The 71,629-nt window shown below is 38.6% G+C and overlaps 3 protein-coding genes across 7 annotated transcripts; 2 read left to right on the top strand and 1 right to left on the bottom strand.

Annotated features, from left to right (window-relative positions):
- The first annotated feature begins 14,933 nt into the window (after positions 1 to 14,933).
- Positions 14,934 to 35,324, top strand: LOC120718619 (ceramide transfer protein-like). Of its 3 annotated transcripts, none has more exons than XM_040007182.1 (18): positions 14,934 to 15,607; positions 17,142 to 17,276; positions 23,966 to 24,082; positions 24,224 to 24,289; positions 27,019 to 27,126; positions 27,314 to 27,449; positions 28,213 to 28,296; positions 28,791 to 28,948; positions 29,036 to 29,128; positions 29,214 to 29,300; positions 29,412 to 29,504; positions 30,551 to 30,646; positions 30,842 to 30,974; positions 31,516 to 31,586; positions 31,725 to 31,853; positions 31,976 to 32,105; positions 33,240 to 33,376; positions 33,489 to 35,324. In XM_040007182.1, exons 1-17 carry the CDS (start codon positions 15,497 to 15,499, stop codon positions 33,365 to 33,367), a joined length of 1,875 nt encoding a protein of 624 aa, XP_039863116.1. In that variant the 5' UTR covers positions 14,934 to 15,496; the 3' UTR covers positions 33,368 to 33,376; positions 33,489 to 35,324. The 3 variants fall into 3 exon arrangements, with proteins under 3 accessions (XP_039863116.1, XP_039863114.1, XP_039863117.1); XM_040007180.1 differs by having other exon boundaries at positions 14,935 to 15,607; positions 27,311 to 27,449; XM_040007183.1 differs by lacking the exon at positions 24,224 to 24,289 and having other exon boundaries at positions 14,935 to 15,607; positions 27,311 to 27,449.
- On the bottom strand, positions 35,231 to 45,274 carry LOC120718618 (3-hydroxy-3-methylglutaryl-coenzyme A reductase-like). Its single transcript, XM_040007179.1, has 20 exons — positions 45,140 to 45,274; positions 44,541 to 44,747; positions 44,019 to 44,130; positions 43,593 to 43,680; positions 42,765 to 42,849; positions 42,544 to 42,649; positions 42,310 to 42,416; positions 42,064 to 42,183; positions 41,817 to 41,950; positions 41,452 to 41,741; positions 41,218 to 41,351; positions 40,915 to 41,109; positions 40,605 to 40,763; positions 39,356 to 39,513; positions 39,166 to 39,271; positions 38,913 to 39,083; positions 38,653 to 38,793; positions 38,343 to 38,501; positions 38,103 to 38,251; positions 35,231 to 37,078 (listed from the first exon to the last, which is right to left on the bottom strand). Exons 2-20 carry the CDS (start codon positions 44,703 to 44,705, stop codon positions 37,042 to 37,044), a joined length of 2,616 nt encoding a protein of 871 aa, XP_039863113.1. The 5' UTR covers positions 44,706 to 44,747; positions 45,140 to 45,274; the 3' UTR covers positions 35,231 to 37,041.
- A 5,583-nt stretch (positions 45,275 to 50,857) lies between these two features.
- Positions 50,858 to 55,914, top strand: LOC120718620 (beta-1,3-galactosyl-O-glycosyl-glycoprotein beta-1,6-N-acetylglucosaminyltransferase 4-like). Of its 3 annotated transcripts, none has more exons than XM_040007184.1 (3): positions 50,858 to 51,360; positions 51,474 to 51,555; positions 53,280 to 55,914. In XM_040007184.1, the coding sequence occupies exons 1-3, from the start codon at positions 51,336 to 51,338 to the stop codon at positions 54,571 to 54,573; spliced, it is 1,401 nt and encodes a 466-aa protein (XP_039863118.1). In that variant the 5' UTR covers positions 50,858 to 51,335; the 3' UTR covers positions 54,574 to 55,914. The 3 variants fall into 3 exon arrangements, with proteins under 3 accessions (XP_039863118.1, XP_039863119.1, XP_039863120.1); XM_040007185.1 differs by having other exon boundaries at positions 50,861 to 51,360; positions 51,474 to 51,530; XM_040007186.1 differs by lacking the exon at positions 51,474 to 51,555 and having other exon boundaries at positions 50,861 to 51,360.
- The last annotated feature ends 15,715 nt before the right edge of the window (positions 55,915 to 71,629 follow it).

Genomic DNA, 71,629 nt, shown 5'->3' on the forward strand with positions numbered 1-71,629 from the left:
AAGATTATAACAGTGATGGCAATATAACTGTTTGTTGTTCAGCAGAACAGTGTCCAGTATGTTGGCTGTTATACTTTGTTGTGTTTGAAAATAAAAGTTGGGCTCATTTTACCATCATTACAAAAAGTGTTGTTAATTATTTTTAATCATATTCAGGTTACCACAAATTGTTTTTTCATTTAGTTGAACTTGAAATGTTTGTCAGTAAGTAAACAATTAGTATTGTACAGTCAGAAATATCAAGTTATTCTTAATACTGCAGACTTGCACTGTATAAGTCGTCCTAACAGTCATCTTAAGTAAGCTTTACTTAGTTTTTTTGAGGCAACGAGTTTCCTTAATTTTTTTGAGTTCTGGGAACTAACAAGGCTGTACAGTGTACTCAAAATGAGTAAGTTGCCCTAACTTTTTCATCTTACGTAAACTTGATCCAATTTTCTTGAGTTCTGGGAACAAATAAGCTTGTACAGAGTACTCAAAATAAATAAGTTGTCCTAATTTAGTCATTTTTAGCTAAGCTTTACTCAATTTTTTTGAGGCAACGAGTTTCCTCAATTTTTTCGAGTTCTGGGAACTAATTAGATTGTTAAATTTAAAGAAAAGAAAAGAATAAGGATAAACGTTTTATTGTTTTTGATTTAATAATAGTGGATGTGGAGGTTAATATAACTTTATAAAACACAGAAAAAGTGGTTGATACAAAACTAAAAACAAAAACTGAAATGTTCTCTGCATTTAAAAATCTCATTACACTAAACAGTGGTGCACTTTCATATACCTGCATTTATGAGAAAGGATTACAAAGTAGACTAGTCTTGTGTTGTGGACACACAGCACAAGCAGCATCACATTAAAGCTGACTATTTATGCTCAATAGACTTTTAAAAGGCAATAAATTAGATTAAAAATAAAAAGCTAACTTAAAAAAAGTGTGACAAAATTAATCCACAATGGATCTTTAAACAACATACATACCACATTTAGGTTTTATTCTGAACCTTTTTCGTTATGTTACTATAATACAGCATAATTATTTGTGTATTTATATATTTAAGCTCTACAAAATATTAAGTATCTTAAACTTAGTGGCACAGAGTACAAAGTAAAATTTTTGCATCCAAAATATAGTGAAGTATAATCAAAATCCATATTAATAGGCTTTATGTGAAGCAATCAGTTTCAGATAGACATAAACACAGGCAGGATTCACACCAGCTATAGAAAGCTGGCACGTTTAAGCCAATATTAGCTATCTACGTCACAAAAATAAAACAGTCTATGGATAAGACAGGAAGTTGTAACGAAGTTACTAGGCTAAAATATCACCATCTGCATTCAAATTTTCAATGCCATGATGTGCAATAAAAATAACATGAAGAAAATATCTTTATTATACCTTTTCCTTTTCCAGGGAAATAACAGTTTAGGTTATTTTACATTATATTCCAAACTTGGTCCAGTCATGCATTGCTTTGCTAAGAATAATCACATACGATCTCATAAATATGAGATGGATGTCCATGTGGCCAGGGTCACTGGGTAAAGTTAGAAAGTTCTCACAAAGGCAATGAGTCATGGGTGTCCTCAAAAGCTGAAGGGTGTATTCATGCTAGAAATGGAATAGATACGTGATCTATGTGCACAAGTAGCAGCTGGGCTATTCAGACCAGAAGTGAAATTTCTACATGGTCTAGTAGTCAGTTCACAATAACCCAAGGAGTCTGTATTTCCAGTGGCCTTCCGCAGTTGAGGCAACATCCTCCCATACCATTTTTCTCTCATTTGTCTTTGCAGTTTCCAAGAACCAGTTTCCAATCTTCTATTTAGCCGTTTTACAGTTGACAGAAAAAATACACAAAGAATAAATTGGATGTATTATTTTGAAAACGACTGGTTAAAATGACAGGTATTTTGAATTGTTTTATGTCACAAAGAGCAGTATACATGGAAATGTTGACTGTTGACTCATTTAGTAACAATGTCAACCTTTCAAAGAGCTGCACAAATATTGCTGTGGGAGGTTTGCAAAAAAAGAAAAGAACTGGGACATATGGTTGGAGAGCGCTTGTGCAAAAACATAAAGTAGATGGGAGAAAGATAAATGAGACAAATGTTGCAAGGGGGTTTTGTTGCATGTCATCATCTTTCCAAGTAGAGCTGCACTATGCTGAGGATCCCTCTTTATTAAAAAAAAAAAAGAATGAGGCCGGTGAACTGTGAAGGGACTCTGGAGATTCCTGCAAGACGGCTTTCCCTCCCACTCCTGCATGCCTCACACATCAATAAACCATTGTATGACTCACAGCTGGGAAGTCCTCGGGTGTTGAATCTGGCTGTGACTGTATATCTTTACTTCAGCACTTTCTTCAGCTGAAAGGTTAAATGCAGGAACACATAGACTCCCTTAACAAACTGCTATTAGTTGTAAAAGCTAAGAATGTAGCCCTATTAGTTTCCATCTGGGTTGGGGAAATCCATTAGGACTCCTCTTACAGTATTTAGTGTGTAGATAATGTGCTCCAGAACCCACTGCAGCCATTACTGTCCCAGTATAATCATCCACGCCTTTAGCTTCATAATCACACAAATGAGCACACTATCAGGTGATTGGATGGTGTGTGTGTGTGGGGGGGGGGGGGGATTACAACCAAGAGGTCTTTTAAATGTAGGAAAGTCTAAAAGGTTTAAGTTAGGACAGCTGCAACCAGCCATACAATTTCAGCAGTGCTCCAAATCATTATCCACTTAACCATTTCATATCTGACCTCACACAAAAAAAATCAACATTTTATCCATTTAGTCCTGGATTCAAGTCTGATTTTTGAAGAGAGAGTCTATTTAAATAGCAAACAAATGCTGCCCACAATATTTCATGACTAATGCTTCGACTGCCAACTGTTTAGAGAGGGTCATAGAAAAAAATCCATGCTACAGAAGCAGCAAGAAGGCAGAGGCCTTTTTGTGTGGAGCTTGCATGTTCTCTCTGTGTCTGTGTCCAAACCTTTGCCTGTTAGGTTAACTGGTCATTTTAAATTGGACATCTCTTTTTTTAGCTCTGTGACTATAGACTGTTGACCTGTCCAGCATGTACCAGTTCCAGTAATCGCAGGGTCTACTATCACCCTGCAACTACTGGCATAGGCTGCTAGTAAGTAATCAGAAGAAAAGTGGGGAAAATAGCTGGTTTGGATGAACTAAGAGTGACGTGGGAGGGAGCTACATGTAATGGAGACCGTATGAAACAGGTGTGTGGATGAGTAGTGTTGGTTAGAAGTCAGTGTCTTGCTCTATATAACTACAAAGTGAGCAGGACTATTTGAAATTGCTGGTTCTATTAGCATTCCAGCAACTTTATCAGCATCCAAATGAGCTTGACAGAGCATTTTAACATCTTTTTTTTTTTTTTTTTGCCTTGAGTCATCTCTTTTAATATATGAAAACTTTCTATGGTGATGTGAGTGATCTCCTCCAGGATGACAATACCTCCTTCAGCAGGACTTCTTTGAATTATTTGATGAGCACAAAAATGATGTGAATCATACAATCTTGTGAAAAAGGTTTTACATGTGCAAAGTTGCATGTGATCAAATCATAAGACTTCGGGAATAATGTCTTTTGGATAGATGAGACCAATGTAGAGACAATGCACATATTACACACAACCGCTTTGGGTGGTGATTTGAGCTTGTTTTACACACCGGACATCTTGCAGTCAGAATGAACAACAAAGTCCTCTGTATGCTAAAGTATTCTAAATTCTTCCACAAATATGTGAGAGATGGATAAAGTTCTAAAATTATTGCTTGAAGTTACTTAAGGTGGTCCTATTAGCTATTGAATCACTGGATGAACATAACCCTGAGAAAAACATTTTTTTGCACATCACTATGTGCCAAGGCGTTCACAGTCACTAAATCTAAAAACTGAATGAAGAACTACTAGGGTCTGGGACTCTGATTTTCCTTTGATTTGTTACCCAATTTAAGTGTTTTAAAATGGAGGAGATGAAGTGTTTTTACCAGGCTGGGTTCAAACATTCCTTGGATACTCACTGTATGATTGTTACTATTACTCTTCATCTATGGTGCAAACAATAACTGTATTTACAGATTCATGTCTATGCTGTTAACAATCTTGCACAGTGTTGTGAAGCTGTCGACTGGTTCCCTTTGGGCTATTTGCCTCGGTCTTTTATGTTATTTAAACCTGAAACTATCTCTCTGTGCACTGAATAACAGCCTGCAGATCACAGTATTTTTAGACTACTTGGTAAACACAGCACAGAGTAAGAAACTATTAAATAATGCTCAGATACTCCATATAAAATTGCAGTGTTGAGATAATATGGTTCTTTATTGCTCTTCTTTTTTTCCTTTTTTCTGACTGAACTAAATATCTCTAAAGGCAGACTTCATATTCAGCAGCTCCACCTCAGATGCCTCTTTCTCATAAGCTATCAACAGCCTTTTGAAGGTTAAGAAGCATCTTCAGTATACACTCATGTAAACGATTTAGCAGATATTCAGACTGAATATGGGTGGGGTGGAATTTTCAGGCAACTTTCTTTTAGTCAGTTAGTCAGCACAGATCTGTAAAATCAACAGCTCAGTCATAATATGAATATTATTATATTAACACTTTATATATGTATTAATATATATTAATACTAATAATACTCCCATCCTCTGTCACTGCGACAACAAGTGCGACAAACACTGTTTTTCTAAGACCTAGCCTTCTACTAGAATACAAAATGAGAGAAGGACACCTAGCTCATGTTTGCAACAGCACTCCATCTTATGTAAGAGGTACTCCTGCTGTGGTGCATTAAACCAGACTCATAAATAATTTCAAGCTCACTCATGCTTTACCTTTTTGAATTATTTAAAGATTCATCTGCTTTTTACTGTTTAACATGTAAGCCAATAAACTAATTATTTACGGTCAATCCTGGATTAAAAATGAATGCCTTTCTTTTATTTAAATGTGGTTTGTTTTGAAACATTTGCTATTTAATAAATAGGCATTAAAGTCATCTTGTGGCTACAGCTGGCTATTGTCTCTGTAAGTGGGTTTGACTCTGCTTGACTCAGAGCCATTGAAATCTGTACTGTCTGTCATTTCAATAGGCATGTACATGGTCCATTTACAAAGGCTGGAGATAGTAAAACTGAGGGGCCAGCAGTTTTTTGTGGTTGTTTGGACATGCAAATTGTTATGATCGGTACTCTGTGTGGAAACAGAGCTAGCATTAGCAAATAAAGTCCAGCAAGCAAGTAAGGATCAGATTGGCTGTGGTGTTTATGCTCATTTGGTACTAAGGGGCTGTCGCAGCAGGAATCAAGATCCATCAAATCAGGCAACTTTTTTTTTCAATTCTCCAATTTTGGTGAGCCCATATGAGCCAGGCTCCTTTTGTTAGTTGCGAGGAGTGGCACTGATATGTTCTTCATCTGCTGTAGCCCATCTGCTTCAAAGTGAAAAGTGTTTTCTTCAGATATGCTCTTCTGCATACCTTGGTTGTAATAAATGGTCATTTGAGTTACCGTTACTTTCCTATTAGTACATTCTCCTCTGACCTCTGGCCTCAACAAGGCACTTTCTCCCAGCTCACTCACTGCTCACTGGATAATTTCTTTCTGTCTTTTTGTAATAACAGTAGATCAACAGAAATAATTTGGTTGACCAAATATAAGTTTAACCAGCTGTTTTCCTAATACAAAACCTTTTTTCATCCCCCTTTTTAATTAAGCCTACACACAATTTTATAGAATATGATGCTCTACTGTAGACCCAATAGAATACCAGAAAATCTCTGTGGGGGGTTTGTTTGTTTGTTTGTTTTGTTTTGTTCAGGTTTTTTTTGTTTGTTTGTTTGTTTGTTTTTGAAGCTATAAAGATCGTCTACATACCAGTTGTCAGAAAATTCCTTTGCTTTTATAACTGCTATAACTGTTAAACCTCTGCAGCACTCCATCTCAAGCATGCCATCTGACACTGGATAAAGCTGACATATATGGACTGTGAAAAATGTATAGCATATATGTCTGTATACAACTCTCTGTGAGCTGAAGATTCTTTTAATTGGGTACAATTAAAAAAAATATTTAAAGTAGTTCAAATCAGACAGCTGTCAAAGTTATATCCCTTTTATTGTGAGTATCATGTGTTTTGCCTTTTATTGCGTATCTGATAATAATGGTGCTGCTGGTAATTTGAGAAAGGATACCTCGGCTTTGAAATAAATATTAACTGACAATTTTAAGCCATTGCAAGTCTGTTATGCTTAAGTATGAAGTGTATCGTTTACAAATGGTTAGGCTATAACGGTTTTTTCTGTACAAATTTACTACAGACCATTTTAGTGATTAGACTGCCTGGTCAGAAAGTTTTCAGTGAGAATTCTCCATTCTCACTGTCATAAAAAATGAAGGATGTTCTGAAAGGCCAGACATTTAATATAAATAAAATTTTACTTATCATCTCCAAAAGATATGATCACTCTTCTTGAGTGATCAATCTGCATCTTTTGCTATCCACAGTTTAGAACAGTTAAGACTTGAAGATAAATGGTGATCCTAGTCTTTATTAAGGGTGGCTGTAGCTCAGGAGGTAGAACAGATCACCTACTAATTGGAAGGTTGATGGGTTGATCCAGGCTGCATGACAGATGTCATTGGGCAAAACACTAACCCAACGTTGTTCTCCATGCATCCATCAGAGTGTGAATACTTGAAAGAAAGCGCAATATAAGAACCCGTCCACTTACCATTATGTGTTGGATATTGAAGTTTTCATCAATGATTATTATTTTTGTTTCTCTGCAGCACCGACAGAAACTATGGCCTGTTTTTCCAGACCTCCTGCACTCCCCCAGTTTGGCACTCTTATGGGCTTGTCTGTTTGATGTGCGCAGTATTTCTCTGCCGTGTAAGTGGGGAGCCATTTTCACTCATGCGGATGACAATTATAATTCGACTAGAAAGAGAAACTGCTGAGTTGGCAAAGCCTGCCTGCCTTGGGAAGGTCAAAGCATTCCTGTGTCACTGACAAATGAGTTATATTTCAGGCCACTGCTTGCTACCGTTCTGCTCTGTTGTCCTTAAAATAGGAATGGCATGAGGAGGGGACACACCCACATGTGCTGGCATAGTGTAAAAAATGTACTCTGTTTATGTTCCTCGTTCTCAGTATTCAGTGCTTTACCCAGACATACTGCATCCTTAATAGACAACATGCAGATTGATACCTAAAAATATTTCTGTTTATGTTAAGTCATATCAAATCAAATAACCAATGAAATTTGATTAAACAAGTTTATCAAATGAAAATGTTTTTCTTTTGGACAACATTTGATTATCTTTGATAAAAGTCACACAACTGACATTAACAACCCCAAAAGGAATGTTACATAGATGTTTTGTTATTTATTCAAGAAAATGATCAATATATGTATTATTCTTCTATGGGAGAGGCAAGTACTCCCTTGACATCAATTCAGTTCAATTTTATTTATTTATACAGTACCAAATCACAACAACAGTCACCTCAAGGCGCTTTATATTTTAAGGTAGACCCTACAATAATACATACAGAGAAAAACCCAACAATCATAACAATCTATAACAACAATGTTATAGATAACCGAAGAGCAGAAGCTAAAATCAAACTGATTTCAATTAAAGGTTTGTGTTTTATGACACACATATACAGGATTTTTGTTAGTCGGATTTTCTTTAAAAAACTGAACTATGTCACTTTCAGCATTATAGATGGTCTGTAACCACATGTTTCATTGTATCTTGATACTGTTTTTCTTACTGGTTTGAGTAAAATGCTTTATATTTATAAATGTTAGCATTACATTTATGTGGTCTATGTAACTGTTCAGTTCAGGACTAAAATGGTATGTGGGGCCTAAAATAAAATTTTGAGGAACAACCTCTGATCTTTTGTTGCTTTATTTCTTCCACAAGCAAAAAAATCAATCCAAACTCACTCTTTCTTTGCCTCTTTTCTGTATTTAAAGAAGAGATGCCAACTCTGTCCCCATGTAGGTTAGAACAAACCAGGTAAAAGATGGCCTTGATTTAAACATGTCATCTGTCATAACTGATCAAAATATTTTTGCAAACTTTTGTTCCTTTCATTAATATAAAAACATTCAATCAAATTCTTGGCTTGAATTTTTTTTCCTTCTTTTGTAGCTAATTCATTTCTTTAAACTCTCTTAGCTTTAACAACACTTAGTTAAACTTAGTAAATTAGTCAGCAGCAAAACAGTAGGCAGCAAGTGGTAAATAACAGGAGGCAAATAGGCATCTCCATCTCACATGAGTAATCATGCTTCTCACGTGAAACTGTGCGACGACTGGGATACTGCCATGTTTATTACAGCACCTGTGAAAGAGTGTCTCCACTGTGAGGTTTCACACAGTTCAGTGGCTCAGTGTATCCTCTCACAGGAGTCAAGCTTGATTCTGTAAATCAATTATGGAAAGGGCTTAGTAACTGTGGTTTGACAAAGTACGTTAATGGGTGACTGCAGGTGTGAAAGACTGAATGTGTGTGTCATGCCACCTCAGGCTTTTGGTTGGATTATCAAACAATGAGCCCGAGGGCACAGACTACTAATTATTATGAAAATACAGCATCTGGATCAAGCAATTTACTGTACTAAATCACTTTCGTCATTGCTTTCCTCTAATGCACGCTGTATTCTTTTTTTATTTCTTATCTAATTTATAGATTAAACAAAAAAGGCTTATTTATAGTGCAATATGTGCAATAGTGCTGTATTTCCTTAGTATAGGGGAAATAGGCAGAGCTGATAAGGAGATGTTGAACATATACCCTACTTAACCAAACTACCACACTGCCTTCTACTGGTCTCACCTAGCAAAGGCAGGTGCTTTCCTCCAATTGAAATTGGCTTCTTTAGTTCAGTATAAACTTCTTCAAAAAGTTCATTTACAGTCTTACTCATAAACAGCTCAACAATGAGGTTGTATTTTAATGCTTTAAACCCTTGATATACTAATTTTGTATTTTTTAAAAATCCTTTACACCTCCAGTTAAAGTTACAGTTAAAATCATAAAGAGTTCATTTGCAGGCCCCTTCAACATTATTACTAATAAGCAGTTGTGTTTTACTGCTATTAAGCAATGCACAGCTGGATTTGAATGGTGCTATATAAACATCAAATTATAGTAATTATGATTATTATTAATTATGTCCTGTCCAAAGCTGTCCTCAACATGAAGAAGAAGGCTTTCAGGAGCAAAGTGAAGGAGGAGATGAAAGCAGCACAGCGGGAGGTGAAACGCTGCCTGAGGGAAGCAAAGGACACCTACAGGAGGAAGGTGGAGCAGAAGTTGGAGAGGAACAATATGAGGGAGGTCTGGAATGGTGTGAAAACCATCACAGGCCACAACACCAAGAAAAGCACAGTGGGGGGGACTGTGGAGAAGGCAAACGAACTCAACAACTTCTTCAACAGGTTTGACCAGCCCACAACCCCCCCACCCTCACCCTCACCTTCACTACAGAGTCCTCTCCCCACTCTCCTACCTCCCTCGCTTCCCCCCCTTCCTGACACCATGACACCCCCCTCCTCCAATCCCTCTCTCAGCAGCAAGACATCTCCCCCCCTCCCCTCCTCCCAAACATCTCCCAGTGTCACAGTGGATCAGGTCAGGAGGCAACTGAGGAAGCTTCGCCCCAGAAAGGCAGCAGGCCCAGACAAGGTGTGTCCTAGGATGCTTAAGGCGTGTGCTGCTGAACTTGGGGAGCCGCTACAACGAGTCTTCAACCTCAGTCTGCGACTGGGGAGAGTGCCCGCCCTATGGAAGACATCCTGCATCGTCCCGGTCCCCAAAAAGAACCGGCCCAATGAGCTGAATGACTTCCGACCGGTGGCACTGACGTCACATCTTATGAAGACTCTAGAGCGGCTCTTCCTCAACTTCCTCCGACCACAGGTACAACATGCCCAGGACCCACTACAGTTTGCATACAAGGCGGGTGTCGGAGTGGAGGATGCCATCCTGTACCTCCTACACAGAGCCCACTCACACCTGGATGGGGGAAAAGGCACGGTCAGGATACTGTTTCTTGACTTTTCCAGTGCCTTTAATACCATCCGGCCCTGTATGCTTCAGGAAAAACTGAACAGGATGGAGGTGGACCCCTGCCTGGTGGCTTGGATCTCCGACTACCTCACCGACAGACCACAGTACGTCAGGCTGAAGGACATCACGTCTGACACTGTGGTCAGCAGCACAGGAGCACCACAGGGAACTGTGCTGTCCCCTCTTCTCTTCACCCTGTACACCTCTGACTTCTGCTACAACTCTGAATTATGCCATATTCAGAAGTTTGCAGATGACACGGCCATCATGGGGTGTATCTGGGATGATCAGGAAGAGGAGTACAGAAGTCTGGTGAGGAACTTTGTCGCATGGAGTCACACAAACCACCTGCAACTCAACACCTCAAAGACTAAGGAACTGGTTGTGGACTTCGGGAGGTCCAGAGAAGGTCCACTGCCGGTTCAGATAGAGGGGGAGGAGGTGGAGGTGGTCAACAAGTACAAGTACCTCGGGCTGTGGGTGGACAATAAACTGGACTGGTCATGCAACACAGAGCACCTGTATAAAAAAGCCCAAAGCCGACTGTACTTCCTCAGGAGGCTGAGGTCTTTTAACATCTGCAGGAAGCTCCTGAGGATGTTTTACCAGTCGGTGGTTGCTGGAGTACTTTTCTATGCTGTTGTGTGCTGGGGGAGCAGCACAGCAAAGAAGGACTCATCCAGGCTGGAGAAACTGATCAGGAAGGCTGGCTCTGTGGTCGGCATGAAGCTGGACACTCTGGTGACAGTGGCAGAGAAAAGGACATTAAAGAAACTGCTGGACATTATGGACAATGCTGGGCATCCTCTGCACACGGCCATAAACAATCAGAAGAGTCTGTTCAGTGACAGGTTGCTTCTCCCCAAGACAAGAACTAACAGACTTAAAAACTCCTTTGTCCCACACGCCATCAAACTGTTTAACTCCTCTCTGGAGGGGAGAGGGAGGGGAAACAGGAAACAGGAGGACAAAGGAGGGGGGAACAACTAAGCTGTAGTGCCTCTTCACCTCACTGTACAATACCTTGTGCAATACTTTTTGTAAATAGTCAACAGTGCAATAGACTCAATACTTGAAATGTGCAATTCACTTGTATTTTTATTTTTTATTCCTATTTATTCTATTTATCCCCTTTGTATATTTTATTTATATTTGTCTCTGTATTTATATATATGTGTGTGTGTGTGTGTGTATATATATATATATATATATATATATATATATATATATATATATATATATATATATATATATATATAACAATTCTGTAACTGTAACTTCGGTCGTTGCTGTGCTTTTTTTTGGAAGTCGAATTTCCCAGAGGAACCCACCCGAGGGATTAATAAAGTTCTATCTTATCTTATCTTATCTTATCTTATTATTTCACTTGTGACAGTATATTTACTGCTTTACTACATAATGGCATGTGTTTCAATTATTTTACCCACCATAATTTAAATATTTTTGATGGGACAGCATTTAACAGCCACCCTCCAACTAACTTTGACCAGACACACAATGCTGTGAGCCAGAGGGAATAAATAAGAGAATAGCAAAAGTAGAGCAACAGCTAAACGTATAAGCACAACCAATTGACCAAAGGAGGCCAACTTAGTGTGGAGCGTTTTCATATAGATCTTCAGCCATTCTTGCAGATGTTAGGGCAGAACTCTGACTAGACACACAAACTAGAAACAGACTGTAGCAGAGGGTGGCCACTAACTGCTCCAGACTTCAGACTTGATAAATGACACCATTCAGATTTCACACAGCTTCTGGTAAAACTCTCACTGACTTCCAGGAAGTAAACAATGAATTTCAGTATCTTTACATAAGTCTTTGATGTCACCTGACATTTAAAAGTGATTTTCTAAGTACATGAAAAGTTCTGGTCTTAAAGAGCTTTGTGCTTTAAACAACCTAACATATGTAATTTAAAAAAGTATGCAAAGCCCTAAAACTGCAAAAGCTCAAACTTAATTTTCTGCATGTAGCAATCTGAAAAACCATGGAAACCCTTTATGGACTTGAACTTACCCCACCTTCCCTTCATGTGCTTTATACAACATCTCATGCACCAGTTTGTTTGTTTTTTCCCCAACAATTAACTGCTTTTCATCTCACCAATCTGGAGCAACTCATGGTTCAGTATCTTCTCCAAGTAAACATTGGCATACAGACTGAAGCAGCCAAGGTTTGAACTACCAACTTTCCAACTAGCACATGGCCTGCTCAACCTCCTGAGCCACAGTCACAGTCACCAAAGCTACAGTACAGTTTACTACAGTACAAATGTCATACCTTAAACATAATGACTCAGAAATGTCAAAACCTGTTGCAGTTAACCATTATTGTGGTTAAACAAGCAACAACAACACTCTGAAAAAAGTGTAGGTTCAGAGTGCACAGGCAGTGAGAGTGAGCTGGGCGATTATACTAACAATGAAGAGAAACTATGTGAAGAGCAAGTATAAGAAGAGTAATTTCATATTAGACAGAAAAAAACTGAAAAAAGTGGATGATAAACAGTCATGTGAAAAAGAAAGCTTTCACTGGTGAAAAACTCTAATGCTTTTTTCTTAATTTCTCTGAAGAACCTTTCCAAGATATCAACTATACATAGTCCGAGCTGTTAGACCTGTATGGGATAAATCCACTCACCCATACACAGAGATAAAGAGAGGGGATTTTATCTGTTATCTACACCATAGACCACCAGCAGAGGGCACGCAAGGCAGATCATAGTCTGATCCAAGCCTATAGTCCGGCCTTCTGAACGAATTATTGTGCAAGAAATGCAACAATCACATCCGTATGAAGAAAGTTTCTTTGTGACAGTTAAACCACTGGTTGTAACAGGAAGAAAACTACAATCAGAGCTACCAAACAACCAACTGCTAAAAATCTCATGCCTTTTTAAATCTAATACTTTCTTTCACCTCGCTGAAATAAATATTCCTGCCCCCAGAGAAGTGTGTGGCACCTGACGGAGCAGCTGTTTCCTTCCTTTTTACCCACTTGGAGCTGCTGACCAACGAGGAATATTCAGCTCGAAAGAGGATGTGATTTAATCACATTACTGCATGATCAGCCCTATCTGACTCGTGGTTCTAGTTCTTGACTCCTCACTTCTTAATGACTCACAGATTCTCCAAGTCTGAAATAATTAGTATGCCCCATTTAATCATCAGCTGAAATCCTCTCTAGTAAAACAACATGTTACAAACCCTTTCCCAGACCAGACCACCGAGTTGCCCAGCGACTGCCTGGATTTTCAGAGACTTAATATGAAAAGGAGGGATTGGCTTGTGGAAGCTCAGCCACAGCTGATTTCACTTGTAAAGTCCAATACTGCTTTTCTTGCACATTTTTTCCAATGAAAATACTCAGTTCTTTCTGTCTCACAAGGTTAAACTACAGATAAAAATTTAATTGTGCGAACAGAACATATGAAAATAAATGCTTTAAAATGGCTCTGTTAAAAAGATTGCGATAAAATAATTCAATATCAGAAATTTATTTCTATTGAGTAAAGACTGATAAGCAAATTCACTTTACTGTAATGACTGCAGCAGTGATATAGCTGTTGAAAATATGTCTAAAAGTTGAATCTTCCTGCCACTCAGATTTTTCCCTCTAATGGAAGAAAATAGTTGGATTGTGCTCCTAACAGGAGTCTTGTGGTTTCGAAGTCTCATGGTTTCATGAAAATGCATCCAACTCAAAAAAAAAAAAACCCATGACATGGTTCTTTTCTCCTCTCCTCTTTCCTTCCCTTCCCTTTCCTTTCCTTTCCTTTCCTTTCTGTAACTGACAAAACTGCTGTTTGAATTTCACATGACAAGGCCTGATAGTCTCAGATAGATATATTGCCTAAGGATTATCATATGACTCAGGGTTGCCATAAGTACAGGTCTGTACAGGCTTATATTAAACAAGAACAGGCGACAGGGGGAAGGGATTTCTTATGAATGAATGTGTTATTCAATGTGGAATAAGCAACTAGAATTAGAGTGTTCAAATTCAAATTCAAATTCAAATTTTATTTGTCACACACACAACCATACACAGTATTACATGAGGTGAAATGCTTGTAGCTGTGCAATGCAATGCCCGACCATTAAATGACAGTGGTTTTACAGTATTTACAATTTACAGGTTATACAAAATTTACAGATTTAACTTAGAAATTTACAGTAAAAAAAAAAGGTGAAAATAGCAGAAAGAGATTACCGGTATAAATTATAGGAAGTGTGCATGAAGAAAAACCAGAGTGTGTGTGGTGATGTGATGTGTGTGAGAGTCCAGTTATATAGTGATGTGATGTGTGTGGGAGAGTCCAGTCCTACACCTGGTTCAGGGCCCGAATAGCCTGGGGGAAGAAGCTCCTCCTCATTCTCTCTGTTATAACATTAAATAGTTTATCCAGACTATTTTGTTTTGTATGTTAAATTGTATTTTCTTCATTGGGCTGTATTAACTAATTATCTTGTTATGGAAAACTAATCAATTGAGGAAAAGTATAATGTATTTGCATCTGATTTACAAGATAATAAAGGCTAACTATACAATATATTAAAAATATTTGTGATTAAAGCCTCAACCTTGTTACACTTATTAAAAACTATTTTCTCCTCAGCACACCTTAGGCTGTTTTCTTTTCTCGAACTCCGGAGTGTATTTTTTAGCCCTTCTAAATGTATTTTCAGTAAGCTACTATAAAAAAGTGGGCGGGGCCTGTTTCCAATTTAGGAGGGGATTTGATGACGTGACTTCAGCCAGCGCCCCTGCGCACCATACAATTGAGAACAGGCGCTCTAGCACGAACCTAGAGGAAGCCCCAGACGTCAGTTGAACATGGCGTTGAGCTGGATAGCTGTCACAAACGTACATAGGAAAACAAGCGCTGTAAGGGCCACGGCGTTTTTCTGAAACTCTACTGCGGATTAGTCGTAAATACTGAAGCTATCTTGAACACGTTTATCTGCTTTTCATCCGAGTCCCTTATTTCTGGGACTCAGTGAACGCTGAAGAAAAGGGCGGTAGAGCGGTGTTGACAGTTAAGGTACCGGACTCAGCTAACGTTGATCTCTGTCAGAAAATGTGTTGAAACCTCCTTTGCTAACTAACGTTTACTAGCTGGGAGCTAGCTGTTGATTTTGTGTGTCCTAAGATATTAGTCAGTCGATAAGAGCGCAACATGGTTCTATAAACTGTTGCTCGTTTTTTCTTTCATTTTTTGGTTTTGTTTTGTTTATTTGTTTGTTTTTTCGGGTCCAAGAAACTCGGCTACTATATTGTCATTCCAAACCTAACGTCATATGCCAGGTTTGTGTCCCCGGTGTTAGTGAGATAGGTTAAGAAAATGTCAGATAATCAGAGTTGGAACTCCTCCGGTTCTGAGGAAGATATAGAGCCTCGAGAAGAGCCTGGACATCCCATTGGCATCGCCGAGTTCAGCGGATACCTTAGTAAGGTAAGTCACGTTTGAAAGCCTTTTTTATGTATTTATTTTCCTCGCTCAGTCTCGCTGTCATGTCCCGTGGGTCTAAGTGGCATGGCTGTGTCCGTATACGTATCAGGAAAAAATCTGGGTAATGTGGTGACAAATCGTGGTATGTCTCCTTTAGGAAAAGGTTATCCAGTGAATCCGCCCAACAACATTTCCATCAACGTTATAGCTATATCAGACCAGTAATCCCTCTGAAGTAAAAGGAAAGCCCCCAGTGAAACCAGATGACCAGCTTGTGTAATGCACAGGTCTTGTAGCCCTCAAGCTACTAGATGTAACATTTATTTAAAGCCTGTACTGTAAAGCAATTCAACAAAACGTTTGCTTAGTATAACTAGACTAGTATTGTTGTTCAACTGTCCTGATTTTCTTTAGTAAAGGGACTGTTAAGTCTTCTGGTAGACAAAGTCTAATCTCTGTAACCTATTTTGCCATATGGTTTTGCTCATGTGTGTCACCCTTTTTGGGCAAATTGAGCAAGGTTTTAATTTGTTAAGCTGCTGACAAGCTAATGTGGTAATCTCACTGTACACAGGCTGTCTCTGAACAGATCGCACGCTGACCTGCTAACCAAGCATATTGTGCGATTAAGCAGATCTGTAACCAGATGAGCTCACCTGTTAAATCGAACTAAGCTATACATACGTCATAGGTCTTGAGGTTTAATGAGTCTAAACCTTAGATTAAATTCTGTGTGTCAGAATGTTTTTCATGGAAAATTTAAGTTTGTTTTGATTTATTCAGTCCCCTACTGTGAAAATGCTTGCTGTTTTAGTGCAGTCTAATACCACAGAAACTATCTTGTTCAGATGGTACCAAACAGCAGTACAACTGCCAGCATCAGTATCTAGCATTTTGGCTAGATCACTCCTCATGGAGCCAGAACAGCTCAGTCCCATCTTGGGGTATGATCCACAGATCAGTCCATCCCACACATGCACAATTGGACTTAGATGCTTGGTATTTGAATGTTATCCTTGAACAGTTTTTACAGTTTGTGCAGGTAGTCCGCAACAGTGTTAATGCACGTGGTAGCTGTAAAAGTAACATCCTTATTAATGGACCTGAGGTCTCCAAGGAGAGAATTATGCTTCTTAAGCCTGCAGGCCTTTTTCCTAAGTGCATTCGGTAGGTAGCAGTCTCTTCCCCAGGTAAACAGCTCACCTGGCTGTCCTCATGAAGTAAAAGAAAACACAATCTATTAGGGCAAGTCACCTTGTTCAATTGCTCTAGGGTCCAGTTCTGGGTATTTTGTGGTTGAAAGTGGTCAGCTTGGGCACTTGGCTGAAAAGTAGCCATGAAGTTTTCAGCAGTTTGTGCTACAGTAGCTCTTCAGTAAGGCTGAAGTTCAACCTCACATAGATCAGCCATAATGAGCCTTGGGCAACTGGGAACCGAGGTGTTAAAAATGTAATTTTATTATTAAATTGCACATGTGTTTGAACTTTCTTGTCCCCCAGTATAGAAAAGTATTGACGCTGCTAATTTTTATTTTCAGTGGACAAACTACATCCACGGCTGGCAGGACCGTTGGGTTGTGCTGAAAAACAACACACTGAGCTACTACAAGTCTCAGGATGAGACAGAGTATGGCTGTCGGGGTTCCCTCTGTCTTAGCAAAGCTGTTATTACTGTGAGTACTGCATTTGTAATTTACCAGAGGCGACTGATTACTGACCAGCTAAAGTTGTGAAACTTGTGCAAATGTGGTTCTTACAAAACATCTTGCAAGAATGGCTGCTCTTGTAACACTTCACTAAGAACTACATCATGTGACTCTCATTCTTGTGCAACTGTAATTAGGATAGACCAAAAACTACAACTCCAAGCTGTTAGAAGCAGAGATCACCATGCTCATCAGATCTTTCATATAATCCTGTCAGAGAAATTTCTATTCCCACTCTTTCACCTTTCATCTATTCTCACTGGGATCCCGAGGTCAGCTCTTTCTGACAGGCTCTTTCCAAACAGTAACAGGGGAAATGAATAAGTTATCGTTTCTAGGCAGCGCTTTGCTATTAGATCTGTTTGTTCAGCTTTAACCATTCCCAGCACATCTAAAAATTAACTTTTGCTCAGCACTCTCTAGGGAATTAGCTTCTCACTCCAGTGAAAACACCCCATATTTTTGGAAAAATAGCAGGTGATGTCCATTCACAGACAGTTATTGCAGTGTAGTGACAGGCGTGTTACTTACTTAGTGTATGTCATCTATTGAGTAACATGCTTCATTGCATTGAATCAGTTAGCCATATTTACAATTACACCATACTCACCGGTCAAATGTTTACAGTTTTCTGACTTCTTCCTTTTGTCATGTCATTTTGTTATGGGCTCAAAATCAAAATTTTACATTGGAATAGAAACAAACTGAAGGTTAAAAATGTTCCACATAACAAAACATACATGAATGTCATGTCTGCATACTATGGCTGCAACTAAAGATTATTTTGGTAGTTGACTAATGTACCAATTTGAAAATAATCAAACGTATTTTTAAAATTACTCAATAGAACATCAGAACAAAAATGAAATAAATAACATTAAGTAATGCAAATTACAGTGCTAGTAGTATTTAAAAAAAATAATAATGTGCAAATAGAAAAGTAAAAAAATGGCTTCTGTCAATAAGCTTAAATAAAGCTTCAAATCAAATAAAAAAAAAGATTTTATTTTCCAGCCCAAAATAACAAGTTTCCAAAGTTTCCAGATGATTCAATTCATGAATTCATGAATGCCGTGGACGTGCTCTGGCGTGAGGCTTGCTCTTATCTTTGAGATAATGTTCCCAGCTGCTGATAACAACCCTAAAGATGCTCCGTCATGACTTCAGCCATTTGAGAAGTGCATAAGCCTCTTTACAGGACAAACTTATCTATACAACTGTGCTTAATACTAGTAAAACAGAATTAGAATAGATCATTACTAATCACAAATCTTGTTATATATCATAGTTTCTCAGATGGTGTAGTGTTCAAATATGGTCCAACCCACAAGTTAACGACCTAATGTTAGCTGGAAGAGATTTACTATTCAGAATAAATGCTAATATTATTGTGAAGGGGGGAAAAGGAGGGGAAAACTAGGAGACAGTGTAGCTGCTTCTGTTTAATGGTTCAGTGTCATCAGTTATGCAAACTGCATACACATTATATCTTTATTCCAGAGGGAAGTAACGGAAGTCTATGTTGCACTCCTAACAGATTTTATTCAGGGTAATGACAGTTAAGAGATTTTGCTTAATGCATCATTTCGTGTGTGTGTGTGTGTGTGTGTGCGTGTGCGCATGTGTTTGAGACGATTTCTCTCTTGGGGTCAGTATCAATATTAAGTTTTGGGTAAACCAAACAAGACTCCTCCAGTAACTCATCAGCTCATTCGTGGTGTTGGCATTGCTTCTTTGGTGGTGTATAAATTATAGTTTGTTATAAATGCTTTGACTATGAAAAATTCTCAAGCAGTGAAACTGATAAAGGCTTACAGTTAAATCTCTGATATTAAAGTATTGTGTGGAAAGTGTGGAATTGATAAGGAACTTCTTCTATTATCCTATGGGCGACCGTGGCTAAGGGGGTTGGGAAGCGTATCTGTAACCGGAAGGTCACCGGTTCGATCCCCGAGCTCTCTGTCCTGGTCATTGTGTCCTTGGGCAAGACACTTTACCCTACGGCCTACTGGTGCTTCTGTCAGTCTGCCCCAGGGCAGCTGTGGCTACAACTGTAGCTTGCTTCCACCAGTGTGTGAATGCGAGAGTGAATGAATAGTGGCATTGTAAAGCGCTTTGGAAAGTGCCTTGAAAAGTGCTATCCAATCCATTATTATTATTATTATTATTTAATCACGTGCTAACTTTTATTAGCTCAAGATTTATTTCTGAGTCGGTCTTTTTTCTGTTTGTTGACTTGGTCCTGAACTGTTTTGTCATGTTGTTCCAAGTTGTGGTTATAATGTGATTGTAGGATAAGTGTATCTACAAAGGCTGACATGACCGTTGCCATTTTTAGCTCCATGGTCAGTTAATAAGCACACTGGCCTACTTAGAATCTCTCACTGGAACTGGTGAGCAGTAGATGTTTTTGTCTGTATGAGGTAAATGCAAAAATGGATGGTGACATCCTGGGTCTTTCTGCAATGGTATTTATGTCACAATGAACCACTTGAAAGAGTTGGAGAAAGAGAAGAAGTTAAATAGACCAATGCCAGTGAAGCTTTGCAAGGTGCCTTTAGCCAGCAAGTGTGTCTCTTCCTGATAGTGTGTGACTTCCTTCACTCTGTGGGTCATGATGACAGTGAAGAAACATGTGCGTTATTGTGTAAGTAACTAAGAAAATGTTCATGGCATCATTGACTCTTGCTGATTTAGCTTTCCTTTTCCCTTTGACCACTTGGTGAGTCAATGCTTCCTCTACTATGACTGTAAGTGAATCCTGTTTTGGTCCCAGACAGATGCAGAAAAATGTTCCTGGCACTTGGTCTTAGTTCAGTGTTGAAGGAATAAGAACATATTATATTGTTATATTGTGTTGTTATATGTCTGAAGTTCATTTAGGTGGAGAATTAATATATTGTTTAGATTACATTTAGCTCTTTCAAAGTTTAGTAGGGTGTTTCAGGGTTTACTGTGGTTTCACTCCCTCCTTCTTTTTTTTTTTCTTCTACTGAATTGTTGTGACTTCTTTTCTTGTACTCCTATTCATGCAGTTCGGGAGATTGTGACTACAGACACGTACACCAGCTAAAAAGAGGTTAGATGGGAGAGGACAGAAGGGGACGCTTTTTGGTGCTTTGTAGGAAGTTTATATTTATAAGAGAATAGAGACAGGGTGGGGCTGTTTTCCCTCATCATTTTCATGACCAAACCATAAATATTTTAGCTGTAAATAAGTTCATAAAATGTAGTTATTTATCTACCGTACTGGGTGGAAAACTACCAAACAAATAAGATTCATAGACACAGCTACTTGTATAATAGTCTCTGATACTAATTCACACACACACACACACACACACACACACACACACACACACACACACACACACACACACACACACACACACACACACACACATAGATGGATGGATATCTATAGCTAGAGATAGGTGTGTGAATTATAAAGTACAGTAGCAATTCACATAAAGGCAGGGATTGTGGGGGATGCTGCCAGAGGCTTTTGGCAGCAAACACAGGCAAGGAGAACGGCACAATACCCTGAATAAAAAGAATCAAAAGAATCGCTGAAATAATCACTCACTAACACTCCCTCTTAAAGGCATCACTAATGGTCACAATCTGCTATTTTTCCCAGATAGATTTCTAAATATCTAGGTTAAATAGTGAAAGTAACATTATGAGGCAAAGAGAACTGCATGTTTGATCCAACCTTTATTAGATATTGGCCTTTGAAGATGTAAAAACAAAGTATCGATTTGTCAGGGGACCTTCAGAGCTTTACTGCAGTCACATCTAAAATATCCATCCCTTTGTTTAATGCCTGTTTGTTCTGTCCATGGTCACAGGGGACTAATAAGGTAATGGACTCTGGACAACATGTATTCACTAGGCCTTCATATTCACTTTGATAGTTAATTCATCAAACTGCACAAATAAACTGACACAGAATAAACAATCCATGCACTTTTATTTAATTGTTTTTTTTAGTCTGCTTGCCTTTCTCATGCGACTGTGGCTGTGTTTGTTGTCAGCATGCCATGTCATCTTGTGAAAGAGCATGTCAGAAATGGAATTTTTTTTTTTTTTTGTTTCCCTTGGATCCAAGTAACTTCTCAGACTTGGTGCAGGTTCCTATTTGCCATGATTATCTGTTAGTAGGCCAACATCCAGCAACCAGATGTCACCAGAATCCAGATTTATACACTTCCAAGTTTTGTGCATGACTGCAACCAGCTCTCTCACGTGTGTTTCCATAGTATAGTTGTAGTAGATAAGCAATATTTGTAGTAGTGGGGAGCTTTTAACAAGTGATTTTTCTCAAAAAGAGTGGTCATTGCTTATATGGAGGTTAATCTCCCTCATTTAGATATATGAAAAATGCAAAGACAACAACTACTTGTGATTTCTGTAGGTTTGAATCCAGTCCTTTGTTTATTTTAACTGATACAGCGTCAAGGATGCCACATGCTTACTTCCTTCCTTGCATTTGTTTCCTCTTCACATGTGTCTCTGTGACGGCTGTTGATTTTATGTAAGTGCTGCTGGTAACTCCTAAATGAGCGTTTGATTAGGAGGGCATTCAGTATTCACTCAGATGCTGTGGTATTGACATTGAGCATCTGGTCTTGGCCCCAGTGCTGCCCAGATGCCAGGCAATGTAGTCAAATCACACTCTTCCAATGAAATCTACTTAAATTCCCTGTAGTGGGCCATTTCTTACTCTGCCAATGGACTCAAGCATTCTGCAGTTAAGCTCAAGCCATCTCTAAGCGTATTAGATCACACAGGAGCAAAGTATGGCCAGTAGACTGTCTTAGACTGGGGTGCTATGTGATAAAATCAAATAAAAATGAAATCCACAGACCAAAAATCATGTTAATGGTGATTTCAACAAATCAATCCGTCTTTGGTTATTTTTAATGGAGAGGTTATTATATGGAAGAGTTGCACATTAAATCTTGTTTTACTGTGAAGAGGGACAATAAAGGAATTCTATCCAGTTCATCTGTCCCTTGGACTGTATGTTTCAGTATCACACAACATGCCAGACTGCCAGTCTTAGATTGTCCTGGGACATTAATATTCTAGGAACGTATTGATGCAGAGCTGTATTAGGGTTGAGTCTATCAAGACAAAAGAAGTTTGATTTTTTTTTTTCCACTGGGAAATATTTGACTGCTCTTTGGAAACAAATAGAACTGTCTGCCTTGAGTTCACATTTATAACACAAGTGTACGCGCACTAAGTTTCATTCATGACGTGTGCAGTGGTACATATTTGACAATCAGTCCGATATAAACTACTTTAGAAGTTGATGCACCATGTAATCGTTTTATTTAAGTAATCTCTTCATTGTGACGACATGTTTCAACTCATATGTCCCAGTGTGTTGCCCTTTGCTTACTTTACCTTAGTATGAACTATTTCAAAAAAATAAATAAATTGCTCATCCTTGTATTAGACAGTGAGCTCATAATTGCTCGTAAATGTATGTAGCTCTATGTAGCTTGGTTCACAGAATTAAAAAAAATACTTTATAGTAGTGTTAATGTGTTATAGATTAAATGGAGTTCATAGATTGGAATAATCAATTAAGTAAAATTACTATGTTTGCCCTCACAAGTTGATATTGATTCAGTAACCCAGGAAATCGATAATTGCATTAATTAAACACTAAAACTGTTAACTTCAATCACTTTTTCTCCCTGGAAAAAAAATCATGGCAATGAAGTCTTTGCAGTGTTGGATCCCCTTATAGCCCTCCATTATAAAGGACTAAATTTGTTATATTTATTACAAACACAATAAATACAGGTTACAGATGTGTTTATTTATTGTGGCGAGCATACGAAAGTAGAGATTTTTTTTCCTTCTATTAAACTGCATTTCTGTTCATTAAGAATTTTCATTTCTCTGTGCCCTCTAACCTCTATCTGTGACTCTTTGAACAAGCCAGGCTTTTACTCATACTACCCTTTGTGATTAGACGTTGAAAGCAGTTTAGCCTTGGGACTTAACTGCAGAAGTGTCCTTTCACAAGGTTTGATGCTGCATACGTAAATGGCATCATTACCTCTTCCATTACTGTCACACAAAGTCTGGTTGCATGCAACACCAACACAGTGGATTTGCAGTTCTGACAGTATACTGGAGAGCTATTAGGAGTGTGCTCCATTGTGCAAAAATGCTTTACAAGTTATCTGCCACTGCTCCACCTGTAATACACCATTTTAAAATTGAGACTTCTGTGCCTGTCATGCACTCTTCTTTGTCTTCCATCACTTTGCGATATATAGATTGGTCTAAACTAAAGACAGGCTATTATTAAAGGAAAAGCAGGAACAGATTGCTGCCCACCATGTAACATACAAGGGACAGCAGTTTGCTTTTGGACTGTCTTTTTAATAGCTACTTTCATGGGTGACCACCCCTCACATATGCCTTGCTGTGCTCTCCTAAACAGGAAAGTCAGCTGGTTTTCCTGTTGGATTGAAAAGAACATGAAAGCAAATTCTGAATTTTATGGCTATATCACTACAGATATCAAGTCAGCTTGGTTCCCATAACTGGCCTCATTTACCAGAATCTCACACACTGATTAACCTAGTTTTTGTCCTATATTCTTTTTCTGTGTGTATATTTTTTTTCAGCCTCATGAATTTGACGAGTGCCGGCTGGATATGAGTGTAAACGACAGTGTGTGGTACCTCAGAGCTCAGGACCCCGAGCACAGACACCAGTGGATTGAATCGATTGAACTGCACAGGGTAAGTCTTTACAGCAGACCATGAACTGGTGTTATCAAAAGAGATCAAATTCTTGTCATATTTAGAGATGTCATCTCATTCAGAGATTTGTAAGTGTGTGTTTATTGTTTGCTTGTGTGTGTGCTTGTATGTATTTCTTAGAGTATCAGAGAAGGGAGGAGAGAGAAGGGAGGAGTCCAAGGAAGAATAATCATCCCTCCACCACTGGTGCGTTTGTTGGCAAGACCAAAGGAGTGTAGGAGCTCTTGTGCATTTGTCTGTAGCACAGTAGTGTTACAGCACGTGTTTCTGTTTGCACAAATTCATATTTATTTATTTTTATCCATAATTGTGTACTCTGTGTAGGCACTTTAATCCTAGACGGTTCTCTACTGGTGCGTAAGGGCTTTTTAACAAAGTAGGTATACATAGCTCAGTTATTCTAACACTGGAGTTAGCTGAGGCTTAGCATGATCCTTTTTCAAACACAGACACTGAACACATAGGTAACTTGCTGAGGAAGCTGTTTGAAGAGCACAACTAAGATTTGTTTAAATCATTTTTGTTGACATTACCCAGATATCTCAGATAACCCATGACTATGCAATCTGTATTTTTTTTTTTTTTTTTTTGCTTTGGCATCAGTGGCAGAGTGAATTTATACACTTTTAGAGTAGAAGTTTGTCATTTACATGTTTTAGTGCATGGAGAGCAACAGTGGTAGCCAGCATATTTATTCCATGGATAAAAGACAGTAGTGGCTTTGAGGACACTCTTATGTTTATGCATGTACATCCATATTACTCAATGTATGTCACATGTGTAAATATGTTTTGCATTTTTTGCCACAAAGATAATTCTTTGTGGCATGTGTGATTTAGCATTTATGCCTGTGTTTAAAAAAGGCAAGAAATCACACAAACGAATTTTTAAATAGAGATTTTGTGTGTGACTATTTAAAGGGGCCCTGCTACACTCATTTCAAATGCAATATTCCTTTACCACGCCTTCTGCCTCTCTGCTTAAACACATGCTGCTCACACATGGTACTTGATTTTAGGAAATCCCCGCTCTTTACCCTCCTCCTCCCCGTCTTCGATCATCTAAGCACCAGTGACTCAGACAAGAATAACAAAGAATGAATCTTCAGCATATACAAGCATACCCGGCCTTCCCACCCACAATGAGTCATTGCCTAAAACCCTTCTTCTTAGAAGGCCCCGCTTCCCTGTCTAAACTACATTACTCACAGCACTTAGCAACCAGCGTCTCCAGGGAGACACAACACACTACAAGCTCAGGGATCAGTCATCTTACACTTTGAAAAAGTGACACATCCTAAAATGAAGCAACTCTTGTTCCTAGGATACTGTCAGTGTTTAGATAAACTATGTTTGTTTTAAGTTCTGTATGTTCAGATATATGGCCTAACGTACTGTAATCCAATATATTGTGTCTGCCTTATACAATTATTTTATTATACTTATTCATTATTAGAAAATGATAAAGTCTGTTTCTGCTCAGGCAGAAGGCTTTCTATGAGGACCAGATGTTGGATCTTCTTTTTTCCAAAGAGCATGTTTATATGTATTCAGTGGGGCTGTAATCACCAGGCACACTAAATATTTGTACACCTATTATTTACCCTGCAGCATGCAACCTAATGACCTGTGCATGTGTGTGGGTCTTATTGACAAGGCATCCAACATCTGATACTTTATACTGTGTTAATTTGTATTTTCAGATTTTTATCCTGCCATGGATAGAAACCCTCTACTTGCTTGGATAGTTACTTTTTTTGTCATAAACAGGTTAAAATGCCTTTATATAAACATTTAGCAAGGGCCATTTGTACTGGTTAAGTCAGTGGGGCAGCAGAATGTTGGCTAAAGGGCAAGCAGCAGTGACAGAAATCCATCTGAACACAGGCAGAGCTACTTCTGGTCACTGACCGACAGTAACCCCAAGCTCTTGTGCCTGTCATGTGCCTTTACGTTTCATGCCCTCTGCTGGCTCAACTTGAAACTATCTTTTAAAGGGACAGGTACTGCAGCTCTTGTTTCTCGTCAGTGCAGCTGAACCTTTTCTCTGTGTTGTCATTACTGTCTATTTTGAGGGCCAGTCTATTATGTAAGAGGCAAATTGAACCAGCCTGGCTTACAGGAAGCCAGCTGATATTTCAGTTGTGCTGTCATGGTCACTAAAACCTTGTCACGTGCTGCTGTTGTCACTGTGTCTGAAAAATTTTCACAACAACATTAAGTGTTGTTGCACCTGCTTGAATGTAATGTGAAAAGAATTTCAGTGTTTACTTACTGTATGTTGTTTTTCAAAGGACGACAACAATTTTTATTAAAATTGTTGTCATAGAATAGTAGGACTAATGGTGACTACATCTGAATGCTTTATGAGGAAAAAACTAAAAAGATACATATTTGTTTTTATAAAGAACTTGGTTAGTGTCTCTGATTTTGCTTAAAGGGGACCTATTAGTGTTGCAATATGCTCATATTAAACATGGCTTAAGTGTCAAACTGATCAGTGTATTTACACATAATTCCCAAGCTTTATGCTCATACCCTAAAAAGTTTATTCTGTTCATCTGGACGTAGTATTTTCAGTGGGAGAAACATGTTGTTGAAGAAGTCACTTGGATGACTTGAGACTAAGCACAAACAGAAACAGATGAGTCATGAAACGTTTCTCCCACTGAAAACACCACATTAGTACAATATAGTTTATTTATTTTTACAATTAATTTGTTTTAGTCTTTTATAATTAACTGTTTTCTGTATGTGTCTGATGTATTTGTTTGTTTGTTTTCGGTCTTTTTTTTTTTGTCCTCCTGGAATATAGTTACTTTGCTTTACAGCTCTCCTATTAAATAATTACAATCCATTTTCAAAGGTGTTGTAACAAACTAAATTGTTCACAGTTTGCTGTATTTATTTTTGCAGGCTGATTCTGGTTATGGCTCTGAGTCCAGTCTGCGGAGACATGGCTCCATGCTGTCTCTCACCTCAGCCACCAGTGGCTACTCTGCCACCTCCACATCTTCCTTCAAGGTGAGTTTTCCTGGTACTGTTTACTCGAGCTGAGGAAGTCAGTGGGTACAGTCTTGGATCTGTACACATGAGGGCTCTATTTGTGATGTTTGGATAGTTGTAGATGCACAGGCTGATCATTTTTGTCTGGTTGCATGTTGATAATGTAAACTAAGGTTTATAGCTAAATCTTTTGTTTCTTCAGAAGGGTCACAGCCTGAGAGAGAAGCTGGCCGAGATGGAGACGTTCAGAGATATCTTGTGCAGGCAGGTGGACACACTCCAGAAATACTTTGATAGCTGTGCAGATGCTGTGTCCAAGGATGAACTGCAGAGGGATAAAAGTAAGAACCACAGCCACCCACACACCTACAAAACCATTGTTTTGGTGATCCAGTTTGGATATATATTTTGTCTTTTTAACATTTGAAAGAGAAAAAAAAATCCACTTTGTCAGAGCGTTTTAAACTTTTTAAATCAACTTTCTTTTTATGTAGCTGGATTTAAATAGTTGATCATTTCGGGCAAAAAAAACCCAAAAAAACAAACATTTTCGTTTTCAGCTTCTCAAAAATGAGGATTTCAGTTTTTTTTGTTTTGTTTTTTTTCCCTTGAATGTATTCCCTTCATTTTACCCAAACTTTAGCATTCATATTTTACCTAGAACTGATGATAAATATTTGCTTAGGAGAAACTTGGGCTGGGTCTGGTAAGGAATGTGTTTATGTGCTGTGACTCACCCACCCCTCATACTGTCTTGGCTGGCTGAACATTTGTTCACGGCAGCCTGCACTGGGCACTGTCGTTGACCGCAGTGAATAAAGCTCTGCTTTTGTTCTCCTCACCTCCCTCTCTGCGCCTCTTTGCCTCTCTCACCCTGTTTTCATTCTGAAGATGAAACCGGACCATTGTCATGTTGTGCAGCACAGCAGCGATCTGTCAGTCTGATTTTATCTGTGCTGCAGCTTAAGTTGCAAATGGGCCACTAGGTGCTTTCCTGTTCTGTAGCCCTCACAGGGTCCTGAAAGAAAAGACTTGCCTGTAGCAACACAAATCTGTTTGGTTTTCTTGTGTTTCCTCTGAATCTTTCTTATGTTTTTTCCCCAGTTGTGGAAGATGATGAGGATGACTTTCCCAACACCCGCACAGATGGAGAGTTTCTGCACAACAATAATGGCAGCAAAGAAAAATGTGAGTATTGCGGGCACTCTCTTTCAGAGAGCCTGTGAACTTGTTTTTAAATGTATTTCTGTCTAGATCACTGAAAAAATACCTAATATCAGGTTGTGATATCACATGTCATTTAGAGTTATCAAAGTTATTTGTTAAAATATTAAAAAATAACTTGTACCAAAAGCTGTTAACTTGCATATAAGAAAGCTCTGAGAAAGGGTAATAGCAGCCAGAGACCAATAGCCAGCATGCTGCAGGTTGTGAGTTGTAAATTTCTACTTTCAGATCTGTATGATGTCACTGAGAAAGGAAAGCTTTAGTATGGTCATCTCTGCTTTAATTGAGCCCATGTATTGTGAAACCTCTAGTAAGAAGAGGCTTTAGGAAGTCTAAAGCTTGCAAAATAGTTACATTTACTCTCAACTTTTTAAGGGGCAAAGTGACAAAGCCTTAAAAATTATGTTTATTTTTCATAGCATTTACTGTACTTCCTCTGCTCCTCTGATTTGCAGCGTTCCAGTCCTTGAATCCCAAAGGAATCAATGGCATAGATTTTAAGGGAGAGGCCATTACATTCAAGGCTACAACAGCTGGAATCTTAGCCACTCTGTCCCACTGCATCGACCTGATGGTGAAGAGAGAGGACAGCTGGCAAAAGAGACTGGATAAGGTTTGTAATCTCTGGCTCAACAGTGTCCAGATGAGTTTCATCTACAATTCTTGTTTCTTCAAATTTAGGCTTATTTTCTGTGTGTAGGAGATGGAAAAGAGAAGAAGAATAGAGGAAAGCTACAAATCAGCCCTCAATGAGTTGAAGAAAAAGTCTCACTTTGGAGGTCCAGATTATGAGGTAATGTGTAAATTTCATTCACAGTACAATATTAATAATGGCTTATAGGAGAGCCTTTCAGTTAATGTTCTCATTCTACTGGCAGGAAGGTCCAAACAGCCTCATCAATGAGGATGAATTTTTTGATGCAGTGGAAGCTGCTCTTGACAGACAGGACAAAATAGAAGAACAGGTAATCTAAATATCAGAGTACAGTGTACCATCAACTATTTAGATACACTAATTATACACTTAAACACTGTCAGGTCTGTGATTAAAAACACCTGTTTCTGTTTGTGTTTAGTCTCAAACTGAGAAGACAAGAATACAGAGATCTGACGCCGTTTCTCTTGGAGATGCCTATTCAAGCTCCGGCACACACAGATTCTCCAACAAGGTTGTTAAACCCTTCACTCAGATGTCATTACTTGTCATCATCTGTGGACTCATTGTTTGCCATGATAGATTGTCGAATCCTCAGTAAATACAGATGCCCACTTCTTGAACAGGCATTTGCATTTACTGAGGATTTACTAGCAGCATGAAATGCAAGCTCTGATTTTTATTTGTGTCCAATGTAAGACTTGGTAGTACGCAGAGAAAGCGCAAATGGGCTCTTAATCTTTTGTGAAAGAAATTCTGTGAATTTAAAAAAAACTTTAAAGTTCCAGATTCTATCATCTTTAGCATTTAGAGGTTCGATTAATTTTTGTTCACATTTCTCGTTTGACTTTTCAATTTAATTTCCTTCATTTTGCTAAGGTGTGCCTGATTTGTAGATGTAGGCAATCCAGCATTACTACTAGAGAAATGACACAAAGGAAAAACAAGCCTGTGCTCTTTAGTGCAGCAGGCAAATCAACTAATCATCCTCTGAAGAACGGATGGAAACTGGTAAATGGGCTGTGTGGGTTTTCCTGTTACAAACATCGATCATCAATAAGGCAGTTTTGTGGTTTCAGGACACTTTTCTTCATTTCCACTAACAGGGTGCTGTTCTGGAACCTTTTTGAGAACCAGAGCACATTTAGTGAATGTTACATAGCATTTCTAGAGGTTGGGTCCCTTCCTATTGGAAGAAAATCATGGTGGGCAGAATCTGAGAGTGACCTTTAATAATAATTGGTGAACTTGTTGTGGTAGCCCCTCACATATTGTTAAAAAAAAGCTACTCCTTCCTGAACAATACCCAAGTCAGTCGATGTTTTTGCAGACTGAATGAAGGCACTGTACAGCTGTAATCAGTTTCTATTCATATTAATGATAATAAATTATTTCCAATGTTGATAAATGTTCTAAAAGTAGGAAGTTAATATTTTGTCTTTTAAGACATGGTTTTAAGTTTTTGTCCACATTCGGTTTTTATTAGCCATATATTTACTCTCAATCTTTTCAAACTGATCAGTATCATCTTTTCTTTTTGCTCCTGGCTTTGTGTTGTAGGTGGAGGAGATGGTGCAGAGTCACATGACCTACTCCTTGCAGGATGTTGGTGGAGACGCCAACTGGCAGCTGGTCGTTGAAGAAGGTGAAATGAAGGTATGAGGAAGATTTGAATGTAAAATGGTGCTCGCATGCGTGTTAACTTATTTTGAAAAGGTTATTGTAAACTGAATTTGTTCTTAAAGTAACATTTATCTAAACCAGTTTATTGGATGACATGTGTTTAAGCCTCGTTATATAAGAAAAGGTGATTATGTCTGGATTTCACATAAATGTGCCTTATGTATCCAGGTATACAGGAGAGAGGTAGAAGAAAATGGGATTGTACTGGATCCGCTGAAGGCCACTCATTCAGTAAAGGGGGTGACTGGTCATGAGGTGTGCCACTACTTTTGGGACACTGCCTACCGCAGTGACTGGGAGAGTAAGTCTGTGAACTTAAAATCAATTCAAGTCTAATTTCAGACAATTGTTGCTGTTGTAGTGGTGTGTTGTAAATATGAAAGTGAACTCTAAATGTTCACTTTCATATTTATTTATTTTTTTTATATACTCTTTGATCTGTGATTACAAAGAGAGCGGATATGAGATATGTGTGCTTAAGTGGTCTGTGTTTTCTCATTTGGTGGGTGTATCAGAAGCATTACACTATCAGCAGTGACAAGCACCGCCATATTAAAAGGAAAAGAGGATCCCAGTTTACAAGAAGCAGCCAATCAAAAGAAAGCTGGTTGAAAGGGAAGGGGGAGAGAAAATGATTTGTTTGAGATTGAGATTGAGGCTGTGCCAGAGCTCAGTATGAGATAAATAATCCTTATTTTAAACTGAATTGTGCAACACTAGTCCAGTAGACTGTGGAGGTGGAAACGAGTATAATAAACCCTCTTATAAATGTTATATTTAATGGGTTTGATGTAATACTGCTATTTATTTATTTATTTTATTTATTTTTTTGCTTCCTTTAGCTACCATTGAAAACTTTAATGTTGTGGAGACGCTGTCGGACAATGCAGTTATTGTATATCAAACACACAAGGTGAGAGCTACAAGCTGAGTATCAAACACTGTATGCAGTGAAGTACACTGTTTTAAGCTACTTAAATACCTCACCATTGATTAGAGCTTGAATCATTCTTATCACATCTGAAACAATAAGAAAGAATTTGTGTTGCAGCGGGTGTGGCCTGCCTCTCAGAGGGATGTGTTATACCTTTCTGCCATGAGGAAAATTATGGCCAGCAATGAGAATGATCCAGACACCTGGCTGGTCTGTAATTTCTCTGTGGATCATGATAATGCACTGGTGAGCAGTCAAGCCTCCTGAAATCTGACACAGAGCTTCTTCTTTTTAAAAAAAACAAATAAATAAAATAAATGTGTAATGCTGACACATTTGTTCATTCTCTATCCTATCGCTTTCCACAGCCAACCAGCAGGTGTGTGCGTGCCAAAATCAACATTGCCATGATCTGCCAGACACTCGTCAGTCCACCAGACGGAGATAAAGAGATCAGCAGGGACAACATCCTTTGTAAAATCACCTATGTCGCCAATGGTGTGTGTCACTGTTTTAGCCACAGCTGATGTTAGCAGTCAGGGTGCTGTTTAGTTTTTTTAGTGGGTTACTGTTGTTGTTGTTGTTGTTGTTGTTGTTGCTGTTGTCTTTCTGTCTTTTTGGTTATTATTTTTTAACACAATTCAACCATTAGGGGGAGACTGGTTTGTGGTTGTGCATCGCTGCCGCGAGAGATTGTTCAGTCCTTTTCAGTGGTGTTATCTCCAGAAACTTTAACTTCATTAGATACAATTTAATTCTTTGATCCCCTGCTAAATCTTTAAGTTTGCTCACTTATAAAGGCATGAACAGTCTCATTTTTATGAATCTGGTGTCCATGAATTTTGCATTTTCATCCAAACATTTAAAATCACCATTTGAGTTAGAATTTGAGTTTAACCAATATAAGTGATTGGTACCTTCATTTAAAACAGCCAATAAATGGAAATTTAAAAAGTAAAGAGGTGAAAGAATCACTCTTCAAAGTGTCTTCCCTTTTTGGCAATACATGCTTAGAATGCTACAAACACAACAATCATCTGATCTGAGTAGAGAAGGGCGTGGTGTAAACAAGTTATCCATGACTTGTACAGTAAAATAATAAGTCCAGTAAGTGCACATAGTAAAAGTGAGGGAAATCGCTTTATGTTTGGTTTGTTTGAAAGAAAAAATATATAGTATTTGCATTAAAAATCCCATATAGGTCGGGCTCTATTTAAAATTGTTAGTTTGTTCATTTACTTTACAGCCTCTGGACATGGCTGAGCACTTGGCAATAGCAGAAAGGAAGAACTCCTTTTTTAACAGGAACAGAGTTGTGGCTAAGGGAGGAGCAACAATCTGCCTTTTTCATTTTTTAACATCTCGTTGTGTGCCAGATTTTTATGCCAACATCTTACTGCTGGGGCTCATATTTTTCCCTCTTTAGCATTAAGTAGACTTTCTGCCAGCGGGCCCAAACAAAGAGCCATGCAAACATAATGACTTTAAATTGAAAGCTACCTACATATGTTTACTAATTATGGTAGGTTATATCAATGCTTAATGTATGAAAATGGGGTTAACCATGATTCAGTGCTCTTTCTTTACTGTATGCTTGAAGCTGGAAATAATCTTTATGTCGTCTGTGTGCAGTGAATCCAGGAGGCTGGGCTCCTGCCTCTGTGCTCAGGGCCGTGGCTAAGAGGGAGTACCCCAAGTTCCTCAAACGCTTCACCTCTTACGTCCAGGAAAAAACTGCTGGCAAACCCATCTTATTCTGAAGCACACAGGCAAGACATCACACACAAGTGTTCCAATGTTTTGTGTGTGTGTTTTTTACCACTGAATACTTGTTGACTACAAATGCAACAAATCAACACAAAGCATCTCCATTTTTTTCAGTGTTGAAACGCAAGGCCAGAACTTCACCTGAAGCTTTAAGCACACACTGCAAGCAAATTGTCAGCTGCTCTGTTGTCCTCAACAGAATTTATTAAAGTTCCCCTCAAAAAGGGGTTAAAGGGCTCCCACCCTTCCTGATTTCTGAATTCAAATAAAAATATGTTGACCTCAAATAATATAATCTCTGAAATGGGACTTCATTTAGAAAATGATGGCCTGCAGTCATTCAGACTTAAACGATTGTAACCCAGAAAGGATTTCCAAATGTCTCTCCTGAGAGATACCCGGCCAGCTGTGAGCCAGTTAGTTCTTGTCCCTGCAGCAGCACTTAATGCTATCTTTAACGCTCATTTAAGAGACTGAACTATCAGGTTGTCTCTGTTTAGAGAGAACAAATGATATAAATCTATGTTCTGTAAGGTTGTAAAAATAAACAGAAATGTTAGATAATTGAAATTAAATATTCAGCTCTGGTTTGATGTTTATTTTTTTCAAATACCTAACTCGTACATTTACAGCTGCTCACATTTCCTAGTAAAACAACATAAATGATTTGAGCCAACTGTAATCTTTTCTAAAGGTTACAGAGGTCCAGAGGGCTGTCATTCACACATAACCCCTATGACATTAAAACTTGATCTGACTTGTGCTCTCTGATGAAGACGCCTCTTTTTGGTTCTGAAGGAGGGACAGGACATCATGTACGTTACCTGTATGGCTTTATAGTTGCATCACTGTTAATATGTCGGAGTGTCTTTGAACATATTTCAAGTGTTTCATGAATTGTAATTAGTGACATTAGCATTTTTGCTGAAGATCTGCAAAGCTTCTTTTTTTTTTTTTTTTTTTTTTTTTAAACTTGAGCCCAAATGCCTTAGTTTTCCAGCAAACTGTAGATCCAGACTTGGATAAAGAGGGTGCTCTTAGTGCACCCTTTGAAATCACTAGTGAAGTGCCTCATGGCTATGCTCCCCTTGTTAATGTTTAATTAAAGCTTGAATGAACCATGTGATATGTTACAGAAGGCTGGCAGGATGTTTTCACAAGTATTCTGAAGATTTCTGAATCATTTTTGGATTAATTTTACTAGAAGCCATCAACTTTTCTGTCAGTATTTCTGGGATTTGTTACAAAGTTAATCAGTTAAAATGTCTTTGTATCATGTATTTTCTGTCTGAAGATGTCGATTGTACATGTACAAGACTGTTAAGTCTATAGAGTTAAGTAAGACTCTGCTTAGCTTAAGTAGAGTTTTTCTTATTAGTGACGCACCAAAATATCGGTACCTCCTGATACTGGCCTTGTTGGCTGATATAGTGACGTCATTTGTCGATATTTTCCCGTTATAGAACGCGGTGTGATGAAGAGATCCATGACTTTAAATTGGGTCAGTTCTTTTTATAATTGTTTGTTTCCCTGGGCAAAAGGGGAATAAATAACCAAAAAGACAAACTGCTGGCACCAACCATTGCTGTTGGCCATATTGTTTTTGGTTCACAAGAAGTGCATCCCTGTTTTGTTTTGTTTTTTCTAGGAACAGTTTTCATGCAATACATTGCTAAACATTTAAGTAAATGTAAAAATGTAAATGTTAAAAGCCAAGTTCTTTTTGTCAAGCACACGGGATGGATAAAGATTTCTTTTCCCTACAAGTTTCAAACTTAAGATATCAGTATTGTTGCCAGGGTACTTTTTTTTTTTTAAGTTGCATTTTCACCTGTTGAGAGCAGTGTTTTGTTTTGTTTTTCTTTGTTTTTCTGGGGTGGTGTCATTGGCAGATTTGTAGCTGTTTCAGGCTTCACTCAAAAGCATTTAATTTTTTTCAAGCTCTTTGCTGAAAAATGTTGGCGATATAAAATGATGCTCAGCCACGCAGCTAAGAGTAACAACACCATGCTGAAGCTCATTCACCTAAAACAGGCATTTGTAATACAGGTTTGTCAAATCCGAATGTAATTTGATTTTTTTTTTTTTTGTAAATCTGTTTATACTTATGCTGTGGGATCAACTTATAAATGTACTGTGATAACATGGCTCTGCCCTGTTTTTAAAGTGAAATAAATAAGTTTATCCTCCAGTTTGTATTGTTTGGGGTCATTTGTTGCCATTTTTTGTATTTTGTATGTGTATAACATAATTCTGTTGGCTCCATAATGTAGTGGGTTACACATTTGCCTAACAAGTGAAAGAGTCCTGATTTGATTCTTGGAGGAGACACTAAATCCCTTCGGGGTTGTATGATGAAGGGCATCCACTGCATTTAAAAAAAAAAAACAAAAAACAAACTGCCAAGCCACCCATTTGAACATAAAATTACTTTTCATTTCAAATGAATAAACTATGTGCATAGAATCACCAGTTATTAAAATAACTTAGCTTTACCCCCATATTAGGTTTTTAAAAAGCTTTTTCTTTTCTCCTCCTGGAAGTCTAATGCAGTCTTTACTGTGTTAGAATAGATTTCATGTCAGGCTTCTTTAAGTGCCTCGTCTCTCTCTTAAGCCTGTATTTGACTCAGTTTGTTCATCTGCTAACTGGAAAAGGCCCCAAGTGTTGATTCCAGTCTTGTTAATGTTAAAGAAAGACAAACACGGTATTGTCAACAAAAAATTGTCATTTATTTATTTTTTAAATAAGACAGTTTTAAGTTTACTTTTATCATAATTGGTTATTCTAAAGTGTGCAGCGCAAGGCTCAATTTCTAAAACATACTGTATGTAAGGGCACTTCTGAGTGTCACTGCTTTCTGAAAATGAGCAGGACCTGCAGTCAGTGATAATTTATACCCAGTCCTTCAGTTCCACAGATGACAGTGTACCGTAAAGGTTTATTTAATTATTATGGCTTCCAATTTTCCTCAACAACTTGTAGAAGTAGTTGATCAGAATCTGAACCAAACACATCCTTCTGCTGGCAACAGCTTCATTCATTGAAGCGAGAATTCCAACACCCACGGGCAATCTACAGTATACACAGTATACAGTAGCACCTTCACTCAGGGAGGGATGAACATGTCTACGTAGTGATGCCTACAACACTGGTAAAAACACATTTGCACATAAAGTTGACTTTCAGAACCTGAGCACAAGCTGCCCACTACACTCTCTCAAGCAAGCTTTTGATAAATGCAAAGATCCATTTGTCCCAAAAAAAGAAATAAAAACGATGATGATGACTGCATGAGGATCTCATTTCATTCAGCTCATGTAAAAACCATTCAGACATCCCATCCATCCTTTGCGACCCATCAGAGGCACAGGACTCTTGTTGTAACTTGTGCAGCATGATGGATTTTACTTGTCCAAACACCATCAGTCTCTTGCACTTCTCTCAAAGATCAGTAGCAGAATTAACAGGTTCTCAAACAATATTACAAAGTTCAGATGCAGAAAAATGGCACAAATTAACAACCAAAACTTAAGGCCTCAGCTCACAAACCAGTGAGGTAATAAAACAAAGCAAGCACATGTTGGCTCTGTTCATTAACACTGATATCTGGATGTCCACAGGTTCGCTTTTAGAACCGCATCACGACGGCCCATCGATGTTAGTGTCACGCCGTATTCTCTGAACACAGGTTTGTTTTCGATCTAAGAGACAAAAAAAGAGATCATTTCAAAGTGGACACAATAAAACACTTTAACAGATATCAACAAAGAAAAACTTAAAAGGTGATCATTTACATAATAAGTATGGGCTATTTTGGATGCACTTTGGAAAAACCAGACTTCAAAACATTTTTTAGGAACAAAATGTAGAGACTCTGGATTTTACATTTGAAAACAAGAGACTTTAAAGATATGACAAAACCTCATGTGGCATGTCATGTGATCTGTGTATATCAGGTGATTGTGCACACACATTTAAGGTTTTGTAAGTGAGAGGGATGTTACATGTAGTTTTAGACATTTAAATGCACAAAAAGGTTTTTGAAAGAAAAAAAAAAATTGCCTGATTTGTGATGTTAAATTTAAGAGATTGTGTGTAGTAAATAATCACCTTTTTTCCAGGTTTGGATGCATTTGTTAAAAAAAAAAAGTTTTACTTGTGGTCAAATTGCTTCGTATTTCTTTGTGGATTGGAGCACACATTTGTGAGGCCTTTGTAATCATTTTGAGGCAAAAATATATCCTTCTAATAAGTAAACTGAATTTCTTTGATAACTTATCCTGGAGGGCTAATTGTAAAAACTACACAACGTATTCATTTAGCCGAATACACAATTGTGATCACTCAGTCTTCACTATGAAGCTCTGACACTGACGAGTCCGTTGACTTTACACTGGCAGCCTGTCCACGTTTTTGATTGGTCAGATGCTGACAGCAACACACCTTTCACAATAACAGTCACACAGTTGTATTGGGAAACTCTGGTTTGACTAGTTTGATTGTGGTTAACCACCTTGTGAATGCTTTGCTCTCTGTCAGTCAGGGTAAGTAAAGCCATATAATGAAAGGAGATGTGGTCATGTTATGCTTGCTTCTTAGAACAGACATGTCAACTCATTTTCCTAAAAAACACACGACATGAAAATAAAACGGCACAAATTCTCAAATTTGACCAGGCATCACTGTAAAAAAAAAAAAAAAAACCAAAAGAATGAGACATCTCACCTGTTGTGGGTCATGTGGCTCTTGACTAGGTGTCCAGCAGCGAGAGCAGCCATCAGGGAGAGCTCTCCTGCCAGAACAGTGGCACAGACTACACGGGCCAGCTGACGGGCATTGTCACCTGGCTGGTTGGGATTGCTAACACCAAGCATCTGCAGGTACAGAGGTTTTGTGTTAGAGGGGAAAAAATATCCTAAAAACGCATCAACAAATGGCAGCTATGTTACATGTAGTTGAGACTACCTGCAGACAGGCCTGCTGTGGCGACAGGTTGGTGCCTCCTCCCACAGTGCCGAGCTCTATAGAAGGCATAGTGCAACTGATGTACAGGTCCTCCCCACCTGGACCGACAGCCTCCATCTGAGTAATGCAGTTAGAGCTTCCCACTGTCTGAGCTGGGTCCTTAACCACAACACAAACAAATACTTGTTCTTTAATAATATGTCTTTTTGTTGGATCATATACCATGCCACAGACATAATGTTTCACTATTTAAACCTTTTTTTAAATGTATTTATTTTATTTTTTTTGTGTTAATTTAAGGTTCTATTACTTGTCCACAGGCAATGTAGATAGCAGCGACAATGTTGGCAGCATGAGCATTGAAGCCACCTATACTGCCAGCCATGGCTGAGCCCACCAAGTTCTTGTTTATGTTCAGGTCCACCAGAGCAGCTGTGCTGCTCTTCAGCACCTGGGGAAACATTAAAGGGTGATTTTACAAACTGCAGAAAAACAGAAAAACTGGAGGGGAAGAAACTGTGGCCGCTGTCATTAGATTTCTGTCAGGATCCAGCTTTGAATTGTTTTTACCTCTCTCACAACTTTAGCAGGAATGGTGGCCTCGCATACAGCAGACTTGCCTCGGCCCAGAATCCAGTTGATTGCGGCAGGCTTCTTGTCTGTGCAAAAGTTGCCACTGAGCGAAAGCACCTCTACGTCTGGATGCTGCTGCTGGAGTACATGCAGAGCATGCTCAGTGCCCTGAAGAAAAAGACACAGGAAGCACTCAGCACTGAAGTCAACATTTAAATAACAGGACCGAATTACAGAAGACTTCTCATACCTTCGAGAGCATGTTCATACCCATGGCATCGCCTGTTTGAGACTGGAAGCGAATGTATAGGTTTCTGCCAGCTATGCCCACCAACAGTTTCTCCAGACGAGCAAACCTACAAAGAGTACTCACTAGTTATCATCTGTGTACCAAAAACACTTTGCCACAGTCATCAATCAGTCATAGCTCTTCCACTGACCTGCTGGTCTCATCAAACGCCTCTTTAATCATGCTAAATCCGTCCGAGGTCTCGAGCCAGACTTTGACTTCTGCAGCCCGGCACGCTGAGGGCAGCCTGACCAGAGGACCCCTGGTCATGCTGTCAGCTAGAATCCGGCTGATGCAACCCCCACTCAGCTGGACAGGAAAGAAAACACTGTCAGCAGGGAGCACACACAGAAATAACAGCAGCCAGAGTTAGATACAATAATTTTCCATTGTAGTGAGGATGACCTTTTTTATGACCTTACATCCTCTAAAACTAGAGGATAGGAGGGCAAAAAATAGGAGGGCAATAAAAGTCCAAATCAGTTTCACTACCTGCCATTCATTGAGCCATACCATTTTAGTTTTGGTTCATAAATTGTTTGGGGTTTTTTACCCAAACCACACTTTACGTTTTTAGATGTAGGTTAGTTTTAAAATAACCATCTTTCTTGAGCATTGTAGTGACATCACACAGACCCAATAATTAAGGGCAAAGTGCACAACACCTCTCCAGGGTTTTGCCACAATGACTCACATGCACAGATTCGCTAAGTAAAAACAACATAAACTGAACTCTCAAGCCTAGCAATTAATTACTCACCTTATCAGCTGAGACCATTTATAGAGGATGGACGATAGCCACACTGATATCAAAAATCTAGTTTTATGCTGAGTGCTTTCACAATTGCTGCCTTGATGTTTTGAAATGAGTCAGTCAGAAGAGAGCCACACCACAACCTATAAACTGCTTTAATCTCTTTTTTGACTGCAATGGAAACCTGCAACTGAAGCTAATAACTCCTCAGGAAAGTCTTTACTGAGGTCACAGATCAACTAGACTTATTTTAGCAATCAGATTCACTGCCACCTGCTGGTCATTAGACAGAACGCAGATTAAAGGCTCTCGCACTTTGGCTTATCAAGACTTGTGACTTATTCACAAGTGGCCAGACATCAGACATTATATTCCTGGCACGCCACAAATTTACACATGATTTTCTGGTCAGTGATATTTCCTCCACCCAAACACTGAAGTATTATTTACTACATATAGAGTTTTTTAAGTCCATGCTAACTGAACCACATAACCTTCTATATTATTAATCTTTCTTGACTGCCATTGCCAAATTCTATGACTTGACAGTTTTTCCATGAATCTACAAACCCTATAGATTTATTTATTTGCATCTACTGAAAAGATAGTTACTATTCCCTCAGGGCTCCACACGAGACACACTTACAAAAAGTGCCCTGCATCCTCGGTTGGCGCTGGCTACCAGGCAGCCTTCTGTGGTGGCCAAAGGAACATAAAACTCCTTCTTGTCCAACAGAAGAGGGCCAGCCACTCCCACTGGCACTGGCATGTAGCCAATGACATTCTCACAGCAAGTACCCATCACCTAAAAGGCAAAGACAACACAAACTAAGCACAACTAAGAACAGAGTAAAGAAAAAAATGAACATAAAAACATTTGATTTTTTAAAATATATATATATATATATATATATAAATAAATAAACAGGACTACACTTTAAAAGGACTGTCAGTACCTGTGAGTAGTTGTAGTCTTTGTAAGGTAGAGAAGCCAAGGCAGTGGGAACAGGGAGTTTGGATGATAACAGTTCTCTCCTGATGGCCACGCCCCTCTCTGGAGTCTCAAGGACACCTTCAAGTTTATAATTCATAATTTTGCGCAGGGTTACAAGATTCATCACCTCTGCATCACTCAGCAAATGGGCACCTCTCTGGAAAGAATCGTGGGCAAAACAGTGATATTTTTGAAGAATCTGAGGAACACAGAACATCATATATATAGCTTTGTATTGTGCTTCCAGTATAACCTGACAACTTACCTGAGAATCTGAGAGGATGGCCATACATTCCTCCAGACTTCGGGGCTCCGACGTACAAACACTTGGAGGAGCACATTGTGTCTGAGCAAGAGAATCCCCAGAAGATGTACCACAAAATGCATTCTGAATCACATCTGCAGCAGAGGAATCACATGAAAAAACACAGCAGTTAGATCATCTTCATCACTGGGTACACGCATTATCAAAGCTAGAAGCACCCGCTATGAGTCTCACCCTCTTCTCTAAATGATATGTCAGCTTCAGAGGAAAGTTTCACGTCTGAAGCAGCTGCTAAAGAGGTAGGGATGGTTGCCAAAACACTATTAGATGTCTTCTGGGGTTTCAGGGCTGGGAGGGACCTCATGCAGCAGTCCTCTGTCACCCAGGGCTTCGGACTGGGAGTGGAGCTTATAATGGTACTCTTGAGTGAAAGCGAGGACTCTGTCTCTGCTTGCTCAAAAAATACATACTTTACGGCCAGAATCAGAGCAAGACCGAGGGTTATCACCTGTTCCAGGTCGATACTGGAGAGAGAAAAAGTCATATATCAGTGGACGCAGGAATCAATAATGCAAACATTGCAATATTCCATGGTTTACCTGGTGAGCTTAAGAGGCAATATGGTGCTAGGAGAGTCCAGTCTCTTTGCTACAGGCCCTTCCACTGTGCGGTTTTGACCTGAATGTTCGGCTGTCAGTCGAGTGTGAGCATGAACCAAAGCCAATCCCAGAGACTGAAAGACAACATCACACAGGCATCATCGTTCAGACCTAAAAATGCTTTATAATACACAATGTTGAAGACTAATCTAAATAAACATCCCCACCATAGATGATGGGAACTCACCATTATGATTTTAACCCTTTGAGTCACAGGATTGGGCTTGTTATCCTCTTCTTCAGCTAGCACACGGGAGAAGTGGCTCAGCTGCCAGATGGGGCGCCCCTCACGACTCTCCCTTGACAGCTTCACACAAATATGCAGGACCACAAAAAATATTAATAAAAAAAATATATCACAGTTAAACTCTAGCAACTTGTTTCCTTATCTTATCTGTGTTTATTTCTCCGAATTGTTGCATGCACATCTCACCTCCAGCACCAGAGAGACACAGGCAGGGAAGAACGTCATGAAGACAAAGTAATTGGCCAGAACAGACATGCAGCCAAAACAACACATGATCTCCAACTGAGGCACGCCTAGAAAAAAAGGAAGAAACACAGCTGACTTCTGCTTTTCCACTCGATCAAGCATAACCACAATATTTCTAACACACAGAGCATCACTGATGATGCTTATAGGTGGAGAAACAGCAGTAATCCTTACCAGACATGGTTCCGATTCCTATAACCAGACACTCAACCACAGCATCCAGGGTGAATGTTGGGCCCAGGATGGCCATGCCGTGAGAAATGTTCTCCCTCACCTCCTCCTATTCCCGACACACAAGACCAATTCGTTAGTTAAGGATGCTTTACACTTATGTCCCCCATATGAATAAAGCCACATTTCATACATATGGTAAGACCAAATATGTGCGAAATTACCTGAGAGTTTGAGCTGAGGGCAAATTTAGCCAACGCACAGGCTCTGGACAGGTCAATAAGCAGGAGGAAAAACGGCAGCGCTTCACTGCAGGGAGAGCAGACAAGTGTCAGCCAGGGAGTGACCTGAAATACTTTCCTTCAGTGTCATCTTACAATTACAGATCAGTGAACTTAATCTTACAGCTGAATTAAATCCTTGTCTCTAATGTAAAGGAGCTGCAGAGCTTCAAATGTATTGCCATAAAATTGTGAAACAATGTGTACATCACCCTGCTGGTAAATGTTAACTATTTTATCTACCTGATCTCACTAGCACATTAGCTGCCTCTTATCCTGCTACTACCAACTGTGTTAGCTACGCAACTAGTTTTAACATGTTTTAACATGGATTAGTGATTTAAAAAAAACCCTCTCACTAACAATTATTTGCAGAAAGAAGGCCTCCCCTATAGTCAACACAGAAAAAGTAATAACTTTTGACAACAAAGTAAGCTGGCAGCAAGTTAAAGCTCTGTAAGCTCAGCCTCTTCTGAGGAGGAAGTACAGTGTAATGTAACATCAGTCTAACTGAAACTCTTTGCATAACCTCGAACAGGGACAACATGTATATCCTTATCCTTACTTATTTTCTTACTTATATTTATTATTGCTCATTAATAACACAAAGGTGTTTCTTACTGGATTAACTATGCTAATCAACAGAATAATAATTTAATAGAATACTTAATTGCTAAAATAATCCACTGCCTATGTACACTCTCAATATGTCACAGACCACTTTAAGAACCACTCTCCTAGCGTATATGTGAGTCCATTGGAAACACTTACTTCAGACCTGTCAGCTCCTTCCCAAAGAAATGGATGACGACTGTACTGAAGACAAAGCTGGAAAATACTGTAAATAATCCAGCAATACCTGGAGACGGAGGAGAAATGGAATGTTGGTGTATTTTTATGATACATTTGTTAGCCAGTCATTTGTTTTTCAGTCTAAATGAAAAGCAAAGAAACAAACCAACCCAAGTAGTTTGGGGTTAAAAATGTTATACTTTAAAATCATGTTCTATATTAAATCCACTGACAACATTTTATGGCAATTCAAACAGCTGAAGCTGGAAAGTAGTAAAAGAAAAACTGTGGCCACTAATCAGTGGTGATTATACAGCCAAAACAAATCTGTATGATGTGAGAAGAAGTGTTTACTACTGTCCAAAACTGGAAAAAAAAACCCAACAAACATCTCATGATACTGACCTAGAATATATTTGGATCCAAGCTGTCTGAGATTCTTGAACTGGAAATAAATATAAATAATGGCCATGCACCGAGTGACTGTCAGAATAACTGCATCACTGCTCTGGATTTTCTGCAAGAAAAAAAAACAGACATTAGTGTAGACCCTCAGGGGCGATCGTGGCTCAAGAGTTGGCAGTTGGTCTTGTAATTGGAAGGTTGCTGGTTCGAGCTCCGGCTCGGACAATCTCGGTCGTTGTGTCCTTGGACACTTCACCCGTTGCCTACTGGTGGTGGTCAGAGGGCCCGGTGGCCCCAGTGTCCAGTAGCCTTGCCTCTGTCAGTGCGCACCAAGGCAGCTGTGGCTACAATGTAGCTGCCATCACAAGTGTGTGAATGTGTGTGAATGGGTGAATGACTGAATGTAGTGTAAAGTTCTTTGGGGTCCATAGGGAGTAAGTAAAAGCGCTATACAAATACAGGCCATTTACCATTTTACAAAACTCCGACAACATTTCTTAGAGAGTGCCACACCAGCCTCACCTCCTCCTCAACTTTGGGGCATTGGTTCCACTTGCACATCTGGTTGCTTGTTGCCAGGCTGTTCATAGACACGAAGCATACTGTCAAAGCCAGGGTCCCCACGATTACCTCCCATGGGTGCGAGGCCACCAGCAACCCATGAAGTCTAAATAGACGTGCCAACATGGTCTCAGGATATCTTCCTACTACACAAGATCCCAGAATCACCTGCGTTACAAGAACATTGTCCAGTCACTGGTAGTTAGCAAGTCTGACTTCTGTACGGCTTTAAAATCAAAATGCAGCTTGTGTTTTGATGGCGAAATATAGTGAAAGACGATCGTCAAGTTTAATATACACACTCAGTCGCCGCAGTGCTGTCAAAAGGATTTAAACAATAGGATTCACAAAGGTATCATTGCGATACTCCTGGTTAGCATTACCTAGATGTTAACACACTGAGGCTATATTAGCGCAGCTTAGCTAATGCTAGTTACCGTAACATCGGTCAACATTAGCTACGCTGACTAATTTTACAGCCTGTCACCAAAATAACTAATCCCCCTGGCTCATTACATTTTAAGTACTACTCTGCATTATACGAAAACCTGTGAACATACAAAGAGTTTCTTCGTGGTCAGAGAGTCCTTTCCATAGCGACAGTGCCCTTCCCACAAATCGCTTAGCCTGCTACATTGCCTGATCTGATGTAATGAAACTAATATGGCGATCCGGAAATACTGACGTCAATCCGCTTGTGAAGTCCTGACGTATGAACCCTGCTTCCGGCTCCAAGCTCCTGCTGAGTTAATAGAGGCTGTTGCCGTTATACCGTTTAGTAGTTTAGTAGTACAGTGTATCTTATTTTATTTAACACAAACAAGCCCTCAAGAATAATCAGTGGTCGTTGTCTGCATCTGTGGCTTTTATCAGCGCTGTTCATGTGGATCACGTCTCTGCTTTTTTTCATTCAAAGACGAAAGTAGTGGCCTACTTTTGCCCAGCGAGATTTTTTTTTTAAAAAGTATTTGCTTTTGCTTCCTGATTTCTTAGTAATCAAATAAATATTAGACAAAGATAATCTAAGTAACCAAAAATGCAGTTTTTAAATTATGATTTCATTTTTTTATGGGAAAAGGGTTATTCAAACTTACCTGGCCCCATGTAAAAACAAAACAAAACAAAAAAAAGCTTCCTAAACCCAATAACTGGGTGATAACAATGACAATGGCAATGTGGAAGAATCTGTTAGATTATAATATTATTTTATGCCATGTTATACCCCTAATTAAAGATTGTGAATTATTATGTAGTTTTAGTTTGCATTATTCTCCTGAATTAGAAGAAGCTGATAACTATTGCATTCATTAAACTGATTTGCATTACATTAGACTGCTGATTTATTGTGGATGAATGATATTGTTTTATGATGTTATAAGAAATACTGTTTGCAGAAAGTCATCGCCTTATTTGTCTGATTAGAAGAGAACAGAATATACTGGAGTTTTCTGCCCCAACTCAGCAGGAGCAGATAAACGGGGAGCCAAGGTCGTAGCTTAGGCGCCGTGTGAGAGAAAAGCATGTGAATGTTTAGGCTTTTATGATAAGGTGGGAGAACCAGAGGCTATAAGAGTTTGAGCAATGCTCCACCATTTTGAGATCTGAGGCTGTCTGCATACGGTGTCCATCTCCCATGTGTGTGTTCATTAAAATCATCGTTTGACTCAACCCGGCCGGACCAGTGTTGTTATTGTGGTTTTTTCTCTTGTCTCCATCCCCAATTTTGAACTCGTAACAAATCTTAGCCCACTCGTCTTGTTTAAATTCACCTACATTAAAGGGTTTGGAGCTTAAATAACCTGTTTAATGTCACACCAAAGATTTCCATTCGTTTTTGAGTCCAGACTTTCTTTAGGTCACTTTAAAACCTTCATTCTATTTATTTATTCATTTATTGCTGCGGTATTTTGGATCTTTGTCCTGCTGCATAACCCAAGTGTGCTTCAGCTTTAAGGTAGAAACTGATGGCTGGACATTCTCCTTTTGCGGTTTCTGGTAAAGAGCAGAATTCATGGTTCCATCAATTCACCCAGGTCCTTAAGCAGCAAAGGATGCCCAGACCATCACACTACCACCACCATGTTTGACTGTTGATATGATGATCTTTTTCTGAAATGCTGTGTTAGTTTTACCCCAGATGTAACGGGACTCAAACCTTTCAAAAACTTCTCATCCTTTCAAAAACCACTTTTTCTCATCCGTCCACAGAATATTTTCCCAAAAGTGTTGGGGATCATCAAGACATTTTTTTGTAAATGCGAGACTAATCTTTGTGTTATTTTTAGTGAGCAGTGGTACTTTCCTTGGAACTTTCCCATGGATGCCATTTTTGATCAGTGTCTGTCTTATTGTTGAATGATGAACACTGACCATACGTGAGAGTAGCCTGCAGTTCTTTAAATGTTTTTCTGGGTTCTTCTGTCTTTCCAAGCATCCATTGAATGGACAGATAACATCTGATAACATCCAAAGAGAGGACATTTGGGTAGCATTTCTGCCTTAATAAATGAAATCATAATTTAAAAAAATATCATCCATTCATTCCTTTCCACTTATCTTTGTCAGGATCACCCATCCCAGCCACCATATCGCCAGTCTGTTGCACATCTAACACATAGAGACAGACAACCATTCGCACTCACATTCATGAGTTACCAATTAACCTAACCCCACTACTGCGTGGCTTTGGACATGTGTGGGAGCTGGAGTGCCCAGAGAGAACCCACTCTTACACAGAGAGAACATGCAAACTCCACACAGAAAGGCCCCAACCAGGTGGTGGAATTGAACTCAGAACCTTCTTGCTGTGAGGCAACAGTGCTAATAACCACACTGCTCCATTTAATTTTAAAAACTGCATTTTGTATTTACTTGGATTATGTCTGTATAATATTAAATTTAGTTTTTACACTGTTTGAGTGCGAACATTTATGAAAAAACAAAGCTATGGAATCAGGAAGGAGGTAAATACTTTTTCACAGAGCTGTAGCTAGATGCTGAGTTGTCTAATACGAGGTTTTTTTTTCTTATTCATTGCCTTCATTTGCCTACAAAGACTGCCTCAACATTTTTTGATCAAATAACTCATTAAGTAATTACTTACCTACTTACTGAATCTGTCATAATCGACTTTTAGTCTAAGGATATTTTGTGAATAAGGCCCTTGATCTAGCTGCTTGAATCAAGCTTCAAGACCTGAAATATTTGTGTTTATATTGTGCTCACATAGTGGTCACTCCTACATAAAGCTGTGCTTATGTATGAAAACCTGGAGCCAGGCTGGGAACTTGGCAGAGACAGAGTGGCCTTTCACAGTGTGCAGAAGGTGGCTCTTGGATAGGTTTACAGCAGTCTAACAGCATTTTTTTCTTTTTCTTTTTTTCTTTTTTTTGTTGGCCCAACCCTCCGGCTCCTGTTATGGCTCTTAATCTGACTTTTCTTCTTATATACAACACTAGCAGGAATATTTTCCATCCAAAGGTCTCATTATTAATTTGCATCCAGTATACAGGGAGTGCAGAATTATTAGGCAAGTTGTATTTTTGAGGAATAATTTTATTATTGAACAACAACCATGTTCTCAATGAACCCAAAAAACTCATTAATATCAAAGCTGAATGTTTTTGGAAGTAGTTTTTAGTTTGTTTTTAGTTTTAGCTATTTTAGGGGGATATCTGTGTGTGCAGGTGACTATTACTGTGCATAATTATTAGGCAACTTAACAAAAAACAAATATATACCCATTTCAATTATTTATTTTTACCAGTGAAACCAATATAACATCTCCACATTCACAAATATACATTTCTGACATTCAGAAACAAAACAAAAACAAATCAGCGACCAATATAGCCACCTTTCTTTGCAAGGACACTCAAAAGCCTGCCATCCATGGATTTTGTCAGTGTTTTGATCTGTTCACCATCAACATTGCGTGCAGCAGCAACCACAGCCTCCCAGACACTGTTCAGAGAGGTGTACTGTTTTCCCTCCTTGTAAATCTCACATTTGATGATGGACCACAGGTTCTCAATGGGGTTCAGATCAGGTGAACAAGGTGGCCATGTCATTAGTTTTTCTTCTTTTATACCCTTTCTTGCCAGCCACGCTGTGGAGTACTTGGACGCGTGTGATGGAGCATTGTCCTGCATGAAAATCCTGTTTTTCTTGAAGGATGCAGACTTCTTCTTGTACCACTGCTTGAAGAAGGTGTCTTCCAGAAACTGGCAGTAGGACTGGGAGTTGAGCTTGACTCCATCCTCAACCCGAAAAGGCCCCACAAGCTCATCTTTGATGATACCAGCCCAAACTAGTACTCCACCTCCACCTTGCTGGCGTCTGAGTCGGACTGGAGCTCTCTGCCCTTTACCAATCCAGCCACGGGCCCATCCATCTGGCCCATCAAGACTCACTCTCAAACCAGTCTTGAGATATTTCTTGGCCCAGTCTTGACGTTTCAGCTTGTGTGTCTTGTTCAGTGGTGGTCATCTTTCAGCCTTTCTTACCTTGGCCATGTCTCTGAGCATTGCACACCTTGTGCTTTTGGGCACTCCAGTGATGTTGCAGCTCTGAAATATGGCCAAACTGGTGGCAAGTGGCATCTTGGCAGCTGCACGCTTGACTTTTCTCAGTTCATGGGCAGTTATTTTGCGCCTTGGTTTTTCCACACGCTTCTTGCGACCCTGTTGACTATTTTGAATGAAACGCTTGATTGTTCGATGATCACGCTTCAGAAGCTTTGCAATTTTGAGACTGCTGCATCCCTCTGCAAGAGATCTCACTATTTTTGACTTTTCTGAGCCTGTCAAGTCCTTCTTTTGACCCATTTTGCCAAAGGAAAGGACACCTGATATAGGGTGTTGATGTCATTAGACCACACCCCTTCTCATTACAGAGATGCACATCACCTAATATGCTTAATTGGTAGTAGGCTTTCGAGCCTATACAGCTTGGAGTAAGACAACATGCATGAAGAGGATGATGTGGACAAAATACTCATTTACCTAATAATTCTGCACTCCCTGTAATCTTACAACATATTCACAGCCACAACATTATAATCATATAAACCAGCTAGGAGTAATTCCCTTTCACCTTTATTGTATTTAAAGAACATTTCTGAGCAGAAAAGACTGTAAGATAGTTAAAAAATGATTGTCCTTTCATCTTGTTGGATGTGGAAATTTTATATTTCCAACAAACAGTGTCAAACTCTTATGAGAACTTTTGTGAGCTTTTCTTATATGAAAATATCTTGGTAGTGTTAAGCAACCACTGTTTGGTGATGACTGTAATAAATGGAAACAGTATTTGTTTTCCTCTCGCACATGCTCAGTGAAGCGAGGCTTATTCTCGGAAGACACACAGAGAGTGGGTGAGAGCGTGAGCAGATCCCGGTGGGGGTTTTAATCCTTCTTTTAATTTTTGAAAGTAATTTTTCTTTCATTTATAAATAGATTCATTGGTTTAAAAACAGCATTTGCATTGCATTTCATTTTCAATATTTGTTTCTAAAGTATAATAAAGCATATGACTGGGTTTAATGGCTCTCTGTTAGTTGTGTCACATGTAAAACTAAAAAAAAAAAACGTAAGTGGTTTCCGGTGTCTCTTTCAGTTTCTTTGTATTTTTGTTTTCTAGGTTAGCTTCATAAAACCAACTTGAAGAGAGAAGAAACAAAAGACACACCTCAGACCTCAGACCAAAAAAAAAAAAAAAGCATAGCGTGCAGGTGTGCGGGCATGCACACCTGCACGCTATGCTTTTTTTTTTTTTTTCAACAAATGCCTGGACTTTTGTTTTGCATGGTGTATTTAAGTATGACTTTCATGGCATCACTGATAATAATAACCAATCTGCATGACTTTGAGTTGACATTTATGACCCAGCAAAATCACCAATCTACATTCCAACCTGGCTCATATTAGTCACTCGTGTAGGTAGCATATTTAATTTTCACGTGTGTTTTAATGGGCTGATTATAGTTTAAATGCGTTTAAGCCAGTATCTTAGAATTCTTTTGAAGAATTAGTTTGCTTTTCTGTTATAAAGAGATAATCAGGATTGTGTTATTTCAGAACAAAGCCAAGTCACTGAAAGACCGTCGTAGATTGATTTTTTTTTTTAAATTCTTCCTCCACCCCCCACCCCCCCAAAAAACATAGAAATGACCTCACTGTTGAGTTTTCTCACACACCACCTCCAAGTTTTAAGTCTTGAGAGTTCCCACGATTGGTACAGCTTTCTTCCTTCTCACCCTTCCCTTAGTGAGTTCAGATGACTCCAGACACGGGGTTTTAATTCAAACTATTTTAACCAGATTTGTTCAGGAAGCAGTCGTTTCAGCAAAGCGCATTTGCAGGGGAAACCATTTTTTATTTGCTCCTTCCCCCCTCTTAAAACAAGTTTTGTTTTGGTTTTTTTTTTACCTACTACAGAGACAAACCAATGATTACACACAAAACACGTCTTTCTGCTTTTTCTTGCTTTTCTGTTCGTTTCTTTCTTTCTTTCGGTTTTTTTTTTTTTACTTGAGCTGTAATTAGTTTCCTGAACCCCTCCCTCTTTTCCGGGTTATTTCTCAGCGCGTCTCTGTCCTATGGTCCTCAGCTCAGCGCGGTTATGACAGTTTGTCGCGCTTCTTCTGAACACGGTTTCCGCTGATTAACAACGTATAATCAGACATTTCTTTAAGTTTGCGTTGTCCACAGATGTCGCGACAGCAGTGTGGGGAAAGTGGAAGGGCAGGGAGGACGAATGCCCACTCTTTTTTCTGACATAGGTAAGTTTTCATTCTTCCTTTTTTTCATTCTTCACTTTTGTGAGTCGAAGTTTTATTGTCGAAGCAGCGAAGACGGAACATTTGCATTGAACCCACGTTTTGACAACTTTCAGGTTTAAAAACTGCTTGCCAGGTCTTTTGGGGAGACCGGCACCAGCGTGAAGAGCAAGGTGAGGGCTTTTCACAGTATGGAAGGTATCCATCACATTAAAAAAATAGCTCTCCCGTTTGCTATATCATAGATGGCAACTGCCTCCCAATTTCACTTCTGTCTCTTTCTGTCTGCTTAAAGAGATGAGATCATATAAGCTATATATTCTGTGGTGTTCCGTTGTTTTTATTGAAGGTATTTGCAATGATAGTCTTCAAACAACAATAAACAGATCGCACGTTTGGAAGTTTGGAATAAGCTGTTTTGATCTTATTTATTTATTTATTTATTTATTATCGTCCACTCTGAATTGGATAACTCATTTTAACTTCTTTTCTAGTGTATATTCACGTCACCTTTGTGTTTTGGTCACTCTTTTTAAGGGCACACTTATAAATTTCAGACGAATTTCTCCTGTTTTGAATCGGGAGGTGTTTTTTTTTTGTTTTGTTTTGTTTTTTAAAACTAGGCCTATGAATTTTCAAAGAAAATGACAACGAGGCAACTATATCCATGTGAAATCTGTAAAACTAAATTTCCAAACGTAAAGGTATTTTTAATAGCAATTATATGTCTCTCTGTGTGTTGTATACTTCTCATTACATAAAGAAAAAAATCATATATGTCAGATCTGAATAAGACCCTGTTTTCTGTTTTGTTTCGTGAATAATAACGTCCGCATATACAATAAAGAAATGCAAAATGTTACCTTTGTACTGTAGAAACTGTAAGTATTAAGATAAGATAAGATAAGATAAGATAAGACTTTATTAATCCCACAACGGGGACATTTTTGCGTCACCTCAGCTCAGGTACAGATATATGAAGGAAATACAAAAACACAAATAAGTACAATCAATGAAAAAAAGTAAGATAATACACTATATTACAAGCGTACTTAGGAGTTGGTGAAATCTGATTCTGTGTTTCCTCAGAAATTCTTAAGTAAATAATTGTTGATAGAATATTTGTTTTATTTTTTTAAAACCAGAGAATTTATTGAACCTTCCGACCATTAAAAAAAATCAATTGAATGTAAATTTACATATATATGTATGCATTTGTATAATTTTTGCCACATCTATTTATTGCTTAAAATAAATTAAAATCAGTTTTGTTAGGGAAAAAGTGATGAAGTCTCACAAACTCATGTATCAAATCTTGTGCAATTGGCGTTACGAAGTGACACTTTCTTTCTTTTGGACACTTGTCACACTTCTATGAAGGTAACATAAGATAAGATAAGAAAAGATAGATTTTTATTGTCACTGTTACCAGAACAATGAAACACAGTTGTCATCTCTCCATTGGCAGAATGGAGAGCACAGAGAATGTACACAAAAAGGATATGCACAAGTTGTATACAGACACACACACACACACACGCACATACATACATACATACATACATACATACATACATACATACATACATACGTGTGTGTATATATGTGTGTGTGTGTGTGTATGTATGTTATACTGTAATAAATATAGTGTGAGTGTCCTTGAGTGTTAGCAGCACAGTTAACCTTCAATCAGGGTGTAGGTAGGGCACGTTTGACAGACTGTGGGTAGAAGCTTCTATTGAATCTGTTTGTCTTTGCAAGGCTTCACTGGATGTGCTAAAGTTATTGCAAAATAAACAAATATGGAGTAACCCTATTCTAAAAGAAACTAAACATTTTTTTTTAGGTGGTTAGGTATTTCTGAAGAATAACATTATCAGTTGGGTTCATGTTCCTTCATGTTGTGTTTTCTCTCACTACAGAATGACCATGCAATGTTTATCGCTGCGACTAAGACGAAAGCAGTTCCTTCCTTCCCTCCTGTCATTGCTGACTATATCCATCCTGCTATTGGTCTGTGTCAAGCACAGCTACATCACTGAACCTTCACATATTGGTACGGACATGCAGATAATTCCCAAGTACAATATTGATTGCTCTGCTATTTATGACATGGACCCAGTGGAGGTGGGGAAATCTCTGCTGATCAAAAAGAAAGACGTTGTGGAGATTAAAGATGAAAGTCTAGCTTATCTTACCTCTAACTGTACTTTATTCAGAAAGTACAGGGGTTATGATAATGTGTGTGCCACAGGAGAGGAGCAACACTTTCCTATTGCTTATTCTTTGGTTGTGCATAAATCTGCCTGGATGGTAGAGAGACTCATCAATGCACTGTACTCACCCAGTAATATCTACTGTATCCACTATGATCAAAAGTCCTCTGCTCAGTTCATATCAGCTATGGAGGGTTTGGCCCAGTGTCTGCCCAATGTCTTCATTACCAGCAAGAAAGAATCAGTATATTATGCAAGCATTAGCCGATTAAAGGCTGATCTCAACTGTCTGTCTGACCTTTTGGGTTCAGAAGTCAAGTGGAAGTATGTCATCAACCTCTGTGGCCAAGACTTCCCTCTCAAGTCCAACGTGGAGCTAGTGTCAGAACTAAAGCAACTGAATGGCAGAAACATGCTAGAGACGAGCCGACCCACACCAGCTAAGAAACAACGGTTCACCTTTCACTATGAGCTGAAAGATGCCAGCTTTGAATATCAAAAACTGCCAGTGAAAACAGAGTATGTAAAGAACCCACCACCACACAATATTGAGGTGTTCTCTGGAAACGCCTACTTTGTACTTTCCCGGAAGTTCATTGAGCATATGAATGCCTCAGGTGTAGTGAAAGATTTTTTGTCCTGGTCAGAGGACACCTACTCCCCAGATGAACACTTTTGGGCAACACTGGTGCGACTGCCAGGTGTCCCTGGAGAGGTGCCTAGATCCAAGCCTGATATCACAGACCTGATGAGCAAAACCAGGCTGGTGAAGTGGCAGTACCTGGAGGAGCAGCTGTACCCACCGTGCACAGGGACACACGTTCGCAGCGTTTGTATATTTGGTGCTGCGGAAATGCGTTGGTTGCTAAACTATGGCCACTGGTTTGCCAATAAGTTTGACCCCAAAGTGGACCCTGTACTCATTCAGTGCCTTGAGGAGAAGCTGAAGGAAAAGCAGAAGTTATTTCAATCAGTGTCACTGACTTGTCGTAAAGGTTAAACGATGGCTAAAATGGATCAGGAACAAATATTATGTTCTTTCAGTGATTTTTCAAATTTGACTGCTATTTCTTATACATCATTATCTTTGAAGTTACAAATCAACATAATTGATTAATTATAATGAGCTATAAGTAATAGCGAAGGGGACTAATCACTGTTTTCTGGTCTTTTAGAAACAAAAGTTTAAGTGGGAAAGACAAAATGCAGCGTTGAGATATGAAAATGGTGTTTACAGCTCTAATATGTTGCAACGTCGTTTGTTTAAGGAAAGCTGCCGAGCTGCATTCTTTTCTCAGGGTGTTCTGTCTCACTTGAGTCACTTGTTTATCTACAAAGACAATGTTGGTTTTATGGTAAATGGTAAATGGACTGATTCTTATATAGCGCTTTTCTACTCTCCCGGAGTACTCAAAGTGCTCTATAAATTTTATGTATTTTTTTTATGTATTCAGTTTTTAAGAGATTTATTTCTTAGATTTCTGTCTTCACAGAAAAGTCCAGTTTACAAAAAACACACCCATGAGGAACATGTCTTAGCAGAAACAGTCGTCTGCTTCTCATTGTGAATGGGGAAAACAGGGATAATATTTGTTTTTGTTAATTGGTTGAATGAAACTGTAATGAGAGGTAATTATACAATAATGACTGGTTACATTTTAAAAGCTAACATGCTCTTGCCTGTTTCTGACGGATTCCCTTTTCCTCTGATACATGTGTTAACGTTTTACTACAGATTCAGTTTTCGGATCATTCTGATGGTGCTCTTGCAAACTATAATAACAAAATATTATTTCCTCAACACACAGCATGCTATCTGGACAGCCCCTTTTTCCATGAAATGCAATGGAACACACTGGATTGGTTTTTACACAGAATACTGTGTAAAACAGAGGAGAGGTCATCTATTCTATGTCATCTATTCCTCACAAATTAATCGAGAGCTAATTTGTTTGCAACAATCCAACTGGTTGATGGATACAAGCTGCTTTAGTAAGGGTTGATTCCAACTATATATGTAATGCAGGTTTGCATCAAACTATAACGTAAATTGGAAAAATAAACAGCCTCTCAGTGTTAGACTGTATATAAAAGATTAACAGAACTTGTTAGGTTATAAAAGTAAAGGTCATGGAGGAAACAAATGCAGTATGTGCCTGTTGATGGGGAAATAAGCCCGATGTTCATCTGATATGGCTTTATCAAGTGACCTGCTTTAAACATGTCCTTAAATAGTTCCTTGTGATTTTTCTAGTCTTTGATGCTTGAATTGAGTTGAACACAACAAGGTGTTCATTTTACAAATTATGGTCCTCAAATAAAGTGAAAAATGACAACATGATTCAGAATGGGCGTACTCTGTTATTTATAGCTAGTACTACTGAGCATGGATCGTTGCTTGGTTTCTCATTCAGATCCACCCCAAAAGTTATGCCTGGTTGGAAAAAAACAAAACAAAAAACAGCAAAAACAAAAACCACAATAGTCAAAAGACTCCAAATAAAGGGTGGCCTCTTTTAATTACAGTTTATACTTTTCTTTTATCTTTACTGCTTTCACACAGATGTTTTGAGTTTTACGATAGACAGGAAATGAACACTGCAAAAAAAAAAGTTCTGTTACAATTGGGATTGTGTACTGAAATACCTTAAATGGTTATTCATTTTAAAGCATTACTGCAACATGAATCGATATGCACACAAGGAAGTAAAAAAAAAGAGGCTATCTCAAGAGGCTCTCTGTTGTTATCTGAGCTCTATTTACATGTTTACAAATGTCAGCAGTGGATAAACATAGGAACATATTGCAGCTACCACAACTCTGAGCAAAACAATAACTTGAAAAAAATGTGGTTCACATAAATCAACCATGGTTGTTTACAATTATAATTAGCACTGAGCTACGAGGCTCCTATTGTCGAGATTTCATCCTTGAGAACATAAACAGGAGAAGAGCAGATTGTCATGGTTCTCGCAGGACTGCTCTCTTTTGCATCCACTGTCTCTCTTTCTTGTTCTTTCGATTCTTAGGTGGAGTTGGGCAGGCGCTGGTGCATTGCTCTGACCCACTTTCAGCCAGCCTGCTTACCATTATCACATCACTTATGGGAGTAAAAGGGTCAGCAGAAACCTTACTCCTTGCCAGCTCATCTTCACCCTTGTGGTGGTAATCAGGTTCTCAACTTATGAGTGCCTTCGTTACCTGACCTTGTTCTCTTGTTTGTGCTCCGAGTTGATTCAGTGCCTTGGCTGGACTTGAGTTACCTGCAAATTGAGATGGGCAAACTAGGGCTTTCTGAAACAATGGAAAGTCTGAAGCAATTGTGCCGGATTTGTGTTGATGTTTTGAAACAATCTGACATCTAATCTATGTTTGCTCATCTTTAACGACATCATTTATTTACAGAACATTGAGCATGTCACAGATGGAGTCATGAAAGCTTATTCAATTCCAGTAAATCATAGACTTTATGGGATGTTCCAGTTTTGCATATGAATAAAATGACCCCGTATGAGAACACTACACCTGTAAGGACAAGTAGAAGCTTGTTTTTTTTCTGCAAATCTATCACTGACACAATCAGCAACAACACCAAAACAACCCTCATGTTACTGTGGAAACTGACTTGTTGGGGAATTAACCCATGATATCTTACAGGTTTCTGACAGCAGGTAACTGGGAGAAAATCCTTATATACTGCTGAGGAATGCCAGTTACAAAAAATTTGTGCAGACTGGCAACAGCAGTTAATACAATGCATATAAACCAACCAGAAACACACAGATGAAAGGAGTCCATAAAAGACTAATGGACAAGCTTTTTGTTATTGTTTGTTCTAATGTGTTTAGCCTACATGCTAATCCAATCACTCTAGATAAAACAGCTGAACTGAGCTTCTTTGTTTGCAGTGATGTTTTACCAGATTAAACCAGAAAACATTCTTAGCTGATGGATCTCTGTCATATTATTTCACTGGTAAACACGTGAAATAACACTTTTTTCATTTTAAACTTTAAACTGGGTCTAGCTTTGGATTTACAAGTACAGGTGTGGAGTGTCTTTCGGTTTCAGTTTTACACAGATTGCATTTGCAGCCATTCTGCCATCAGATACCCTGAGCTTCTTTCATCATTTGGACGTTTTAATGTTACATACTTCTATTTCTAAAGTGCTTTTCCAGCCTTTCTTGCCACTCAAAGAGCTGTAGACTACAAGCTAGGTTTGTTCATGCATTATTTGATACACTTTAAGCACTTTATTGAGCTCAAATCTATAATCATCAATTAACCTAACATGCATGTCTTTGAAAGGGTCTGGATCTCAAAGATTCAGACCAGGAATCTTGTAGTTGAGACTCAGTAGTAGTAAATAATAGTTGGTGGATCAGCTTTGATACCAAAGGTGGTATTGGTACTGGATCAATAGCATCATAGAATCAATACTTTACTTTGTTTCTCTCATCTTAGTTCAGTAGTTTTTTCATCCTTTAAGTTACTCTGTGTCTGTGCATACACTCCACCCCCTCCTCCATGCTCTGTTGTGTGTCCTGCAGTCTCCGCTTTTGCCTTAGCAGCACTGAGGAGCAGCAATACTGCAGTGAGTGAGAAAGTGCAGCATTGTGACATGACTGGTGTAAATGAAAACACTGTAAATAGTGATGTATGTTGATAGGAAATTCTCCACTGTTGCAACACCATTACCACAGTAGCATTAAAGACCAGAAAGATCATGAAAAAGAGAATTTTGTGGGCAAAAGAAATGAAGAGAGGAGGAAGTTAAAAAAGAAAATATAGATTATCTATAAAATTATTGGCTTTGTTAACACGAGTGCCAAAAATACCTAAAACAGAAAGAAACTAAATGCTAAAAACACCCTTAACAGTCCTGAACGTGTGGATTACCACAGCAATTTGTCAGCATTTTTAAGCTTTAAATAAAGGTCTAACAGTCAGTTACTCTTTTCTTTTCTTTTTTTGTGGTCAGACTGTGTTATGAACATACAGTTTTCACAATCTGCCCTTTGTATAAGCTGTAATAATATTTCACTCCCACTGACATCTGAGGATTTGATCCCCATAGTGCTTTGCTGAGATAATGTACTTAACCTGGCACATCTCATGTAACTACTTCAGCCCTCTACTACTAATTCCTAGTGCATAGCCTAGTAGTGCATAAAAACTCAGAAACAGTATTTCCCAGAAATGTCACAATTTTCTCCATATTTCTGGTTAAAGGTTTGTATGACTTGCACACTGCTCATTTTAATTTTCTCAGTAACTATATTACATGGGCTCAGACTCCGAATGCTGACAAGTGAAGTGCCCATTTTAGTTTCCTGTAAGAAAAGTGTTAATGTTTCTGGTCTGCAGTTCCTTTGAAATCATTTCCTTTTAACTCACAATTACTTTTCAGTACTTTTTCTTTTTTTCTTAGTTTTTCTTAATTTCTTTTTAAACAAAGCAGTCATTGTTCTCTACAGATACTTTTTTCTTTAGAGTATTAGTTCTTTTCCCTCTTTGCTTTTTAAACATGAGTTATGTGTTAGAAAGTGTAGTTTCTTTTGACTCATCCCTTATTCCCAGAAGAACTTAACTCAATTCAAGCTGCTAAGGCTTTTGCACACAGAGGCAGTGGTAGTGTTCAGGAAAAGGTCACAGTAAAACCCTTAAATAGCACATGAAATTGTAGCCCCTCACTTACCACATGTCTGAGAGGTGTCTGATTTCTACCAGGGCTGCGTTGCTCTGTTTTGAGCATAAGAATTATACTAATGTTTATTTTGCACATCATGAAGAGCGCACATGGTATGACAGATGAGGTCAGCTTAGTTCAGATTCTAAAATATAAAAGAGGTTTTGTTTGTGCAGTGGTGATGCATCTTGGTCTTATTAGGTACACTGTTAAGTCAGCCAAAGAAACCCCTTGGCCCCTGTTCAAGGGGGTGAAGTCTTCTAATGGAAATAACTTTTAAGCCTCAGTGAATCATTTCTTAACAAGCCTCACAGTTCAGCCTTGAAGAAGAAGTTTTACTTCTCAGATTCGCTGAGGTATTTTGATGAAATAGCATTACAAAATGCAAAAACAATGAAGTTAAAAACGTTAAAAGAGATTCCAATGATTTGAAAATAGTACGCAGAACACTTTTTCTGTTTTAAAACAGAAATGTATTTATTTATTTTCGAAAAACAAGAGGCTTCTATGAAGAGTGTCTGGCCTCTCCCTTAGAGATAGGATGAAGAGTTCAATCATTTATGAATGGCTCTGACCCAAGACAGTTTGGAGAGATTATATTTCTTAAGGCTGGAATGAGAACGCCTTGGTGTTCCCTCAGATACACTAAAGCAGGTGATTGGGGAAAGGGAAGTCTGTGTTTTTCTGTGGTGGAAGCTGCCCTGGAAGAGCATAAATGGACAGATGGATTCGTTCACCAGAACTGTGTTAGGACATGTGGGAACAAGGGCAAATCTTTCATGTCCTATTTCTCTGGAAAAGTCCCTTTGCTTGCTCAGCTACTTGCTAGTGGAGCCACAGGCTACAATGCCAAATAATACTTGCCTGTAATGTGCTTCACAGCATTTTTACAAGACATAATGTTCCCCTTTGTGATAATGTTTATGATGCACCTGAGCCTGATGAGGACCTAAAAAATCCTCCTGCAATCCCTCTGACTAGGGAGACGCAGCTGTTCAAAATTACTCTTAAGTGTTTTGTTCAACTAATCAAGTTGGTCCTATAAATTCAGCATTGGCACTGCTGGTGGGTGTCAGGAACCATTATGATGTATTTGTAGGACTGAGTCACAATGGGCTGGGGTGTTAGGAGGACAGCAGAGTTAGTTAAATTCAGATGGAAGAAGGCCAAGTCAAGAAGGGACCATGCTGAAGCCAAAAACACTCAAACTGGTGACAAATCTTACCAGAGCACAGACTACAGAGATATGGTCCTTAATATTATTGGACGTGCAAACTGACAAACTTTGCATGGGATTCAAAGTACTGTAAGGGATGCTGAGCCCACAAATGTAGAGAAAACTGATCCAGTTCTTTCTAATGAAGAGGACACACTCGTTCTTGTTGTGGACAGTGGATCACCTCTGGTAGAACCAGCATCTACTGCATCAGAAGGTATCAAATAAGGCTTAAAGAAGTCTTTGTCAAAGACAGATAATGATGATGATTATGTTACATAGTGTCAGGCTGGCGTCTGGTTCCTGGTCCCCGCTTCGATCTCCACACCTGCTCATCATCACTCACCTGCTGCTCATCATTCATGATTGCTCCTGCCATTATATAAGGCCACACTGGAGTGCTGGTTTTTGCTGGGTTGTTGTACTCACCTTGGTTAGTGTAGCTCCAACTCTCTTTGTGAATCATATCGTATCTCATTATGTTTCCTGGTTTTCCTAATGAATGTTTCTATTCTCTGTACTGACCCTGAGACACTGAGTGAGTGTGACTGAGTCACAGACTGTGTGAAGAGGAGTGTCCTGGACCTGCCCCTGGATTTGTGTTAGAGTCCTGCCTGACATCTGTGACAACATAGTCTTTGAAATTGTGTAACTTCTTTTTTAAAGAACACCTTCATATGCCATATTGTTTATATTTATTAGTTGTTTAGTCAGTGGACTGAATGTTACAAAGAAAGTTACCACCAGAGCTCTTCTTTGTAACACTCCCCTTTGTAACACTTGAAATAAACACACTTAAAAGTACTGTGTGATTACTGTTCTGTTCTCTGTAATATTTGAAAAATGTTTCAGTATTTTAAACTTCTTTTCTTTCTTTTTCCTTTTTTGTTTTTGAATAATGAGGACAAAAGTGAGCCGGATTATGTGACCCATTGAAAACCAAGGAAAAACCAAAAGCAGATGATTTTTATCTGCATTACACCTTTTAAACAACAGGGCCCTGAGGATTAGGATAGGCCATCAGTCCTTTTAGGCATTCTAGGTCACTGACTGGAGCACCAGTACAGAAGAAGAGTTGAACAAGGCTTTGCTGTATAGTGTTCCAGGAAATGAAGTTATTCATGCCAGTCAGTTCAGTTAGTCGGTCAACCATTATAGTTGGTTTGAGAGCAAGTGAACTTGATTTATGGAATGTCTGATCCCAGGAGAAGGGTAGATCGTAGATTTGAACCTTTAGATTTGAACCTTAATTGCACACGCACACACCACCTGAAGAACCAAACAGAACAACATAATCTGCAAAAAGCAAAGGTAAAATCCTGTAGCCACTAAAGTGGAGACCCTCCACCTGGTTACATCTGGCTACATCTAGATATTCTGTTCACAAAACCTATGAACAGAGTCAGTGACCAAGGGCAGCCCTGGTGGAGTCCAGCATTAACCGGAAAACAAGTCTAACCTCCACAGTATACCCACATGAACCCGGTAAAACTACTTCTCCAAGTCCACAAAACATATGTAGACTTTGGACAGGTTGGGCAAACCCCCCTACACCCTTGAACATCTTTGAGAGGATAAAGCCGTGGCCCATTGTTCCATGGCCAGGTCAAAAACAGCATTGTTCCTCTTGAAGTGAAGGTTTAACTAACAGATGGACTCACATCACTAGTACCGAGGTGTAGATTGTCCCGGGCTGAGAAGTGTGATACACCTATGGTTGCAGTACACCTTCTCCACACCCAAGGCACCGCCCCAGATGTCCAGGCAACATTGCAGAGACAGGTCAGTCAGGACAACCCTACAACATCCAGTCGGTGCAGTCGGTGCTATCAGTACCAGACTCATCATAGAAGGTGTGATTATAGGATTGAGGAGATAATCAAATCTGAATTTGACATTGGCTGCATCCCACCATCACTGTAAACAAGAAAGTCCTGGGTTCACATCCAGGCTACAGTTTTTTATTGTGGACACATGCACAACATGCTCTCCCTGTGCATTAACTGGTGACCCTAATGTGGTCATGGATGGATGAATGGATGGACTGATGCTTGAATGGATTCCTTTTGGGGTTTTCTTTTTGTTTAGTTTTCTTTTCTTATTTAAATAGGGTTGTAATGTTCTCAACTTAATAATAATAAAACTAATAAAACAAGTAAACATTAAACATACATAATTTCCTAATCAAGTATCCTGATGAACCTTTTGTTAAATATGTTTCTGCTTTGAGGTTTTGACTCCAGTTTACACAAGGCTGCATTAAAAGTTCACGAGGTGAGCAAAACTCTTTTGTTAAGTGAAACTCTCGAATCTATTAGTGAAAAATATTTGCTCATGCGATCTACAAAAGCAGTTACTCAAGGTGTGGTTGTGTAAAAGCATTTGTAGAGCAGCCTTGTGAAGCAAAGTAGATGTCAGAGTACATTACAAGCCTATTTTAGACAGAAGGTTTCTAGTAGAGTTCACATTAAGGGGCTATTTAAGAGGTCAGTAAGTTGACTTTAATTGCAATTAAAAGGTTATTTGTCACAGAAAAAAAAAGTACTATTTTCAAAACGTAGGTAAATTCATTTTTGTTTTGAAAGTTTGATTGTTTTGCAGCAAAAATCTTTATATCATTGTGGAGGTGGACAAAAATACCACATTAAAGTGAAAAGTATCATAATAAGGGGCAAACTCACTGAGAATTATCTCTACTCTGCACTTCTCAGTAGTGCGGAACATTTAAGCTTATTGTTTTTGTCATAACGGCTGCAAATGTACTTTTTTGGTTCACTCACATGAGATGTGGAAGGCTGTTTTCACTGACTAAATCTTTGTAAACCCCCCCAGTACAACACCTGCCCAGTATCAAACAGCAATGAGGCCTTTGCAAATGAACATTGACTGGCATCACTTATTCCTCAGCTTATCATCGTAATCGCCAGCTCAGTGTTTATATTACTGGATTTTACTAGAGTAACTTTACACGATTAACAGTTAAAATAATCCTTGTTTATTTCACATACTGGTCCTTGGTGCAGCCTGCCATGTCATACTTTGTCTGAAACAAGCTGTTTTAGTTTCCTTCCCTTGCCCAAGCAAATGTATTACTATTATTATTTATTTATTATCCACTCTTCATCACAAGGATGACTAAACATATAAGCATTACTTCATTATTATGTCCTCATTAAGGACAGAGTTGTTGACTCTTCACTGAGGTGTCCTTTGTCATCTGCTTCTTACTTTAATGCCTACAGGACCTGACCAGGCATACAGCCAGAGAAGACATCTGCCTACACGCTAGGTTGGTCACAGGCATCGCTCTAAGAGCCGCACTTCCCTAAAGGAAGCATGAGAATCACCTTACACAGGGAACAGGTGGGGGATTAGAGGAGATTTGATCCACTGAGTATTTAAGGTATTTCTCGTTGTTCATTTTATGGTTTTGAACCCCCTATGAATTTATTTGAAATCATTTTCACACTGTTTTTACTTATACACATCTGTAAGTATTAACTTTAGCCTTAGACGTTGCTGGTCTAAAAGCACAAAATGATAATAATTTTTTTTTTTTAAATGGCTCACCAGTGTTCAAAGGGTACCTATTCTGCACATTTCCAGCTCCACTTATTTATTCTTGAACTTAAGTTTTGAACGATTGTGAAACAGTTTTTGTCTCTTACTGGACCTTGGTGAGCAAAGTAGAAGCTTTATGCAGCAGGAAGGTGGGGCTTCTGGGCTAACAGCCATAACTGTGTGCCAGGCATTACCATATTAAGGATACTTCCTCTTTCTGACATTGTAATGAGCTAAATAAAACGGTCTAAAAGAGAATATTGGGAGCAGCCTGAAGTTTCTGGCTAACATAGATAACTTATTGGTGAAGTTTGGTATTGACAGAACAGCACAAGAGACATTATTGAAGCCCATTCTTACACTACCGATTTCATTTCACGAGTTCTTTGAATCTATTTTAACTTTTAAAACAAATTCTACAGTAGACCAGTGCTCATATTAAATCATGTTTTGACTCATAATTACACTCACAGTGAGTCTCAGTTTGGTTTCACTGGTCCCTTAATGTGACATGCCTTTGTATTTGAATCATTTATTCCAGCAAAGAGCAGACTTTTTTTTTCAGTTGTAATTGGTTAGATTAAACTTTGAGGCCTTAAATAGTGCCTTACATATTCATTATAGCACTTTAAAACTATTTATCTTGGCTTTAGTTGTGAGATTTTGCTGTTTGTGTTGATAGGCTTTAGTTATATCACCTCCCAAAAAAGAAACGTGTAGAGTGGCTTTAATGTGTCTTTATAGACCCACCACCCACATGTTTGATGAGCTAGTTCAGGAGTAGCAAAAGAATAAACTGTGCATATTTGGAAACTCATTTCAACACATCTGGCTCAGACTAGGCCCATTATATAGGATCAGTTATCTAAACAGTGGTCAGTGCACTAATTGACATTATAAGAGCAATTTATAATGTCTTATTTTTTAGAATGTGGTAGAATGCGTAGAATGTAGTTAATTAATTATTTTAGTCAAACAAAATGCCAATGATCTTGTTACTCACACCAGGAGATTCCTTTTCTGTTAAGCTCTCTATTTCTGTTATTCAAGACATCAGTCTCTAGAGCTCAAGAGTTTCAATTCTTGCTTAAAGGGAAAGGAAAAAAACAGAGTTTTGAATTTGTTTTTCCTCCCTTTTAACAAACTTTGAAACATGGTTTTGTAATGTTAGCTGCTCACTATTAAAAGATATGGTATTCCTGTGAGACATGTGTAGAGAACAAACCGAACAGTCACGTAGTTCTAAATATGCCAATAATTTCTTTTCACTTTTTTCCTTTCTGATCACATCTGTCATGTTGCTGACATCTAGAGATGCATGCTTGTTCTTATTGTAATTGCAAGGACATTAAATAATCCAGTGGTGTTTCATAGGTTTGGGATTCACTGTTAGAAGTTTGGATTGTGGCGCGTGAATGATATGAAATAGAATATGAGCGCTGTTTCTCCAATTCATCAGTTTAGTTTATATGCTATATGTTTGATTCCTGCATTAAAAAGTAAATTCCAAAATGTAAAAACAAAATAAAGAAAAAAAGTTTTTCTGAAGAGGCCTTGAAGATTTTCAGGGTCAGAAATGTTGGACTCCAAAAGCATTTTAGATTCTAGAGAATCAGTGAATCTGGTATTTTTATTTTATTATATTTGAGTCACATTTGGGCTTTGAGAAAAGATTTTACAGTAAAATGTTCAAAAATTGAAAGGTTGTAGCAATTGGTGTCAGAATAGGATGTAGCAAAGTGAAAGTGTGTTAGAGCAGAAGCAACATTTGAATAAATGGTGTATCACAGTGATCACATGTCAACTTTAAGGCGAAGGGGACTAAACCTCCACAGGGAAGCACTCCTGACATACTTTTGTATGTTTCTGATTTTCTGAAATTTCTGAAATACCAGTTATTCTTGCATCACTTGTTAGCTGTTAGGTTGTGTAGCAACAATGACTGTTATCTTAAAATTAATGTACCAGGTTCCCATGTAGAAACAATTAGTAGCTACAGTTGTATGGACCAACAGGATGAGCTAAGAGGAAGCAGAACCAGGTAGCAGACTTCATGAGCTCACCAGAATCAAAAATAGGAAAGGAAACAAACACCAGCTCCTCCCATTTCCCCTTTTCACACATTTTGCCTTGTGCTTGCACTAAACAAATAGTTTTCACCATCATGAACATGAAGCAATTTTGAGTAAAATGAAACAAAAATATATAAAATCAAATCTATATTTGTTCAAATACTTAATATTTAAAGAAAAATGAGCTTGATATAGAGAGAAACCAATTAAGACTATTTCATTTGATTGCTTCAATTACTTAAAGTCAGCACTTTGGGCAAGTATGCTTTGATCTTTCTTTTGTGTTATATCACTTCATTTACACGTAGAGGCCTGATTAATTATTGCTTCTTAAATTTCCTAATATGTTCAAGACATTGGAGTTAAGACTTGTTATGTATATCCTAATTTGCTCTGGTAAACAAGATTAAAGATCTTTTGGAATATTTTATTTTATGTTTTATTATTCACATAATATACAGAATTACAGTTACAACTATGTAATACAGAAATACCATAATAAGGAAACATTTCGAATGAACACGTTCCAGGTTGCATAATGTTCATACAGAACACAGAAAACCTTATAAATGTTCACAGTAAACCGTTTCAGTAATCACTCAAGTACTGCGTGTTAATGTTTATCGTCCCCATTGTTTAGCCACTCCAGTCTCTTAAGCAAAGATACTGATTAAATGACCAGCATTACCTTAAAACATGACATTGCTATTTACCTGAGGCCATGCTTTTTGTCTCAGAGTGCTTTTATTACCTTTACACACAATGTAAATTCAAATGTGAATGTACCCTTGTAAAAGTTTTCAAGTCAAAGACTTTAACTTTAGAGCAGCTTTTAGTTTCTTCATGGCACAGATTCAACAAGGTGCTCGTAATGCTCCTGAGAAATTTGGGTCCATGTTGACATGACAGAGTCACACAGTTGCTGCAGATTTGCTGGCTGCACATACTGTATTTGTGATCCTGTTCCACCACATCCCAGAGATGCTCATTTGCATTGAGATCTGATGACTGTGGAGGTCATTTGAGTGCAATGAATTCAATGCCATGTTAAAGAAATGGGTTTGTGATGATTTTAGCTTCTGATTGATACACTAAAGATGGGACATGGGTGGTTGTAAAGGGATGGACATGGCCAACAGCAATACTCAGGTAGGCTGTGGCATTTATCTACTGTTCATATTGATTTTAAAGAGTTGATACTGTGCCATGAAAACATCCCCTACATCATTACACCACCGACACCAGCATGAACCAGCATCTACTGATACAAGGTGGGATGGATCCATGTTTTTATATTGTTTACTTCAAATTCAGACACAAATCAAGACTAATCAGACCACTTCACCTTTTTTTTTTTTTTTTTTTATCTCTGTTGTTCAATTTTTCATATTTTTTTCACTCACTATGTGTGTATACACCTCTTTGTATTTGATTATTAGTCATTATTAATTTATGGTTCTCTTCCACAATGTGTTTTTATCCTGTCTTCCTCCTTTCACCCCAACTGGTCATGGCATATGGTCACCCCTCACTGAGCCTGATTCTGCTGGAGGTGTAAACTTCAGCTGGTCACCTTGACCACGTCTGTAAACATAAATGCACTGAGGTGTGGCCATGTGACTGATTAAATTATTAACAACCAGCTGAACAATTGTACCCAATAAATTTTCCAGAGAGTGTTTACATTTTGTTACAGCAGTGTATGCTCATATAAACCATGGCTACATAATGAAGGGAGGTAAAACAGCTTGTTTGATGATTAACTAAGGGCCTGAACCAAGGCAGTATCTAATGAAGTAGCCAGTGAGTGTATTTGCCTATGTAAGAGTTTTCTCTTTGCTTTCAGTCTCTAAGCTGAGATATGAAAAACTAAACTAACTGTATTTTGGAAAAATGTAAAGTTTAGAAAGTATAATCAACTTTTTTAAAACATTGCATTTATAAAAAAAAAAAAAAGATTTGTATCTTTTGAGAAATTGAAAAATTTACAGGGAGTAACAGTGTGGTGGCAGTCAGTGTGTATATGCAGTGATTTCATTAGGCTGTGCAATGAAACCTCCTTTCAGTAAACCTAGAATAAATCATGGTATATAGTAAATAATATTATATAGCACTAACATATAACATGTAACATAACATATAACATTTATCACTAAAAAACAGAGTTGTTTGTTAGTGCTATTTTTGACTAGAGAGCTTGGAGATCTTACATCCCATGAAGTGCACATTGTGTTGGATCTCACATCTATTGGCCTAAGCTGCAAATTTACCTGAGATTTGTGGCTGTGTTCTGCTACGAAGCAAATATGTATCTTTCCCTGAATGTTGAACTCTTATATTCAGTGATGGTAATGTGTCACTTAATAATTTTCTTTGTGAAATTATTACAACTGATTGAGTATATGATAGAAATTAAATAGCATTTTACATTTTACTCCTTGCCTAAATTTATGTGAAAATATGGCAGAGTTTGTGACATAGAGCTGGAGGCTAAATAAATTATCTTCTAAATTAAATTTAGAAGATCTGCTGAATTTAGCTGTTTATGATATGCACAAAGAGCAGAAAAGACTGAAAAGAAAAATGAGGCAACGTTCTGCTTGTACAAAAATTTAACTACAAAGAAAGAACACCAAGGTCTCTGCTCATCACAGAGTTGTTTTTTTTTTTGTTTTTTTTTAAAAAAAACTTCTTCTTCTTTTTTTATTTTATCTCTTTTTTCTTTTCTAAAAATTTCCTGACCTTGATGACAAAATACGTGCATTCTTACCACTTTATTTGGCTCTGCTGGATACAAGAAGTGCTTCAGTTATATTTGACTTGCAAAGTCATTATACTGATATACTGCTACAGGCAGTGCCTGTGCTTCTCTGTGTTTTTCTATTCAAATCTGCATCTTCTTCAGTTATCCTGTTCTAACACAAAAACGATAAGGTCAGCCGTGATCTGCGTCTTTGCAGTGGCAGTCTGGATCCACTTGGTGGTGCTGTGGTTGTGTGATAGAGGAAGAGGCTCTGCACATAATGTAGGCTTGCTCTCCGTTTTGACTTATTTCAGACAAAAACGGGCCCGTTTCCAAGTTTAAAATCTCAAAACGTTAAATGTGAACAAAATGATAACAATGATGAGAAGTGAAAACCGACATGTTATTGCTGAAGAGTAAAAGACTGACCTGATTGGCTACCTCCTGGACTTTTTGTTTTGGTGGGGGGGGGGGGGGACAACCATAACAATAATAATATTTATATTTATAACAAGGTGCAATAATAATTAATGTGCAATAATAACAATGTGCAATACACATACACTTATTCTTAATTTTATTTGTTGTGTTGTGATGTGCCGTGTCGTGTTGTGTTGTACGTAGTGCTGACGTGGGACAGTTTTCCAATTTCATTGAACTATTGTACTGTACTGTATATGTATGACTGTGCAATGACAATAAAGAGTTATTTTATCTTATCTTATAGAGTTATCTTACTACACCTATGAATGTAGTATGTTTCAAACACATATTCCTAACTTCCTTTTTAAAAGGGTGGCCAGACCTTTATATTCGTATTATATTTTTAAAGAGATTTTTCTCAGTTATAAGTATTCCATGGTATTATTTTGTTATGTATCAGGAAGTGAGTGACTCTATCCATCTATCATCTTCACATATGACATATATGCTGTGAAATTGTGTTTGTGAACTTCTGTGCCAAATTTAAGTAATTATGTTTTTAAAAATTCTTTTCAGGACTCCATCCTTTGCTCTAATTTGTTCTTTAAATGTAGCTATGGTTTATGGCAGAGACCAAAACTCAAATATTAACAGTTATTGTTCAAGATAAACCCGATTAAAGTCAAGTTCTAGTTCTAGTTTGGCTTGTACAGCCCTGACACCCTAGCTGTGCATGGCTTCCTCCTCTTCTACTCATGTTATAGTGAGCATGTATCACTTTATGGCACCCATCTATCCTGCAAACCTTGAAAAGGCTGCTGAGGCTCTGAATAAATCTGGGGAAGACACTCTGACAGTCCCTGATCTGCCTGTCCATGTTCCCTGAAATCTCTCTCAGCTATCGTAACTTTGGTTTTCCACGTCATGACATATTCCTCTTGTGAAGGCAGGGGCCCTATGTTTGAGTGTGTGTGTGTGTGTGTGTGTGTGTGTGCGTACACACCATCAGATAAAGTGGCTCAGCTTTAATGTCACTTGTCAAGAGCAGTTGGCAGATAAATTTACAAAATATAGCTGCATGATACAGCTTATTTTTTGAGTTTGGTGGCAGCGCGAGTAGCTGTGATCTAAGTGACGAAGCCTGTGCTGCAAGGAAATCTGGCATACATACATGTTTGTGTGTGTAAAAAAGCATGTGAATGTAATTAATGATGTGTTCCTCCTCTTCATAGGGTAATAGGATTTCCCCACCCCGGGCGGTAAGGATAGAAAGGAGAAGGGGGGAACGGCTATGCACATATGTATGTGAGAGTGTGTGTTTGCTGCAGAGTTAGTGAATGGGAGCCCCATGTAGTGATGCCATAGAGGACTCTTCTCTGTGTGTGTGTGTGTGTGTGTGTGTGTGTGTGTGTGTGTGTGTGTGTGTGTGTGTGTGTGTGTGTGTGTGTGTGTGTTTGTACGTGATAGGGGGAGGGGGGAACAAGCGAGTGATTTATAACAGCTACTTCAGGTCTCTCCTCTCTCCCACAGCAGCACCGCAAACACATCCATTACAAACGTACTGATGTTAATGGGATTGTTGTGTGTGTGTGTGTGTGTGTGTGTGTGTGTGTGTGTGTGTGTGTGTGTGTGTGTGTGTGTGTGTGCATTCTCATATATGTGTGTGCATGATCCAGAGGCTGCACAATTGTGAATGTGCACCTTAAAGAGTGTGTGTGTGTGTGTGTGTGTGTGTGTGTGTGTGTGTGTGTGTGTGTGTGTGTGTGTGTGAGAGAGAGAGAGAGAGAGAGAGAGCGAGAGAGAGAGAGAGAGAATGATAACCAGATGCTACTGGGTGAAAGGAAGGTGAAGGTTACCAGAGGTGTTTAGGCCTTGGTACAAGTTTCTGTGCATGTGTGTGCCATTTGTGCTATTCTATTTGTGCATATACATGTTTGCAGGTGTATGCATATACACAGAGACCTGACTTGTTTTGGGCAACTACCAATACATTGCCAGAATTTTTCTCTCTCTCCTATGTGTGTGTGTGTGAGGGTCTAAAAGAGAGTGTGTATCTTGCTCTGCTGGAGAGGTTGGAGTGATAAAAACCTGAATTGAGGAAAATACTCCAGAGAGTAAACAAAGGGGGCAAGGAAGAAATAAATAAAGAGGATGTAGAGCTTTTTGGTAATGGACTGGTAGATGCTGAGGACCACATCCACCTCTGTGTGTGCGCAAGTGTGTGAGAAAGTGTGTTAACATATATAAGAATCACACACACACACACACACACACACACACACACACACACACACACACACACACACACACAGTGTCTGCCTGTCTCCTCTCACATTACCCTTTACATTAA

Source organism: Simochromis diagramma, unplaced genomic scaffold (genome assembly GCF_900408965.1).
Source record: "Simochromis diagramma unplaced genomic scaffold, fSimDia1.1 OVJJ01000682.1, whole genome shotgun sequence".
NCBI lineage: Eukaryota > Metazoa > Chordata > Actinopteri > Cichliformes > Cichlidae > Simochromis > Simochromis diagramma.

Excerpts from the sequence above, each read along its gene's own strand:
- LOC120718619 (XM_040007180.1), top strand. The coding sequence starts at position 15,497 with ATGTCAGATAATCAGAGTTGGAACTCCTCCGGTTCTGAGGAAGATATA. Across the intron at positions 27,450-28,212 it reads TGAACTGCAGAGGGATAAAA|TTGTGGAAGATGATGAGGAT; the intron begins GTAAGAACCACA and ends TTTTTTCCCCAG. Across the intron at positions 29,129-29,213 it reads TTGGAGGTCCAGATTATGAG|GAAGGTCCAAACAGCCTCAT; the intron begins GTAATGTGTAAA and ends TTCTACTGGCAG.
- LOC120718618 (XM_040007179.1), bottom strand. The coding sequence starts at position 44,705 with ATGTTGGCACGTCTATTTAGACTTCATGGGTTGCTGGTGGCCTCGCAC. Across the intron at positions 42,850-43,592 it reads AAGGAGCTGACAGGTCTGAA|TGAAGCGCTGCCGTTTTTCC; the intron begins GTAAGTGTTTCC and ends CTCTCCCTGCAG. Across the intron at positions 41,110-41,217 it reads CCATCCTCTCAGATTCTCAG|AGAGGTGCCCATTTGCTGAG; the intron begins GTAAGTTGTCAG and ends GATTCTTTCCAG.
- LOC120718620 (XM_040007184.1), top strand. The coding sequence starts at position 51,336 with ATGCCCACTCTTTTTTCTGACATAG. Across the intron at positions 51,361-51,473 it reads CACTCTTTTTTCTGACATAG|GTTTAAAAACTGCTTGCCAG; the intron begins GTAAGTTTTCAT and ends GACAACTTTCAG. Across the intron at positions 51,556-53,279 it reads GGCTTTTCACAGTATGGAAG|AATGACCATGCAATGTTTAT; the intron begins GTATCCATCACA and ends CTCTCACTACAG.